The following is a 65,686-nucleotide window of genomic DNA, read 5'->3' on the forward strand; positions in this document are numbered from 1 at the left end:
GGACGAAGTGAGAGAGTAGCATTGACATATATACACTACCAAATGTAAAATAGATAGCTAGTGGGAAGCAGCCGCATAGCACAGGCAGATCAGCTCAGTGCTTTGTGACCACCTAGAGGGGTGGGATAGGGAGAGTGGGAGGGAGATGCAAAAGAGAGGAGATATGGGGATATATGTGTATGTATAGCTGATTCACTTTGTTATAAAGCAGAAACTAACACACCATTGTAAAGCAATTATACTCTAATAAATGTGTTAAAAAAAAAGATACAATCTGTGTCACCCGAGAGAAAGGTCACAATTACTTAATTAATTAATTTAATAGAATTTTATTTATTTATTTTTGGCTGTGTTGGGTCTTTGTTGCTGCATGAGGGCTTTCTCTAGTTGTGGCGAGTGCGGGCTACTCTTTGTTGCGGTGTGTGGGCTTCTCAGTGCAGTGGCTTCTCTTGTTGCAGAGCATGGGCTCTAGGCGCATGGGCTTTAGTAGTCGTGGCACATGGGCTCAGCAGTTGTGGCTCGGAGGCTTCAGAGCACAGGCTCAGTAGTCGTGGCACACGGGCTTGGTTGCTCCGCACGTGGGAACCACACGGGCATATGGGATCTTCCCGGACCAGAGCTCGAACCCGTGTCCCCTGCATTGGCAGGCGGATGCTTAACCACTGCACCACCAGGGAAGTCCAACAATTAAAAAGTGAGACAATTCTCCCACTATTTTGCTCAGGAAGAGCAAAATGCTGTAGTATACACTGCAGATTAGGATTACCAGATAAAATACAGGACACCCAGTTAACTTTGAATTTTAGTTAGTGAATTTTTTTTAGTATAAGTCTTTGTCCTACGCTAAATTCACTTACCTGAAATTTAAATTTAACTGTGCATCCTCTATTTTTATTTGCTCAATCTGGCAACACTACCCCAGAGAGAGTGTGAATCTCATTTATTCAGTCAGCATCTGTGCCCATGGGGTAAACAGCCTGCCTCTCTGGATAAGACTGTTGTTAAAGGCCCCTTGACTCAAGACAACTACATCAGCTAGTGTTCAGCTGAAGAAATCATGATCTGCTTTCATGCTGGAGGGGGTGAAAGGTTATCTGAGATGGACTTACTAAGAGATGTTGGTCTCTGATGCGGTAACTTTCTTAAGCACTTTTTTCATTTGACACATTAACTGAGCATCTGAACTGTTCTAGGCATTTAGGTCAGAATGAGGAACTGAATAGCTTCTTGTTAGAACAAGGAACTAAACATTCCTGTTCTTGTGATGCCTACATGCTCATGGGGGGAGATTTTCCATGCCAATTTTAATATCCTTCGTTTTTATTCTAGAGTTGACCTGAGTTAGATGTGACTCCATGTACTGGCTTTATCACACTTGAGTACCTTGTCACTATTTGAATACATCTGCTTACTGCCCTGATCCTGTTTTCTTATATATTCCTGAGGTAAAATTCTTGCTATGCCAGCATCTCTTGTAGTAGATTTTATGAGAAGAGATAGCAGTAAATACTGGTGTAAAAGAGAGAAAGCTTTCAGGACCATGATTCTCCTGAGAACTTTTTGTTTCTTGGCAAGTGTGCATCTCTGCATGTGTGTTTTTGTGTGTATCTGGGTGCACAGATGATGTGTCTCTTGAAAATGTCAGGTGTAGACAGACTATCTCCTTTCTGAGTGAACCCTAATTTTCAAAAACATTTTCTTGACCAGTTTTTAGTCGCAAAAGCAAACGCTTGAAAGAGTCCAGTAACAACTTCTTGGGCAGAAAAGATGGCCCCTGCTCAGAGCTTGGTTCAGCGGCAGACACTGAAATGTGGCTTGGCTCTGTCCCTTGGCTTAGTACTAGGGTGTTATGTTCCACTAGAGGCCCTGGTACCTTTTCAGCAAGGCGCCGAATCAGGCACAGACTTGCTGGCAGCCACGGCAGAGGGATTTTACTGATCCATGCCCGGATCTCAGGAGGTAACTGGCAAGAGAGAAGAAAGCAAAACAAGCAACCAAATCCCTATACACCTTATAAATTTGACTTGGAAATTTTGCCTCAAGGCTGTCAAAGAGCAGGAATAATGATTTCACTTTCTCCAAGGTCAGTTCCTGGGCATTGAGTCTTTAATGTAGAAAAAAATATATCCAATTATCTGATTATCAACTTTTTTCTTTTTTTAAGTCTTGCCATTCCCAGGTTCAAGTGGCTCTATGCCTTGAAAATAAATTTAGGTTAAGCCACTCCTGGCCAAAACTATGCCTTCAGGTCACATGACTTGCTTCCAAGTTAGGGGCAAAGCCTTGAAATCATGTGCATCTACTTTGCTGTAAGACGTTTCTTTGATAATTTGCATCTCTTCTGCCAGGGATAAGTCGATTTGTCTCCATTCTGGCTGAGGTTGTGTAGCTGGGATTCCACTGGCGAGCTGGAATGTAGATTAGGCTCTGCTTGGCTTCTAACTAAACCAGGAGCCATTAGAGAGTAATCTGGGTACAGCCTCTTGCTGCCCCCTGGTGGAGAGGTGGGTATTGAGCAAGCCATAACTGCGGACTGGATTTCCTCAGCAAATGCTGTTAAGGTGTCTGTGTAAAGGTCCGTGGGGAATAATTACACTTAAAGCTATTAAGTTATACTCTATTGTGAAGCTATATGTTACAATAAAATATATATTGAATGGAGTTTGAAAGGTTGCTCTATAAGAGTCTGATTTCTCAATAATGGGTGCTTTAATTCCACTCTCTTTTTACTTCTGTTTATTGGGAACTCATTTCTTATCTTTTTTTCTCTAAACTCTTCATTTTCTTCAATCATCACTTCATGTATCTTTAGATAATTATAAGATTCTTGTAAGGGGTTATCTTTACATATTTCCATAAAGTGAAAATCAGCATTTGACCCAAGAAAATTATAATTCTTATATACTCCAGATCTTAAACTGGGAGTTATGCCTATACATTCAGATCAAAATCCAAACCGAAATTCACTTCAGGAATTCAAATGAAACATGTTAGTCTTATATCTTATGAAAGTTCCTGAGTACAAGTCAGAGGCTGTTTCCTTAAGGCTTTTGCGTGCAAATTACATTTTGAGAGAAAATGTTTGTTTTTTTAACAGCCCTAAAAATGCCAACATTTTCAAAAAGTAGTCAGGTAGAAGCATGCTTTTTAAATTAAAACCTGTGACAGGATGCCTTTTAGAATCAAGGAAAATTTTTGGAGACTATCATATGGGTTATTAACACATTATGCATATGTATGCCTAGCCTTTCAAATGTGTTCCCGTGACTTCTAGAACTATTGTGTTTCTTGAATTAAGAAATTCTTGATGCCAGGCTAGTATTTGGTTCTTATTGAAAGACTTTTTTTATTCATTACTTAATTCATTCAGTATTTATTCAACAAGTATTTACTGAGCACCCATATGCCAGCAGGAGGGAGGATATACATCCCTGCATGAAAGTGCTTACAGAACTCGGTACAAATGTCTCAAGAACAAGGCAGACTGTGGGCAGTCAGTATCATAAGAGGGGTAGAGAGAAAGTGAGATGGGAGTTCAGAGATGGAAGAGATAAGTTCCAGATTTGGGGGGAGGTGAACAAGGGGCAGCGGAACTAGGAATTAAAGGATGAAGGGGATTTGTACATAAAATTATTCTAGATGACAGAAATTTATTCTAAAGGAATTTATTTGGAAATTTATTCTAAAGGAAGAATTTTTCTCAGGAAAATAAATTATACACAGCTAATACATGCATGGAAATGACTTTCACCCACTCAGGTGACTTCTGAAATGTAAGAATTATTAACAGTTCAAATACTGTCAATTCTTGATCAACCTCTGTCCTTTATGTATGAGAAAAATTCTGCTCTCCTCCTCAAAATACTCTTCTCTCTTCTGACCAAAAACAGTAAAATAGGATAGGAAGAATAACTCTTTTATTCCCTTTCTCTGTCCCTATCTTTTCCTTAACTCACCAAAGCTATTCATTTGATAAATACTGTGCACTTGTTATGTGCCAGATACTCTGCTAGGTCCTGGAGGCAGCAGTTAACAAGCATACATGATCCTTTTTCTGAAAAAGCTTTTACTGGATGGAGACAGCCAGTGAAGGGATTCACCTCAGGTGAGGGGAGGATCGCCTTACGCATTGTAACTGGAGGAATGGAAGATAGGACGGTGGGTGCACAGGTAAATTTGTAGGTTTGGCATTAGTAAGTTGAGAGAGTTCTTGTCTGAAGACTTCAGTTTTTTTCCCCATAATTACAGAAAATTCAGAGAGTGGAATTAATAAAGGGTTGGACTTTGGCTAGGCAGAAGTGATGGAAGTAACGGGGAGAGGGGATTGATAACGTTGGCGTGCAATGGACTGGGAGAATCTAAGCTGTATACAAAGAAGGGTACTGATGTGAAGACAGTAAGAGGTTAAGGACTGGTGATCCAGAAAGGTTTAAGATCAGATTTGTAAGAAATAACTTGAGTAAGATAGTTGAAAAGATAGGATGCTATCATCAGAAAGAAAAATGTCTGGATTTATGATATCAGATATGGAGTAATTCTGGATGATGGCAAGATTTGGGATATGATTTGAGAGCATGTGACTGAAGTGAAGTGAATGTGAAGGTTACTGGAGCTGAGGACAGTGAAGGAACTGGGATGACAGAAGACTTGGGATGGACAGGAACTAAAGTATTCAAGAGCACTACGTCTATGAATGGGAAAGTGAATGGGAAAAACATCTCTTCCCCATCTTAGGAGTCCCTAGCATTTCTCCCATCATCCTCTGACACCCCACCACTATATCTCCCTCAGAATCCTGGGTCTTAATGTGATCATGCCGCATGGGGACCCCTGCCGAGGCCTAGAACCCAGCTCTCCCCTCCACCTTCTTGCTCCCACCATGCCAGGGGCTCACTGCTGAGAGATCTCAGCTCCCACTTCCCACCTGCCAGAGAAACTGGTTCTGGGAACATGGCAGGATGTAAGCTCCCACTCTGAGTGCCAGAGCTTGTTGGGGGTGAGGGTGACCCAAGCTGAGGGAAGATGTGCTCCTGCTGTTTTAATCTTGATGGTGGAAAGCACTTTTCTGTAACAATCCTGGAATCCATAGTTGTCCTCTATAGAACCAATGGCCGGGACATCACTGGCCGGAACCAATCACATGAGTGATTGGAGGAAAGTGGCTTTGGGGGGCTGGCTCTGGTTCCTCATCATCATGTTTTACGTTCACTATATGGGCGAAGACGTTCAGTTTCAAACAATGCACTTAGAAATGGCTTTTCTAAATTAGGAATTGTCTGTATTAAAATTGTATGCTGGTCCCTAAATACTTCAGAAAACAGAGTGGTAAAAATAATGCTATCTATCAATGGGCAATTTTTCTTTACATTTCTATGAGCTTCTAGGAGTTGACAGATTGATCATCAGCAATGACGCTAAAAGAGTGCTTTGAGTTTATAATTTAGATATTTTAACATTAAAAAAATTATTTATCATGTTATGGAGGTCATTTGTGTTCACTGAATACAATTCTGAAAATGAAAAGAATAGAAGATAAAACTTTTGTACTCTCACCAACCAGAAATAAAAATCTTGGTACCATTTTCACTCCAGATATACATTTCTCTTTGCCCCTTCCTGAACTTGGAGTCATACAAAGTTTTGTAATGCCTTCCATTCATTTAATATAATGTGAGCATTTCCCTGTGCCATTGCCTATCTTTAAAAAATGATTGTGGCAGAGTCTTCTAGCTGTTCCTCAAAATCCATTTTCTTCTCCTCGGGCATGCAGCTAGACTACAATTCCAGGATCCTTTGCAGTTACATGTGGCCAAAAGAATAGGAATGCATGTGATGTGTGCTATTCCTGGGCCAATGCTTTTTTTTTTTTTTTTTTGGCGGTACGCGGGCCTCTCACCGTTGTGGCCTCTCCCGTTGCGGAGCACAGGCTCTGGACGCGCAGGCTCAGCGGCCATGGCTCACGGGCCCAGCCGCTCCGCAGCATGTGGGATCTTCCCGGACCGGGGCACAAACCCGTGTCCCCCGCATCGGCAAGCGGACTCTCAACCACTGCGCCACCAGGGAAGCCCTGGGCCAGTGCTTTTAAGAGGCAGATGTGTATCCTTTATGTTATCTTTTCTTACAGCTAGATGTAGATGATGACAAGGCCCTAGGGGAATTCAAAGTCAAAGGATGGAAGGAGCCTAAATTTTTGAATAATCATGTATTGAACACAATGTGGGTGAGAATAAACATCTATTGTGCTTGAACCATTATATATTTGGGGGTTTGTTTGTTACAGCAATTTTGCCTACTCTGTTTTTCATTGTATGGATGTACCTTAATTTTTTAAGAGATATGTTTCTTGTTAGCCTGTAATAAGTTATTGAAAATGGACCCAGTGACTGAATTGGGTCTCTCTGTGTCCACACCTCTCTGCAATACGTCTTTACTGCTTTTTCCAACAAGAGCTCGTGTTTGTTTCCCCATTTTTTGAATCTATTCTGCCCTTCTGACTTGTTTTGACCAATAAAGTGTGATGGAAGTGGCATTTGGGGACTTAATGAGTTCAGACTCTAAGAGGCCGTACAGCATCTGCTTTTGCTCAGGGTGGATCCATCTGCTGCATAAAGAAGTCCAGGTTATCCTATTGGAGAGGGAGTCTACATGGGGAGATGGGTCCTAGAGGATAGAGGCCATGTGGAGAGAGAAACCACATAGAGGAGAACCAAGGCCCCACACATATGTGTGAGCCAGGGTAATGCCACGGAAAAAGAGAGACCCAGCCATCCCAGTTCACCCTCAGTCATTTGAGCCATCCCAATGGGAGTGCCAGGCTTGTGAGTGAGGCCATTGTAGGTCCTCTAGACCCAGTAGAGCTCTCCCAGCCAACACTATGTGCAGGAGAGACAAGCCATCCCTTCTGAGCTCTGCCTAAACTCCTGACCCACAGAACTGTAAGTAATAAAATGATTAAGTCATGAATATGTTGACTAACCAGCAATAAATAACATGGATACTTATATGTTTCTAAAGTTTTGTCCCTGTAAAGGACGCTGATAAGCATCTTTGTACTATAGCTTCCTTGTCCATCAAGAGACTTTGTGCTGCTGAACTTGTCTAAGTCTGGAAATTGAGTAGGGAGCCATGTCTCCTCTCCATTTTGGTGCTCAGATTAGGTTTCTGGTCCCTGCTATATAAATGAAGTAATATTTTAATAGGCTGCTATCTATTCAATTCCTATAGGCACCACGATCAATTAGCTACTACTAAAGATTCCTGCTAGTCAAAATATTTGGTTAACATTTTGTCTCTATTGCCCATTATAGTAAATGCACTAACCTCGTCTCTTGTAGTTAATTGTTGCCACTTGGCCTTTGTCATTCTGGGATCCCATCGTTTTCACGGAAATCATGGAGCCGATTTCAATGGCAGTATCTTCTACCATCACCATAGCCTACAGAAGACAGCCATCACAGAAATTTGTGAGGACACAAAAGTAGCCCATCATTAATGCCTTTCCCAATGCCTCAGTGGGGTGAGTGACCTCTCAAAGGACACAGTTGGGGGTGGGTGGGTGTGCAAGTGAGATTATATATGCACCCCATCATTCCAATCTCTCTGAGTCTTTGACTCCTCCTTCCACATTGTGCCAGGAAAAAATCTGGTATTTTACCTTCAGTGAGCATAGGCTATAGTTGAGTTCAAGTTTCAAGCAACCAAGAAAATCATTAGACACACTTCTAAGTGTAAGATCTTTTTTATTTTTTTGGTTGCACCACGCGGCATGCGGGATCCTAGGTCCACGACCAGGGATCGAACCCGCACCCCCTGCAGTGGAAGTGTGCAGTCTTAACCACTGGACCACAGGGGAAGTCCCTAACTAAGATCTTTAGTAACTGAAATAAGGACCCATTATCAATACATTTGGTCTAATCCAGTGTTTTATATTCCTTCCTCTTTTAGTCTAATAACTTAAAATCCACTATTATTTCCATTTCTGTCAATTAGCAACATTTTGCAATTATTTTGGAGTAAACCATCTCCTTCCATGTCAGACTTTGTACTTGCCCCCTTGGAGCAAACTGAGATCTGAACTGGGTTAGCTCTAGAGGTTATGAGAAGTAGTTGGAGTGGGTCTTGAGGTTATTATGGGGTCTTAACACAAGTTCCCTCAGACACAAGAAGGCAAGCAACTCCAAGATTCTCAGCTTTTCCTAAGTCAAACTATATGGTTCCTATTCCAAGTCTCAGAGTTCTTCTTACCAGTCAGTGCCCTAACTTTCACATACAAGATTTTCAAACCTATGAATTCAATTCTGGTTGAAATTCGGTAACCCACAAAATTAAATTCTGGGTCAAGGTCAGCCCTGCAGCTTTAAGAAACAGGTGATTCTTTTAGAGCCACTATAGGAACTCTCTGATTCTCTGTGACTTGAGCTAAGAGTTAATGATCTGAGCTTGTCATTTCTTGTAGAAGCATCATTGCTATCATAACGGTCATCTGGTCCCTCTTAGGGCCACAGAAGGCATTTCATCACAATCAACCACAGGTGATTAAGTATGATGCCACAGGGTATCATGGATACTCAAATCCCATTTCCCCTTGCTAAAGAGATCACTATGGTGTTCAAAGCTAAGGATAAGCTCAGAGCAACCTCAGAATCCCATTTTGAGGGGCTGTTTCTTAGGACCACTTCTTGTTTAAGAATCATGTTAGTAAAACAGACTCATACTAAGTATTTCACCAGAGAGAATTTAATATAATGAACTGGTTAAATAGATGTTAAAGAACTTAAAAGCACACATGCGACACTGAGGTAACACAGAGATAACTGCTGAAAGCAGTTACAAGCCCTGGAGCTGGGGAGACAAGGAGAAGACTAGAATTTAGATTGTTGGAGGAAGTGATCTGCAGAACTGGGACTCAGATCTTTGACAAAAGAACATCATTCAGGTGCTGTTAGTACCTCAGAGGGGTCAGTTAGTTCTGCCAGTGTGTAAAAATGAGTCAGGGACTAGAAGCAACTGTCATTACCGGGATGAAGAGCTGTTGCCTGACAACACTACCAGGAATAAGAAAACAAACAGGAACTTCTCTCCTCCTCCTGCCTTCCAATCTCCCTCTAGTGGTCCATATGGGTATAACCACCAGCCGGCAAAGACCATGTGGTTTTGCAGAATCCCAGCCCCGCATCACAGAGCAGAGTATAGACGCATGAGATTAGAGCTGAAAGACTGTAGCTGGATGGGGCAAAAAATGTATGTCTCCGAATATGCTGGTGTATGCGCGCGCGCACACACACACACACACACACACACATTCTAAGAGTCTGATACACACTTCACGTTAAAAATAATTTTTTCTCATTACAATAGCAACATGTATTTCTTTCCTTCAGAAAGTACAAATAAGCTCACAGAAGAAAAAAGGATCCATCCTACTGCTGAAAAGATAATCTTTGTTAACACCTTCATTTAGATCCTTCCAGACCTTTTTCTCTAAGTGTGGAGGTATATTTTTGCATGTAATCACATTGTACATAGCGTTTTTTAAACTGCTTTAGAAAACACCTTAATGTATGGTAAACAATTGCACACATCAACACATATTTATTTATTTACAACAGTGGATTCCAAACTGTCCCTAGGAAGTGTCTTATGAGGTACTTCTAGGAGCCTGGGAAGGAGGCCTTTATGGGAGGTCCCTGCGTTCTCCTTTGTACCCTTAACCACTACAATTCTGCTTTTACTGTTTTATATATTTGATTTCTGTGTTAAGATTTTGTGAGGGAAAAAGAATTCCACTGCCAAAATATTAGAAAACCACTGATTCATTGTGTGAATATATCATTTTCCATTTTCATGATTACAACAACAAAGGATCACTTTGTATATGAATTTTTGTCCAAAGTCCTAGTAACACGAGACACCATGCTTTTACTGTCTATATGACAATACCGCGAAATTATTTTAATCTGTATTTTTTGAAGTGCTAATGAAATGGACAAGGTTCTGTCTATTTCATGGTCATTTGTGTCTGTGGCAGTCTTTCTTTGCAAATTTGAAAATTTAAAAACATAGCCGTAAATCCTTACTTTCTCCCTAATATACAGAACACACGCCTCTTCCATATCCCCCAGTTCAAGGAAACTCTGATTTTAAATATCCACTGCTCGCCCAGAACCCATCTCCCTGCCCTCCCCTCTTGGTAATGATCCTCCTTCACTGACAACATAGGAGCTCCCTCATCTTTCTGTTACAGTACCCCAAACACAGCCATGCCTAAAGCTATCTTGATTTTTCTTCCTGGCTCAGAGGATAAAGGCTTGTTGATCTTTAAGACAACCCCTCTACCTGAGCTCTTGATCCCACCTTTGCTTGTCTCCTCTGGGATGATGCTCACAAACTTTGTTGAATGAATAATGGATCTTTCTTCATCAATTCTCTCACCTTTATCTCTTTAGTAGGTCCAGCTTCTCTCACTCTTTTGGCCCCATTTCTCTTAGCCTGTTCAGGTGATGAAACCACTTTCTGTCTGTGATGGTCAGTTTTATGTGTCAACTTGACTAGGCTGGGGCACCCAGTTATTCAATCAAACATGAGTCTAGGTGTTGTTGTGAAGGCATTCTGTAGATGTGATTATCAACTACAACCAGCTGACTGTACATAAAGGAGATTATCCTGGGTTATCTGGATGAGCCTAATCCAATCAGTTTAAAAGACCTTGAGAACAGAACTGTGGTTTCCCTGAGGACATGAAGGAGAAGAAATTCCATCTGTAGACTGCAGCTTCAGCTCCTGCCTGAGATTCCAGACTCCCATTTACAACAGCCTGCCCTATGGACTTCAGACTTGACTATTCAACCCCTACAGGCATGCGAGCCAATTTCTTTTCAAAAGTATATATATATATATATATATATATATATATATATATATATATATATATATATATCGCCTACTGGTTCTGTTTGACTGGTGGAACCCTAACTGATATACTATCCTTAAAATTAGAACAAAACTATACCCTGCTTGATCCCACATCTCTCTGTTATCACATAAACTCGGCCTTCCCTTCTCATCTAAGCCACTAAAAACGTTATCCTATATTCATCATCTCTACTCCCTCCCTTTGCAATTACCCTTTGAGCTACAGTCCCATTTATTCAACTGGCGAATTGTACATACTCTTGTGGGCAGCCCATGGGCAATCTCAAACTCAGTACATCAAAAGTTCTCTCATTATTCCTATTATTTAGATGTATGTAAATTTGTTCTTCTTTTGGATGCCACATGTCACACTCAAGGCAAAAGTCTGGAAGTCATACTAGACATTTAAATACCTAAGTACCAGCCATCTAAATAAGTCATACTGTCCATCTTCAGTGCCAGTGTTGGAATTCAGGCCTTCATTATCTCCTGCCTCAGCTTTTGTAACAGATTCCCTTAGGTCCCTTCCTCCAGTCTCATCTCCTTCAAACCTGTTCTCTAGAGTGCTCGTCCTCTGATGCAAGGTGCCCAAATTGCCCAGCCTAAATCTCAGTGACTCCTTTGTCACCTCCAGAAAGGGATCCCTCAAGCAGACCACCAACATAAGGAGCTTTTAAAAAAACCCAGATTAGAGCCCTACTCAGACCTAATGAATAAGAATGTGCAAAGTGGGGCCTGAAAATTTTATAAATATTTTTAAAAGACTATCCAGGTAATTGTGATCAGCCAGGTTTGGGAATCACCAGCCTTCAGGGTAAGTCCAAATTCTGTCCCTGATCCGACACCACTACTCCCAGCTTCATCCCTCAGAACACATCATGCTCCAGCAATACTGACTCAGCCGGGACTAATGATTCTTCCAACTCATGTTGTTTACCACCTCTCTGTCAGGAGTGTCTTCTTCCCTTATCTGCCTGGGAAATTCCTACTCGTCCTTCAAAAACTCTATTCAAGCATCATCTAGTCTCTTATTTAGCCAGTAAATATTGACAAACTAGTAAAATTGTACACATTAACTATGTGCAGTTCTCTGTATATCAGTTGTACCTCGACAAAGCTGTTAAAGCCTTATTGAGGTCTTACTACGCACCAGGCTCTGAGCTAAGCATTGTGATATAGAGATCAGTAAGCTACATTGGTAGTACTGCCTTCAGTCAGCTCACCTGCCATTGGAGAAAGAGACATACAAATATACAAATTAATACAGTACAGTGAGGTAAATTCTGTGAGAGTCTGTGGTAGCCTGAATAATGCCCCCCCCCACAAGACAGCACATCCTAATCACCCAAATCTATGAATATGTTTACTTACATTGCAAAACAGATTGTGTAGATATGATTAAGTTAAAGACTCTGAAATGAGGAGAGTATCCTGGGTTATTCTGGTGGGCTCAGTGTCATCACTAGGGTCCTTTTAAGATGAAGGCAGGCAGGAGGGTGAGAGAGAAAGAGAGGCTGGAGGGAGATTGGAAGATGCTATGCTACTGACTTTGCAAACGGAGGATGGAGACATGAGCCAAGGAATGCAGGTGGCCTCTAGAAGCTGAAAAAAGCAAGAAAATGAATTCTCCACTAGAGCCTCCAGAAGGATCCAGCCCTGCCAACTTTAGTCCAGTGAGATCCATTTTGGACTTGTAACCTCCAAAAATGTAATATAATAACTGTGTTGTTTTAAGTGACTATGTTTGTAGTAATTTGTTACAGCAGTAATAGGAGGCTAATACAGAGGCCAGCACAGGGCACTACAGATGTACGTAAAGTCGTCTCTACATCAAGCTATGGAGTGGGAATGGGATGCTCAGGAAGAATTACCTAGAGGTGATGACACCAGAGCTGAGGGAGATTGTGTTTCAGGGAAATGGCCCAGATAGAGAAATTAATATGTACAAAGGCACACACAGAGAGCATGCAAAGTGTTTCAGTGTGGCGTGGCTATTTGTATTAAACAGTAAAAATAATACCAACAATACTAATTCTGCTAACAGTAAATACTGTTTGTATGCCAGACACTATTCTAAAGCACTTTTTAACTGTGAGCACTTTACAAGTTTGTATTATTATCTTCATTTTACCTGTAGGAACACTAAGATTTGGAGGAGTTAGGTAACTTTACTGAGATCATAGAGCTAGTAAAGGGCAGATCTAGAATCAAAACCTTGCTGGTCCGTCTTCAAAACCCACTAACTGCCTCTCTAATACATTCGCGGGGGGCCTTAAGTAAGCTGGTATCAGGGTAGCTGAAGATAAATGAACTATTAGAAAGATATAAATGAGGTGAGGATCAGGAAAGCTTGGTATATCGTCTTGTTTTGGACACTGACAGAAGATGGGGTTGATGGACAGTCAGACGGCCTCCAAGTTTCTATGATCGTGGTTTTGCTGCTGCTCCAGGTAGAGCCTTCCTTGACTAACTTAAATTACTTCTGCGTTACAAATGCACACTTTGCATAAGCCTCTTTATTTCATTTCTTCCTTTTCCGCTAATGGTTGAGGTGGAGATGGGGGCGTATGCACCAACTCAACTGAGGACCTCATTTTCCACATCTGTAAAATACCCTGAAGTAGTACCGAAACTGGCTGTGCTTCAGAATCCCGTGGGGAAGCATAAACACAAGGCGGATTCCTCGCCCCATTCCGAGATTCTGATTGAGTAGTACAGGGATGCGGTTCCCCCAAATTCTCCCAAGTAATTCTGATACGCGGCCAGGGATTAGTGACCAGGGGCTGGATGACTCTCTGGGTTCTTCAGGTTCACCGTACTTGGTCCACTATTTCGTGAAGGAACCTCCCCTTTCCCCTCCCGTGCCCCGCCCCCGCCCCACCCCTTGCCCTCTACCTTCCCCTGACGTCGGCTCATCGCCCCTCCTTCGGTCGCTCCACTGGGTCTCGCCCAGGTCCGCCTTTCCCAGTCCCTCTCCTGCCTCCCAAAATGGCTGCGCTGTTGCTGGGCCCGCAGCCATGGAACCGCGTGAGGCTCCCTAAGGCGGGGAGCCGCAGCACAGTGATCGTACAGGACCCTGGCGCGGCGCTGGGTGAGTGAGGCGCCCGGCGAGGGGTGCAGGCTTTTCCGGCGGAGGCGTCAGGCAGGCGCACGTGCGCGGGGTGGGGGCGGGACTTCCGGAACCCGCGGGACGCTGCGCAGGGCCGCGACCGATAGAGGCCTGGGTCCTAGAGCTTGTTGAGGAATTTTGCAGGCATCGTCGTTCCTCGCTGGACCCACCGAGTCTACCGCAGGGCCTGGCTGGGGCGCCGAAGGCCCAAGATCCAGCCCCGCACCGAAATGGGGAAAGAGGGCGGACGCAGCTAGCGTCAGGAAAAATTGCTGCTTGGGGACCTGCGTTCACTCAGGCCACCAAGTGCTGTGGTTACCCCTCAGTCTTTCTCGACCTCTGCCTCTGAGAGGCTGCGGGTCGTCACTCAAGCACTCTACAGTTAAACCGCAATCTTTCTGGATCCCTCGTTTCTTATCTGTAAAATGGGGTTAGTTTTCCCTATCACCGGGTTGTTGGGAGGATCTAATGATGTCATTTAGGAGAGCGTGGTCTAAAGTGTTCTATCAAGGTATGGTGGCATTGCCGTTATTAGGCAGTAGGGCAGTACACGCTGGGCTCAGGAGCCAAATTACCTGGGTTTGAATCCTGGCTCTTCTCTCTGCTGGAGCTGGGGTGAGGAGTGAGAAATGTCATTATTTAACCTTTCTGGGCTTAAGCGCATTTTCAAATGGGGATAAAAATAGTACTTGCCTCATAGAGCTGTTCTGATGAAAGAATTAACATTATAGGTAAAGCATTTGGAACAATGCCTGATACAGTAAATAAACACTCAAATGACAGCTGTTATTATTAAATACTTGTAACTTATATAATCATCACATCCCCCTCCCCATCCATCCATCCTGCTCAGTTTACAGATTAATCTTACCCCTTCCTCTATTCAAAGATTCTTTAACAGGATTCTGTTAGGCGTGGAAATTCACCAAGTCTCCCCCCACCCCAAAGGCAGCCCATTCTGGCCTCCAATAGTTCGTATAGTAAGAAAGTTCTCCACATTGTGTGTAAGTCTTCCTTTGCGTTACTGCCACTTAGGCTGCTACTGCTACCCTTAGAGCCACAGAGAACACATTTACTCCCATCTTCTGTTCACAGCTTTTTCAGACTAGGAGGCTGTTACCTTGTTTTACTAAATAAGCACCCCGTGTTCAGTCAGACATTCATTATGTAATATAATTTCCAGCTGTTAAAGTGATTTCTCTTCTGAATATATTCTTAAAGTGGTAGAGAAGTATACAACACGTCCCACCTTTAAGGTACTCGAAATGTTAAGTGTACACCAAATGACTGCAGAGTATTCGTATGAAAGATTATTAAAATCATGATAAAATGTGGTGTAAAGATGTACATTCTACTTTAACACATGTTCTCTTAATGATTTCCTGGACTTGATATCTGTCACTGTACGATCACTTCCTTCCTATGTCACTTCTCACATACTTGGAAACATTAATTATGTTCTTACAGGTGAGGCTGATTATGTTAATTTGTTCTTGATTTCTTTAAAACATAAGGAAATATTCTTCTTTCAGTGTATTTTTTATATACTTAATGTAGAAATGCATATTAAGTCTTACGAAACATCTCTGCTTTAGACCTTTGCATTGCAGCTGTAATTAAAGAATGCTGTCTCGTTACATTGTCACTGAAGAGCCAAATCTTAGATGCAGAAACAGATGTATTATGTGCAGTCCTTTACAGCAATCACAACAGAATGGGCCGCCACAAGCCCCATTTGGCCCTCAAACAGGTAAGGTGGGAGCCCTGTGTTTAATACTCAACATGTTTGAGTTGATGAAGATGGAGATCACACTGCCATTTAATATTTTGTAACTTAATCGCAGTAACTTACTTGTGATTTATAGGTCATCTTGCAATTGCATGTGGGCTTTTTTTTTTTTCTTCCCCTGAAAGCATTTCAAAAAACAATTTAAAAAGGAACTGTGTTGGATTCTTTCCCAGTCTTGTTTCTAGTAGGTAGGTAATTTTTTGTTTTTATGTTTACTTTTTATTTATTTATTTATCTTATTATAGGTAATTTTTATGAAAAATTTTCTTCATTATATGCAATCTATAATAAAGTACCATGCCTCTGCCTAGTTTAAAGATTGAGTACTTTGATCAAGACAGAGTTTTGGATTAAGAAACAATTTTCCTGACCATAATCAAAATCCCAAAATCATAAAAAGAACAAAGTTGCAGTCTATTTATTGTGGGGTATGTAATCTAATCGGTAATATATTGAATAAGTATATAACAAGTTCTGTAAAGTGGTTTTGTGTAACTTTTGGAGTTTAAGACAAAATTGGGCCCTCCAGCTCAGGGACTACACCACAGAGTAGAGCCTCCTAACCTGAGTTCCTTACGTGTCCATTCATTCATTCATTTTATTAATTCTCCAAGTATTTTTGAGTCTTTCTATGTGCCAGGCACTGTGCTTCGTGCTAGGTGTACAGGATGAAAAAGACAGACATAGTCTCTAACCTTACAGATTCATGCTCTCTGATTAGTTTTCCACTACCGTTACTTAAGGCAAAAAAGATGAAGATTTTTTCATCAAAGAAAGATTTGGGATCATGGTCTTTCTTAAGTTTTCTTCTCTGGGGCAGCTTTTATCTCCTTCTGAGTCTTTAACGCCAAAACCAAACTTACCATCTCAGATTGAACATACGTATTTCTCCTCCTGGCTTCCGAGTTGTGAATAATTATCCGGTCAGAAAAATTTGGTGTTCTGTTTTCTCTGCTTCTTTCTTTTACGTAGCTCTCCTATCCGCCAACTGATCAGTCAAAACTTTCTCTGCATCTAGTCCCTTTTTAGTTCTGGCTGCCATTTCTTTTTTCGGACCTTGTCAATTGTTAGTTGTCTTGCAATTCTGACTGGTCTTTCATCTTCCAGTCTTTCCTCCACTCTGGCATATTCATGTGTACCAAAGCCAGGTTAATCATCCTAAAACACAGCTTTAAGTTTTAATATTTCTCCACTGTCTCCTGAATAAAGAGGAAGCCTCTTAGGTTAACTTACAAGATCCCCCGTGATCTGGCCTCTTCAGTTTTCCTTAACTCAGGCTTCTCTCTGGACTTCGTCTTCATATATTTTGTATTTCAGACGGCCTGAACTCTTCGTGAGTCCTCCTACTCACCGCATTCGTTCCCTCCTCTGAGCCTTTGCTCACCTGGTCCTGTATGTTTACAATGCCCAATCCCTCTATCACTTGATCCCTTATGTCTGTGGCACTTACAGACTGTTGAAATTTAGTACTTAATAATTTACTATCTTGTTTTAATAGTTTCACTATTAGAAATCATGTTGCTTCAGAAAGAATATAATCTTGAGAATAATCTTATACTTACCTTGGTCTCCTTTATAGCATCAAGCACATCCTGGCATGTAGTACAATAAATTCTTAGTCATAACCTGATTTGAAGAATTTATTTGGCTGGATAAATTTCAAATTTTTAACCAGAAGCAATTGCTTTGGGCTATGGGTTTCTTTACCCTTAAAAAAAGGTATTCTTTGGTATTGAGTGTATTTCCATACTTTGAAATTTTGTATTTCTTTGTTTTCCTGGTCACATCAGTGGCTTTGTCTGTGTCACACATGAGCTGCTCTTCCCCTTTCAGGTTGAACAATGTTTAAAACGCTTGAAAAACATGAATTTGGAAGGTTCAATTCAAGATCTCTCTGAGTCATTTTCTTCTAAGTAAGTGGTCCAGTTGCTTTGTAATGGGCTTTTTGGTGGGCTGGGAACCCAGTGTCTTGCTGTGACCTCGCTTTAGACTTTCTTCACTTACTGTTAGAATATAAGCAATTATACCTTAGCTGTACAAATTTTGTTTCAATAAAAGTCCCCTGGTATTCTGTGGTAATCTCCCTCTGTCGGCCAGTGGGAGGAAATGATGTGACATTGAAATCTGGGTCATGGTAGATTATTTTGAAACAGAAGTGTCAGTCAACTTCAGTGAGTCATTATTAAACATAACTACCTCAAACTGAGCTTAAAGCAAGTCTGCACTTGAAAACTGCTATATAAGTGCTTTATATTTAAGAATGAAAATAATGTACTTTTCTATTTTTCCCAAGTGAAAATCAGCCTGTAAATACCAAAGCATGTGTCATCCCTAGCCAACCAGTGGTGGAACTGGTGTTGATGAAGATTTTGGGAGCCTGCAAGTTGCTACTTCGCTTGTTGGACTGTTGCTGCAAGACATTTATGTATCCTTGAATCAACTAAAGTACCTTCTTCTGAGTTGGAATTGTTGGGATATATTTAATAGTATTTCTACTTGAAAGCTAGGGAGGCTGTAGGAGTTATAACTTATGGGAATTCTTAAAATTTTGCTCTTTGGCTTCCTTTTCCTGGGATTTGCCTGATATAGCCATTGCCAGAGACTTCTGTCTCTACCTAGTATGTATTATCCTAAGGGCATTGACTGTTAGAAATTCTTAATCTTAGAAACTAAATTTATATGAGACCTCTAGCAGAGTGTGTATTACTTTATTTTTCCTCTAGCAGAGTGTATATTACTTTATTTTTAAGCTTCCATGACTTAAATAGAACATGTTTTAATTCCTTCAAGAAAATCCTTTCTACCTTCAGTCTGTTTTTTTCATAAATGTAACTTAAAAAACCCTAAATTCCTTTGATTTTGTTTTCCAATTTTAACTTGATTCTCCAGCTTGACTGTGAAACATCTAGGTTTGCAAGAATTCATTATTTTAAACCTTGTGATGGTTGGGCTGGTGAGCAGGTTATGGTATGTATGTATGTACCTTTGAAATCCTTCATTTCTCTAACTCAGACTAGGTTTCTTATTAGTAGTTTTCATATTTGCTTTCCCATGGGATGCTGAAGGTGCAGGAATTCTGTTTCTTCATTTGATCAGAGTTTATCTGGGGTAGATTGGGAAGCTAAGTGTTGATGGTTATGTCAAAGGATTAGGCTTTGAATCTGAATCCATGAGATCACCTCAACACTAAACAACTAAGCAGATGAATTCCTAGGATTAGCAGCTGGAATTAAAAAAAAAAAAAGGTTCCTCTAATCATTCAGCAGCTGGGCCATTTAAAATGAAGGTGTTCCTGAGCAGTCTGTATCATTTGTTTCTGCCATTAGGTTTCTAACTTTTAAAGGCAGTGACCTTCCTTATGTTTTCTAGATTCCTTTCTTCCACCTGAACCACCACTGCTTTTTGAGCCATAGTTAATTGATGTAAAGAACACTGATAATACTAGTTGCAAGCCAAAGAGCCCTTCCCTTGCATCTCACAATATATATTATGAAACTTATTTGATGGATAATTGGATTCAAAATCTGCCCATATTTATAAGGAGACCTATTTTGGGCCATTTTAAACAATTGGTTTGATGAGCTCTAATTTGAATGAAAACCAAAAAAAAGAGACAGAAAATTCTCTCTAAACCTTGCTTTGATATCTTAACCTGGATATCTCAAGTACTATTTCCAATCATCTTATTTTTTATTCTGCTCATTTTTAGTGCTAACAGTGTTAGAATTACTAATCATATTATTTTAAAATGTCAAACCTTCATTATTCCTATAATGAAAATAGCTTTGATTTTTGCTGATTATAATAATACATGGTTATATTAAGAAACTTTTAAAAATAGAAAAATGCAAAGAACCTGAAATTTGCCTAAAATATCATCATCTAGATAAAACCACACTTAAGATTTTGAGGCACATCTTTTGAGATATCTCTCCATGTAGTACTTTATTTGGTTTTATATAGCATTTTATACTTGCATTTTTTTGGTTAGGCTGGACTAATCTAGCTCTTTGCAAGTATCCACTTTAGCATTTTTCTTTATCTATAGTGGCAGATTCACAGGCATTATTTTCAGCTTTGACTCTCTTATTATTATTTTTCTTACTTTTTTTTTTTTTTTTCCTCTCACTATTGTGGCCTCTCCCGTTGCGGAGCACAGGCTCCGGATGCGCAGGCTAAGCGGCCATGGCTCACGGGCCCAGCCGCTCCACGGCATGTGGGATCTTCCCGGACGGGGGGCACGAACCCGTGTCCCCTGCATCGGCAGGTGGACTCTCAACCACTGCGCCACCAGGGAAGCCCTGACTCTCTTATTATGATGTAGTCTGCAAATGATAATTACTAGCTAATTCATGAGATCCTTCTTCTTTCTCTAGGGTTCTCTATAAAGATGTTTTAAAAAGGCTGGTTTCTTTATATGAGCCATTGTTTGGATTACTTCAAGAGGTCTCCAGGATTCAACCATTGCCTTACTTCAAAGGTTTTACCTTTCCTTCTGATATTGCTGAATTTTTAGGAGAGCCCTACTTTGAAATCTTTAAGAAAAAAATGCCTACAGCTTTTGCAGCTAAAGGAGTAACTAAACTGTTAAATAAACTATTTTTAACAAAAGAGCAATCACAGAGGTCCAGTGAAGAAACATTACTTAGAATTTCCAAAAAAGCTAAACAAATGAAGATCAATATTCAGAATAATGTGGATCTTGGACAGCCAGTAAAGAATAAGAAAATCTTAAAAGGTAATTTGCTTTGATATGGCACATACTCTAAAAAAAACAAACAAAAAAACTTTTGAAATTACAATGTAGTCATGCATTGTGTAGGAAGAAATTCAGCATCTTTCTTAATTTTAACTCTGATGATTCTTAGAGAGGTATGGTAATACCTGTGTTTTCTCAGCTTGAGCAAAAAAGTTGTTTCTGTTGTTGCTTCATAGTTCTTTGCTTGCTTAATTCCCTTTGTTTCTCTTGTAGTAATTTGGCAAGAAATGTAGTCATGCACATAAGAATTTGTTGATTTGAAAATAGTATGCCTAAGTTTTTGTATCTGTGATCTTTCCATCTTCACAGAAAAGTCATCAGAATTTGACGTGAGGGCTTTCTGCAAACAGCTGAAACACAAAGCTATTCAGGTTTGTCTGGCTTATTTTAATATAGCTTATGATTTCTGCTGATTTGTAGAGTAGATGCCACTTACCAATGGCAGAGACTGAATCTTCTGTTTTTATCCCCAGCTCTAAGAGTAGTGCCATCTTAGTTCTCAGTGTGTTTCTGAATGAACAGAGGCATTCCCAAGTGATTTGAGTGCATGTAGTTAGTTCAGTTAATACAGTGCCTTCAGAAACATTTTACTAAGAGTTTTGCTAGAATTTTAAAGTGATCCTAGGATCCATCATAGGAGTGGATTGTACTGCAGCTTAAGAGTATGGGCTTTACGATCAGACAGAAGTGGTTTGAGTCCTGGCTTTGGTTTGTACTACCCTGTGACTTATGTAAGTTTCTTGGCCTGTCCATACTTCTGTTTCTAATAACAGTATGTACCTCATAGGGTTGTGCCAGTTTTAGTTCATGTAAAGTGTTCAGCACAGAGTCTAAAGTGTGGTAAGCATTTAATTGGTGTTAGATATTGTTAGCGACTTTCATCATCATTATTGTCATCCTCATCCTTTGTCATGAGGCTTCTATTTCTTTCTTCCTGTCAGCATTCAAGCTTTAACCTGATTCCTCTCCTTGGCCAGGGTCTGCAAATTCTGTTTGTTCTGGACCTGACATAGAAAAGTACATCAATGTCATCCTCTTTCATCAGAACTTTCAGAAGTTACTGATTAGCTTCTTGAATTCTTTTACCCTTTCTCTTTTCAAAACTGTTTTCTTCTGGTTTCCTTCATGGGTTATTTTTTCCATTCGATTCAAGAATTCTTAGTCATTTCTAACGAGTCAGTACTTTCTTGAAGGCTTACAAGGATTCCAGTTTGCATTTATATTTTGTCCGATTCACAAGTTCCAGAGGAAGATATGATCATCATCACACTTACGTTGCATTTACTCTTTGCCAGGCATTGTTCAGAACACTTTATATGTGTTAACTCATATAATCCTTGCAAAAGCCCTGTGAGGTCGGTGCTATTATTACTGTTGCCATATTTCAGATGAGAAAATTAAGGCACAGAAAGGACAAGAAATTTGCACAGGCCACACAGCAGATATGGGGCAGAACTGGGATTTGAATGCAGGCACTTTGGTTTCATAGTCTTTGTCCTTTATCTTTACACCAGTCCTCCAAATAGTTTCGTCAGCTCTCTCTCTTAATAACTACGGCTCTCTGTGACTCTTGAAACTTTCTGCGGTCCGTCCACCTGTTCCTAGGTGAGCTGTTTCCAGCATCCCTCTTATTCATGACCAATGACTACCATATTTTTAGCATTTAGCACCAATATGCTTAGCTTGCTTTTAGGTCAAACTTTTATGGATCACCAACACAAAGTGTTGATAGGTCTCTGCTTTCATATTTTCTACTACTTTATGTTCTTGAGAGTGAGAAATTTGGAAGAAGGTAAGTTTTGAACAGAGGATGGAAGCAGACCTACTAGGTGGCATATTTCAATAAACAGTAAAAGTTGATAAAATTCAAACTTGACTTGATATAGAAAGATGAGGTTGAAGAGACCAAAGGTGCCACATCAAAAGATGGTTGGATTGGAGTTGGAAATGTTGCTCAGTTAAGCATTTTTAACATACATTCAGCAATCATCCCCATTTTCACATATTTTCAATAACATTTATGACCCATCACTGAGGAGGGTGACTCAGGATATAGAAATAAATGAAAAACAAGTTGTGGTAGTCCAGTATTAGAGGAAGAGGGCTCTTCAGTGATTTTTTTCCCACTAGATAGGCTTTGACCAATACTTAATCATGTGGAGTTTTATTCGTATGTATAGGTTAAATAAATAGATATGTATGCAAATATTTATATTGTTACCTGTATACAGCTGAATTTAGCTATAGATGGGATCTGTTGTAGCACAGAGGGGAAAAAATCTTGTGTTAGAAGCAGTGAATAAAAACATTTTTAAGAAAAAGGAAGGGAATTCCCTGGCCATCCAGTGGTTAGGACTCTGTGCTTCCACTGCAGGGGGCACGAGTTCAGTCCCTGGTTGGGGAACTAAGATCCCACAAGCCGAGCAGCATGGCAAAAAAAAAAAGAAAGAAAGGAAAGCATAGTGGGCTGAAAAAACTATTTTTCCTTCTTTTAAAAAGACATATTTTCAAATTTTTATAGTCTGTGAGTCAACTTCTGTTATATAAGTCAGTAACAAATCCAATATATTTTTTTCATCGTTCCATATTTCAGGCGAACAGTTTTGAGTTTAAATGTTCTCAATCCAAACTAAAGGCAACCAAACGTTCTTCTTGGAAAGCAATAGGAACTCCCTGTGTAAAAAGTCTTGTGCAAAGAGTCCGAGAAACTGACACTTTCGTACAACTTTCTGAAGAGATCCAAATGGCAATTCTGTGGTGTAGGAGCAAAAAACTCAAGGCTCAGACCACCTTTCTGGGTAATAAACTTCTTAAAAGCAACCGGCTTAAACATGTGGAAGCTCAAGGCTATAGGTAGGTACATCACAAAAATTGTATTTCTTTACTTTTTCTATTATCATTTAGGGCAAAAGTATATATATTCAAGTTAGCCTTTTTAATGTCCAGTAGTCTAAAATTGAGATCTACTTAAAGTACAGTTTTGTTAAACCTATTACAGTACAGTACTATATAGTCGATTGTGTTAGTTGGGTACCTAGGCTAACTTTGTTGGACTGACGAACAAATTGGACTTACGAACATGCTCTCGGAATGGAACTCGTTTGTATGTAGGGGACTTACTGTATCTATTCAGGGCTTTATAATGGTTCCCGTGGGTGAATCACAGTCTAAAATTTGTTAAATTTTCTTTAACAATTTATGGAAAAGATATTCCTATTTTAGTAAAAAATATATATATTGATGGTTTTATAGCAAGTTTTCATTAAAAGCTGTTGGGGAAGTTAAGGGTTTTTACATTACATTCTAGAGTAGAAACTCAGCCTAAGATGGAGGTGTTCTGTTCAAGACTGCATGTAAAGTCAGAGATAGATGAGGCAGAGATGATAATTAAAAGTTAATGCAGAGGGTAAGAAACTAGTAGTTATTTGATTAGACCATTATTTTGCACCCCACAAAAATATAGTGTCCTTTCATTCTGCCCTGGTTTGCTGTTTCAGTAATATATTTGTAGTACATTTGAATTTTATTTAATGTCCACAATAACTCTGTGAGGTAGGTAGTAGTATTCATATTATATAGATGAGGAAATAGAGGATTTTACTCAGGGTATTTATTAGCGCTGGAGATCTAGAACTCAGTGCAGATCCTCTGATCCTTCTGTTTTCATTCTTCCTATTTCCATTTCAATTGGGAAGTACACCTACCCTCTCCTCAATTAAAGATTACTGCTAAAAAAAAAAAAAAAAAGATTACTGCTTATGGTAAGACAAAATGGTTTGGAAACAGAGATCATGAATTACTACATTAAAATGGGCTTCCTCAAAGTTTATATTTGTTTAAACAGGAAGAGGGTAGGGTAGGAGATACAGACTCATGCTAATCTTTTGTAGTCTATCACAAACAGGCAGTTAGCAGGGTACCGATGTACCTTGTGGCAGTGTGCCCTATTCAGAAGCAAAACACCTAAAATAACGGGCCATTTGAGTTCCAAATTCCCAAATTTGAAGATGATATATGAATCACAATTAGGGTAGCTCAAGGCTGTCATTATGTCTATGCCAGGAGCCCTGTTTTCTCATTTTACATAAACTCCCTCTTCACTTTTATTCCTTTTTCTTTGTTCATTTCCTGCTGTAATATGAAGCTGTTAATCCAGAAATGGGTTGATGCATCCTAGCAATTTTTCTATTTGTGATTCATCTTTTCCCCAGTTCCATTCCTATTATATTATGAACAGATTAGCAATTATCGGGGAAGAGCTCTGGCACTAAAATATGGAGATATCTCACCATTCAGTTACCTTGCTACTTGTAGGAGATACTTTACTTTGGAAACATAATGGGGACACATTTGCTCACAATCTAAATCAGAGGGAAGTTGTGCTCTGAAAACACAGACCTGGGTTGAAGCTCCTATTTCCTTATTTTTCCTTATGATTCTGGAGTTGTACACAGGCATAGGACTTATAAATTATGTATTTTTCAATTGGAAGTTGGTAAAAAGGAGACAAAAGTTTCTGAGAATGTTTTTCTGCATCTTAACAATCTCCAATTTTTCCTCTCTCTGTCTTAAAGTTTGCCAAAGAAACTAGAGTGCATAAAAACATCAATTTGCAACTGCCTTCGTCATGGCTCAGGTAGCAAAACTTTGAAGAATCATCTGAGACGAAGATCACAGAATAAATTTTCATTGAAACGAAGGAAACCACAGAGAAAGTTGCAGTCGACTCTTTTAAAGGAAACCCGGCAGCCCCCTCAAGGGACTCAGAGTGCTACCGATATCATTAAAGGGAGACTCTCACACCCTACAGTTCGTACAACTGATCTCTACCCTAACAATAAGCAAGTGTTGAGTAGAAGAGTTTCAAGTCCTGTCATACAAACTAAGGAGAAACAAATTCATGAAAATCTTATAGAAAGCAATGAAAATGAAACTGCTGCTTGGACAACGATGCAAATAAATAAACATAATACATCAGGAATCACTAAGGAGACAGACGACATCGATGATATTTTTGCTTTAATGGGAGTTTAGATGCTCATATGTGAGACTTTTAACTGGTTAACCAACTGCTCCAGTGTTCTGTTATAAGTAGAACAGCTGAGATCTGGAAAGATCTGAAAGTACCATTTGGACTCAGAGGAGCTGCTTAAGTGCAACATTGTAGAGCAGTTCATTTTAGTTCAGTAAACACTTGTCATAGCTTTGTGTCATTTAACTGACAAGTATTTGACTAACAGTCAATTTTTGACTTAATTAGGACCTGAATAATTAGGTTTGCAAAACCTACACTGTGCCTTAGGTAAATGGGGAGTGGGGGTGGGGAGTAGCAAGGAATCACCAAAAAGGTCACTTTAGCCTTAATGGCTCCATTGTAGCTAAGTGCTCTTCTGAACACCAAGGTTTGTAGCTTTTAACAGTTGTGCCCTCTTCTGTCTGTTAGAATTATCATAGAAGTTTTGCCACTATTACCAGGGAGTGGTCACAACCATTATTTCACTTCATTTGTTAACCTTACCACACAGGAGGGCATATTAAAATGCTTTTGGAGTTCCAGGAAGTTTATGGGGGCTTTTGTTTATTTATTTGGGTGCTAGTAACTGAGTCCAAATAAAATTTTTTTCAAAAAGGATGTAAAGTGACTTGTGGTTATACACAAAGTAGAAGTAGGTGAAAAAGTTAGATGAAAAGATAAGGCTAAGGAGACACAAAATCAACCAACCCAATGAGGCTAAAAATAAATTCATAATTTGGTGCTGATGTTGTCACCTGATTATTTGTATGTTGCTCATACAATTGCTCTGAGAAGGTAAATTTTACATATTTTCAAATAATGATGTGAACTTTGAGGTATCTTTCAAATGTTCTAGTTTTCTAGAATTAGGTTAATAAGCTATTCAGCAGGTTATAGGCTTAAGTTTTCTGTTTATATACAGTAATTTATAGAAAAATGAAACAGTGCCCTAGTATATACTGCATCCTTCCTTTCCTCAGCCATCCTATCATTTTTTAGCATCCTTTTTGTTCTTTATCTGGCCTTGTTCTTTCCTCATCTGCTTTCTGTATATTTTCCCACTTACCTACAATACTGTATCAGAGGTTCTCAAACTGTAGGATGTTTTGAGAATCACTTGGTGGGTTATTTAAAAATGCAGGTTTTGAGTCCCTTCCAAAGAGATCGATAAATATGGTTAGGGGATAGGACCAGAAGCTTGCATCTTTATTAAGGGGCTCAGGTGATTTTGATGCAAGTAGCCCAAAATGCAAAGTTAGATAAATGCTGGTTTAGCTTCCTTTTCTGAAGCCTTGCTAAATATCCTATTTAATTCAGAGTTCTTAATCAATCTCTAGTCACTTTTTATTGTTTATATTTCTCCTGGTTTCCTACCAGGTGGTAGAGCTACTTAGTGCTTTAAAACATGGACAATACCAAGGAAGTCTCATTCATGACAAGTCTAGAAATAGCCACCAGCTTCTAAGATTTAAGGTCAGGTCTTGCGTCTACTTTTCTTGCACATGCCTCCACTAGTCTTGTGGAGCTAGTAGGTTTCCCTGGTCTTAGGTCCCTCCATCTTTAGTGGCATTATTGTCTAAGAATCATAAACTTTTACAGCTGGAAGAGACTTTGGAGGTCATCCTTCACTGGAAAAAAGAGTGGTTCAGTGAATTGTCTAAGGTAAAACTGGATTAGACTATAAGCCTAGCATTTTTTTTCTACTTCATTAATGTTCCTTTGGAGTATGTTTCTTTATCTCCTCCTTCTCCCATCTGCCCCTTAAAATTCTGGGGAAAATGTAAAGAGCTTCATGTGTCCATAAAATGATAATTTATATATAAGGAACATAGTATTCTATATGTTATTTTTTCCAAACAACTTAAATTCAAATGTTTTAAATTTTTAAAAGTGAAATCTTAAATATACAAACCCATAACTTATCCAGTAAATTAGATTAGAAAATACTGTTAGCGTCATCATAGTGAATACCAATTTAATCACTTTGGGTGGCATTAAAACACTCTGGTCATTTTAAGAGCAGTGTGGTAGACCTCCCATATGTCACTTCAAATCCTCTTGGCCTCTTACTTGACCACTAGTATGGCAACTAGTTTCAAGCAGGAATGGGCAACTGCACCTTGCCTCCTGGCTTCTGACAAGCTACAGGAACTGCTTGGCATTTGGGCATATCCAACTAGGGAGAGGTGTGGCGTCGTCCTCTAACCCCCCTTCAAAGACAATTCAGAGGCACATTTAATAAGGCTCCTCAAGATCAAGCCCTAGTACTATGTTGTTTCCAACTCAATGCGTCCTTGATTGGCTTTCCTGCCATCTGTTTCATTTCCCCTTCACTCCTGTTCGCTGGGATCACATCCCCAGTAAACTACTGGATGCAAGCTTTTGTCTTCGGCCGTGCTTTTAGGAGAACCAGAATCAAGGCTAAGACAAGCAGTAAAAAAAACACTGGCAGGTAGAAAGATGACTTTTAACAAATTCTGTTGTTACATATTTTACTCGGTGAATGCCTACATTAAAAGTTATTTTAAAATTTATTTTATTTATTTTTGGCTGAATTCGGTCTTCGTTGTGGCATGCAGGCTTTCTCTAGTTGTGGAGCACGGGCTCTAGGCACGCAGGCTTCAGCAGTAGCGGTGCACGGGTTTAGCTGCTCCGTGGCAGGTGGGATCTTCCCGGACCAGGGCTCAAACCTGTGTGCCCTGCACTGGCAGGCAGATTCTTAACCACTGCACCACCAAGGAAGCCCTTAAAAGTTTCTTTTTTTTTTTTTTTAAGCTTAAATCACTGCTGATTAGAATAAACCACCACAACTAACTATAAAACTGAAAACATATCCAGAATTGAATTTTCTAAAAAAGTCACAAAGCTGTTTTACAGAGTTAATTTTTTATCCAGTGCTATTGCTGTAACATTATAATATTCAGCTTCACTTTGAAAAGCTAAGCCACTTATATGAATAGGTCAGTAGCATCTTCATAAAAATATTTTCCATTAACATTAGTTCAAAGTAAGGCTTTGTCTTTCCATTCTGAATCTTTTTTTTTTTAACATCTTTATTGGAGTATAATTGCTTAACAATGCTGTTTCTTTTTTATAACAAAGTGAATCAGTTATACATACACATATGTTCCCCTATCTCTTCCCTCTTGCATCTCCCTCCATCCCACCCTCCCTACCCCACCCCTCTAGGTGGTCACAAAGCACCCAGCTGATCTCCCTTTGCTATGTGGCTGCTTCCCACTAGCTGTCTATTTTACGTTTGGTAGTGTATATATGTCCATGCCACTCTCTCACTTTGTGCCAGATTACCCTTCCCCCTACCCGTATCCTCAAGTCCATTCTCTAGTAGGTCTGTGTCTCTATTCCCATCTTGCGCCTAGGTTCTTCATGACTTTTTTTTTCTTTTTTTTTTAGATTCCATATATATGTGTTAGCGTACGGTATTTGTCTTTCTCTTTCTGACTTACTTCACTCTGTATGACAGACTCTAGGTCCATCCACCTCACTACAAATAACTCAATTTTGTTTCTTTTTATGGCTGAGTAATATTCCATTGTATATATGTGCCGCATCATCTTTATCCATTCATCCGATGATGGGCACATAGGTTGTTTCCATCTCTGGGCTATTGTAAATAGAGCTGCAATGAACATTTTGGTACATGACTCTTTTTGAATTATGGTTTTCTCAGGGCATATGCTCAGTAGTTGGATTGCTTGGTCATATGGTAGTTCTATTTGTAGTTTTTTAAGGAACCTCCATACTGTTCTCCATAGTGGCTGTATCAATTTACATTCCCACCAACAGTGCAAGAGTGTTCCCTTTTCTCCACATCCTCTCCAGCATTTATTGTTTCTAGATTTTTTGATGACGGCCATTCTGATGGGTGTGAGATGATATCTCATTGTAGTTTTGATTTGCATTTCTCTAATGATTAATGATGTTGAGCATTCTTTCATGTGTTTCTTGGCAATCTGTATATTTTCTTTGGAGAAATGTCTATTTAGGTCTTCTGCCCATTTTTGGACTGGGTTGTTTGTTTTTTTTGTTATTGAGCTACATGAGCTTGTAAGTTTTGGAGATTAATCCTTTGTCAGTTGCTGCATTTGCAAATATTTTCTCCCATTCTGAGGGTTGTCTTTTCGTCTTGTTTATGGTTTCCCTTGCTGTGCAAAAGCTTTGAAGTTTCATTAGGTCCCATTTGTTTATTTTTATTTCCATTTCTCTAGGAGGTGGGTCAAAAAGGATCTTGCTGTGAATTATGTCATAGAGTGTTCTGCTTATGTTTTCCTCTAAGAGTTTGATACGGTCTGCCCTTACATTTAGGTGTATAATCCATTTTGAGTTTATTTCTGTGTGTGGTGTCAGGGAGTGTTCTAATTTTATACTTTTACATGTGCCTGTCCAGTTTTCCCAGCACCACTTACTGAAGAGGCTGTCCTTTCTCCACTGTATATTCTTGCCTCGTTTATCAAAGATAAGGTGACCATACGTGTGTGGGTTTATCTCTCGGCTTTCTATCCTGTTCCATTGATCTATATTTCTGTTTTTCTGCCAGTACTAAACTGTTTTGATTACTGTAGCTTTGTAGTATAGTCTGAAGTCAGGGAGCCTGATTCCTCCAGCTCCATTTTTCATTCTCAAGACTGCTTTGGTTATTTGGGGTCTTTTGTGTTTCCATACAAATTGTGAAATTTTTGTTCTAGTTCTGAGAAAAATACCAGTGGTAGTTTGATAGGGATTGCATTGAATCTGTAGATTGCTTTGGGTAGTAGAGTCATTTTCACAATGTTGATTCTTCCAATCCAAGAACATGGTATATCTCTCCATCTGTTTGTATCATCTTTAATTTCTTTCATCAGTGTCTTATAATTTTCTGCATACAGGTCTTTTGTCCCTTAGGTAAGTTTATTCCTAGATATTTTATTCTTTTTGTTGCAATGGTAAATGGGAGTGTTTTCTTAATTTCACTTTCAGATTTCTCATCATTAGAGTATGGGAATGCAAGAGATTTCTGTGCATTAATTTTGTATCCTGCAACTTTACCAAATTCATTTATTAGCTCTAGTAGCTTTCTGGTAGCATCTTTATGATTCTCTAGGTATAGTATCATGTCATCTACAAACAGTGACAGCTTTACTTCTTCTTTTCTGATTTGGATTCCTTTTCTTTTTTTTCTCTGATTGCTGTGGCTAAAACTTCCAAAACTATGTTGAATAATACTGGTGAGAGTGGACAACCTTGTCTTGTTCCTGATCTTAGTGGAAATGGTTTGTTTTTCACCATTGAAGACGATGTTGGCTGTAGGCTTGTCATATATGGCCTTTATTATGTTGAGGAAAGTTCCCTCTATGCCTACTTTCTGCAGGGTTTTTATCATAAATGGGTGTTGAATTTTGTTGAAATCTTTCTCAGCATCCATTGAGATGATCATATGGTTTTTCTCCTTCAATTTGTTAATATGGTGTATCACGTTGACTGATTTGCGTATATTGAAGAATCCTTGCATTACTGGAACAAACCCCACTTGATCATGGTGTATGATCCTTTTAATGTGCTGTTGGATTCTGTTTGCTAGTATTTTGTTGAGGATTTTTGCATCTATGTTCATCAGGGATATTGGCCTGTAGTGTTCTTTCTTTGTGACATCTTTGTCTCGTTTCGGTATCAGGGTGATGGTGGCCTCATAGAATGATTTGGGGAGTGTTCCTCCCTCTGCTATATTTTGGAAGAGTTTGAGAAGGATAGGTGTTAGCTCTTCTCTAAATGTTTGATAGAATTCACCTGTGAAGCCATCTGGTCCTGGGCTTTTGTTTGTTGGAAGATTTTTAATCACAGTTTCAATTTCAGTGCCTGTGATTGGTCTGTTCATATTTTCTATTTCTTCCTGGTTCAGTCTTGGCAGGTTGTGCATTTCTAAGAATTTGTCCATTTCTTCCAGGTTGTCCATTTTATTGGCACAGAGTTGCTTGTAGTAATCTCTCATGAAACTTTGTATTTCTGCAGTGTCAGTTGTTACTTCTCCTTTTTCATTTCTAATTCTATTGATTTGAGTCTTCTCCCTTTTTTTCTTGATGAGTCTGGCTAATGCTTTATCAATTTTGTTTATCTTCTCAAAAAATAAGCTTTTAGTTTTATTGATCTTTGCTATCGTTCCCTTCATGTCTTTTTCATTTATTTCTGATCTGATCTTTATGATTTCTTTCCTTCTGTTAACTTTGGGTTTTTTTTGTTCTTTCTCTAATTGCTTTAGGTGCAAGGTTAGGTTGTTTGAGATGTTTCCTGATTCTTAAGGTAGGATTCTATTGCAATAAACTTCCCTGTTAGCACTGCTTTTGCTGCATCTCATAGGTTTGGGGTCGTCGTGTCTCCATTGTCATTCGTTTCTAGGTATTTTTTGATTTCCCCTTTGATTTCTTCAGTGATCACTTGGTAATTAAGTAGTGTATTGTTTAGCCTCCATGTGTTTGTATTTTTTACAGATCTTTTACTGTAATTGATATCTAGTGTCATAGCGCTGTGGTCAGAAAAGATACTTGATATGATTTCAATTTTCTTAAATTTACCAAGGCTTGATTTGTGCCCTAAGATATGATCTATCCTGGAGAATGTTCCATGAGCACTTGAGTAAAATGTGTATTCTGTTGTTTTTGGGTGGAATGTCCTATAAATATCAATTAAGTCCATCTTGTGTTTTCTTTTTTTTTTTGCTGTACGCAGGCCTCTCACTGTGGTGGCCTCTCCTGTTGTGGAGCACAGGCTCCAGACGCGCAGGCTCAGCGGCCATGGATCACAGACCCAGCCGCTCCGCGGCATGTGGGATCTTCCTGGACCGGGGCACGAACCCATGTCCCCTGCATCAGCAGGTGGCCTCCCAAGCACTGTGCCACCAGGGAAGCCCCCATCTTGATTAATGTATCATTTAAAGCTTGTGTTTCCTTACTTATTTGCATTTTGGATGATCTGTCCATTGGTGAAAGTGGGGTGTTAAAGTCCCCTACTATGAATGTGTTACTGTCGATTTCCCCTTTTATGGCTGTTAGTATTTGCCTTATGTATTGAGGTGCTCCTATGTTGGGTGCATAAATATTTCCAATTGTAATATCTTCTTGTTGGATCGATCCCTTGATCATTATGTAGTGTCCTTCTTTGTCTCTTGTAACAGTCTTTATTTTAAAGTCTATTTTGTCTGATATGAGAATTACTACTCCAGCTTTCTGTTGATTTCCATTTGCATGGAATATCTTTTTCCATCCCCTCACTTTCAGTCTGTATGTGTCCCTAGGTCTGAAGTGGGTCTCTTGTAGACAGCATATATATATGGGTCTTATTTTTGTATCCATTCAGCCAGTCTGTCTTTTGGTGGGAGCACTTAATCCATTTACATTTAAAGTAATTAACCATATGTATGTTCCTATTCCCATTTTCTTAAATGTTTTGTCATTGTAGGTGTTTTCCTTCTCTTGTGTTTCTTGCCTAGAGAAGTTCCTTTAGCATTTGTTGTAAAGCTGGTTTGGTGGTGCTGAACTCTCTCAGCTTTTGCTTGTCTGTAAAGGTTTTAATTTCTCCATCAAATCTGAATGAGATCCTTGCTGGGTAATCTTGGTTGTAGGTTTTTCTCCTTCATCACTTTAAATATGTCCTGCCAGTCCCTTCTGGCTTGCAGAGTTTCTGCTGAAAGATCAGCTGTTAACCTTATGGGGATTCCCTTGTGTGTTATTTGTTGTTTTTCCCTTGCTGATTTTAATATGTTTTCTTTGTTTTTAATTTTTGACAGTTTGATTAATATGTCTTGGCGTCTTTATCCTTGGATTTATCCTGTATGGGACTCTCTGTGCTTCCAGGACTTGATTAACTATTTCCTTTCCCATATTAGGGAAGTTTTCAACTATAATCTGTTCAAATGTTTTCTCAGTCCCTTTCTTTTTCTCTTCTTCTTCTGGGACCTGTATAATTCAAATGTTGGTGCATTTAATGTTGGCCCAGAGGTCTCTGAGACTGTCCACAGTTGTTTTCATTCTTTTTTCTTTATTCTGCTCTGCAGTAGTTATTTCCACTATTTTATCTTCCAGGTCACTTACCCGTTCTTCTGCCTCAGTTATTCTGCTATTGATCCCTTCTAGAGTATTTTTAATTTCATTTATTGTGTTGTTCCACGTTGCTTGTTTCCTCTTTAGTTATTCTAGGTTCTTGTTAAATGTTTCTTGCGTTTTCTCTATTCTATTTCCAAGATTTTGGATCATCTTTACTATCATTATTGTGAATTCTTTTTCAGGTAGACTGCCTATTTCCTCTTCATTTGTTAGGTCTGGTGTGTTTTTACCTTGCTCCTTCATCTGCTGTGTGTTTTTCTGTCTTCTCATTTTGCTTATCTTACTGTGTATGGGGTCTCCTTTTCACTGGCTGTAGGTTCATACTTCCTGTTGTTTTTGGTGTCTGTCCCCAGTGGCTATGGTTGGTTCAGTAGGTTGTGTAGCCTTCCTGGTGGAGGGGACTAGTGCCTGTGTTCTGGTGGATGAGGCTGGATCTTGTCTTTCTGGTGGGCAGGTCCACGTCTGGTGGTGTGTTTTTGGGTGTCTATGGCCTTATTGTGATTTCAGGCAGCCTCTCTGCTAATGGATGGGCCTGTGTTCCTGTTTTGCTAGTTGTTTGGCATAGGGTGTCCAGCACTGTAGCTTGCTGGTCGTTGAGTGAAGCTGGGTGTTGGTGTTGAGATGGAGATCTCTGGGAGATTTTCCCCGTTTGATATTATGTGGAGCTGGAAGGTCTCTTGTGGACCAGTGTCCTGAAGTTGGCTGTCCCACCCTGATGCCTGGCTGGAGCACCAAGAGCCTTTCATCCACACAGCTCTGAATAAAAGGGAGAAAAAAGGGAGGGAGGGAGGGAAGGAAGGAAGGAAGGAAGGAAGGAAGGAAGGGAGGGAGGGGATAAAATAAAAGAAAGAAAAAATAAAATAAAGTTTTTAAAATAAAAGAAAAAATAATTATTAATAAAAAAAATTTTTAAGTAAAAAACAAAAAAATACAGACAGACAGGACCCTAGGACAAATGGTGAAAGCAAAGCTATACAGACAAAGTCTACACAGAAGCATACACATACACACTCACAACAAGGGGAAAAAATAATATATCTTGCTCCCAAAGTCCACCTCCTCAATTTGGGATGATGCGTTGTCTATTCAGGTATTCCACAGATGCAGGGTACATCAAGTTGACTGTGGAGCTTTAATCCGCTGCTTCTGAGGCTGCTGGGAGAAATTTCCCTTTCTCTTCTTTGTTCGCACAGCTCCCGGGACTCAGCTTTGGATTTGGACCTGCCTCTGCATGTAGGTCACCTGAGGGTGTCTGTTCTTCGCTCAGACAGGATGGGGTTAAAGGAGCAGCTGAATTGGCGGCTCTGGCTCACTCAGGACAGTGGGGAGGGAGGGGTACAGATGCAGGGTGAGCCTGTGGCGGCAGAGGCCGGCGTGACGTTGCACCAGCCTGATGCACCCCATGCGTTCTCCAGGGGAAGTTGTCCCTGGATCACGGGACTCTGGCAGTGGCGGGCTGCACAGGCTCCCCGGAGGGGAAGTGTGGATAGTGACCTGTGCTTGCACACAGGCTTTTTGGTGGCTGCAGCAGCAGCCTTAGCGTCTCATGCCTGTCTCTGGGGTCCACACTGATAGCCGCGGCTTGCGCCCGTCTCTGGAGCTCCTTTAAGCAGCACTCTTAATCCCCTCTCCTCGCACACCAGGAAACAAAGAGGGAACAAAAAGTCTCTTGCCTCTTCGGCAGGTCCAGACTCTTTCCCGGACTCCCTCCTGGCTAGCCGTGGCGCACTAGCCCCCTTCAGCCTGTGTTCAGGCCGGCAACCCCAGTCCTCTCCCTGCGATCTGACTGAAGCCCAAGCCACAGCTCCCAGCCCCTGCCCACCCCGGCGGGTGAGCAGACAAGCCTCTTGGGCTGGTGAGTGCCGGTCAGCACCGATCCTCTGTGTGGGAATCTCTCCGCTTTGCCCTCCATACCCCTGTTGCTGCACTCTCCTCCGCGGCTCCAAAGCTTCCCCCCTCCGCCACCCGCAATCTCCCCCATGAAGGGGCTTCCTAGTGTGTGGGTACCTTTCCTCCTTCACAGCTCCGTCCCACTGGTGCAGGTCCCATCCCTATTCTTTTGTTTCTGTTTTTTCTTTTTTCTTTTGCCCTACCCAGGTATGTGGCGAGTCTCTTGCCTTTTGGGAGGTCTGAGGTCTTCTGCCAGCATTCAGTGGATGTTCTATAGGAGCAGTTCCACGTGTAGATGTATTTCTGATGAATTTGTGGGGAGGAAGGTGATCTCCACGTCTTACTCTTCCACCATCTTCCTCCCTTCCTCCATTGTGAATCTTAATGAACCAATTATAAACTGTCCGATCAACTTTTTTCTCTTGTCTTTTACAAATCACCTTCTTACCTAAAACTTCTTTTTGGTCTTTCATTAGATAAAATGTTACTTCCTCTATGACATGATGTTTTCTGTGATAGATCTACCTGTGAATTTTGCTATATACTTGAGTTGGTCTTGCTTTACAAATACGTAGAATATGCAGATGTCCTTTTCACATTTTAATCTTCATAGCTTTTGAGGTAAGAGTTACAAAAGAAGTTCAGAGAACTCAAGTAATTTGCCCAACGTCCAACATGTAATAAATATTAGAATTGGAACTTGAATTCTGGTCTTCTGATTCTGAACCCCGTGAAGGTTACCGACCCTAGCCTGAAATAACTGGTACTTCCAGTATGGACTGACTCAAATTTTATGAAGAATAATTTTTTTAATATTCAAATAAGGTCTCTAAAAAAAGATAAGTTATAGCCATACATGTAAGAATTTATCTTCAACCTATCTATTAGTGCTTAGCAGAAAAGTAGCCCTTTTGCCTAGTCCATTGTAATATTTTAATAACATATACATAATAGACATTCCTTTAAAAGACAAAAACCCAATAAATAATATGGCAAACCTTGTCTACACAGTAGGAAATAGACTTGCATCTTATGGACCTCTATATGCTCTTGTTTGTCAAGTTTGTTAAAACAGGAAAAATGGCTGGTATCTCTTCTAATGAACAGCATAATTCAACCATGTATAAACCTTTCCCCCGCTGCAGGCACAAATTCATTCTTGCTTTGGGAATATGTAGGTTTTAAATCTGACGTGATCCTGCAAGTTACAGATACACAACATTTAAAACAATGTTGAAATTCTAAGTCTTTAACTTCAGTTGGCATAGACAATTTTGAATCTTCAGCTAAACTGGAAGCCATTAGTCTTCAGATTTCCTGTTATATTTGCTATAAAGCATCTCAAGAGATGGATTCCAGAATAGGTCACAGCACTGTGAAAAAAAAAAGAAAAAAAGCAAAATCATTTTCTTCCTTACTTCAGAGGTAGTAACAGATCTGAATTCATCTAACTCAAAATCTGTTTACAGCCGGGTGCGGTGGCATGTGCCTGTAGTCTCAGCTACTCGGGAAGCTGAGGCAGGAGGATTGCCTGAGCCCAGGAGTTCTGGGCTGTAGTGCGCTATGCCGATCTGGTGTCCGCACTAAGTTTGGCATCAATATGGTGACCTCCTGGGAGCGGGGGACCACCAGGTTGCCTAAGGAGGAATGAACCGGCCCAGGTTGGAAACGGGGCAGGTCAAAACTCCCGTGCTGATCAGTAGTGGGATCGTGCCTGTGAATAGCCACTGCACTCCAGCCTGGGCAACATAGTGAGACCCCGTCTCTTAAAAAAAAAAAAAAAAAATCTGTTTACAAACTCTTGTGAGTTCCATGTATGAAACAGAATGTCTTAATCTGTCCTACTTTCGCTCTCTTCCCCCAGCCTCTTGAAGTATTCTAAATCTGGAGATCCACATTATCAGATCTATGTCTTTCATGATTCTAAAAATTTCACATCTACTGTTTTGCCTTTTATTTTCCAGACTAAAAGTGTTTTTCTGTTTGTTTTGTTTTGTTCTTTATTGCAGTATAATTGACACATAACACTATATTAGTTTCAGGGGTACAACCATTCGATATTTGTATATATTGCAAAATGATCACCACAGTAAGTCTAGTTACATCCATCACCATTTATAGTTAAAAAATATTTTCTTTTCTTGTGATGAGGATTTTTAAGATCTTTTCTCTTAGCAACTTTCAAATATGCAATATAGTATTACTGTAGTCACCATACTGTACATTACATCATCCCCATGGCTTATTTTAGAACTAGAAGTTTGTACTTTCTGACCTTCACCCATTTCTCTTACCCCCAACCTCCACCTCTGGCAACCACCAATCTCTCTTCTGCATCTATGAGCTTGTTTTGTTGTTGTTTTAAATTCCACATGTAAGTGAGATCACACAGTATTTGTCTTTCTCTGACTCATTTCACTTAGCATAATGCTCTCCCACCCATGTTGTCGCAAACGGCAAGGTTTCCTTCTTTTTTGTGAATGAATAGTATTCCAGTTGTGTATACACAATGACCCTTGAATAACATGGGTTTGAATTCCATTTATCCATTTATATGTGGATTTTTTCTATGGTAAATACTATAGCATTACACCTGGTTGGCTGAATACAGGGATTCGGAGAAAATGTGGATATAGTGGGTCGACTATAAGTTATACTTGGATTTTCGACTGGGCCAAGGGTCAGAGCCCCTAACCCCTAACACTATTCAAGGGTCAACTGTATAATACCACATTTTCTTTATCCATTCATTCACCGAGGGGCACTTAGGTTGTTTCCATATCTTGGCTATTGAAAATAATGCTGTAACAAACATGGGAGTGCATATATCTTTTCGAATTAATGTTTTCATTTTCTTCAGATATATATCCAGGAGTGTAGTTCCTGGATCACATGGTAGTTCTATTTTCAGTTTTTTGAGGAATCTTAATACTGTTTTCCTTAGTGGTTGCACCAATTTACATTCCCACCAATAGTGCACAAGGATTCCCTTTTCTCCACATCCTTGCCAATACTTGTTATTTCTTGTCTTTTTGATAATAGCCATTCTAACAGGTGTGAGGTGATATCTCACTGTGCTTTTGTTTTGCATTTCCATAATGATTAGTGATATTGAGGATCTTTTCATATACCTGTTAGCCATCTGTATGTCCTCTTTGGAAATATGTCTATTCAGATCCTCTGCCCATTTTTTAATCCGATTTATTTTTTGCTATTGAGTTGTATGAGTTCTTTATATATTTTGGATATTAACCCCTTATCAGATATATAACTTGCAAATATTTTCTCCCATTCAGTAGGCTGACTTTTCATTTTGTTGATAATTTCCTTTGCTGTGCAGAAGCTTTTAGTTTAATGTAGTCCTATTTACTTATCTTTGCTTTTGTTGCCTTTGCTTTTGGAGTCAGATCCAAAAACTGATCACCTACACTGATGTCAAGGAACTTAGGGCCTGTTTTCTTCTAGGAGTTTTATGGTTTCAGGTCTTAACATATTCTTCTGCATGTGGCTGTCCAATTTTCCCAGCACCATTTATTGAAGAGACTGTCCTTTCCCCATTGTATATTCTTGGCTCCTTTGTAAATTAATTGCTCATATATGCATGGGTTTATTTCTGGGCTCTCTATTCTGTTCCACTGACCTATGTGTCTGTTTTTATGCCAATACCGTACTGTTTCATTACTATAGCTTTGTAACACAGTTTGAAATCAGGAAGTGTGATGCCTCCAGCTTTGCTCTTTCTTAAGATTGCTTTGGCTATTTGGGGTCTTCTATGGTTCCACACAGCTTTTAGGACTGTTAGTTCTATTTCTGTGAAAAATGCCATTGGAATATCTTCTGTTTTGCTTTTTATTTCCCAGACTAAAATTCTGATTTCTTTAATTTGTTCTTTTTGTCTCAAAGATTCAATTACCATGATAATGTAGATCTTTTTTCATGATTTAAAAAAAAAAATCATCACCATTATTGTGTCTATTATTCGATCTGTCTTACTGTATCCATCCATATCCTTTCATCCATTTATCAGCATGGAAATGAACACATGGTTTCTTGGGATACGTGGACTTTTATGGAGACACTATGACGTTTATGGATACATGTATGGTGTATACCTGTATATAACACAGGTAAAATATTTTCTGCTATATTACTAATTCTCTTTTTGATAAAGTACAGCATTTTAGACTTTTTGACCAAAGCTGCCTACTTGAGAACAGTCCATAATGATTCTCAGTTATAACTGAAGTTACACATGTACAGTTTACAGGAGCGATAAAAGTTGGATAGTCCACACACTAACTATGGCACCGTGAACTGATTTGCAACATTTCTGTCAACTCATATGATTTTCTTTTCTTTGTCCTTAAGACTCAGTTCTCATTTGCTTGAAAACCACAGAAACAATTATATTGTGCCTACTTATATATTTCTTCCATAACATTTATAAAAACAGACTGATCCCAGAATCAATCTTTAGGGGTCTTTCACCAATTTTATTTCTCTACTCAGCTGGGGCAGAGTTCAGACATGAAGGTTAGCACTTAACTTTTGCCAGCAGGCTTAAAGGCCAAACCCTGTTGGACTACATGTCTACCCACACTTCCACCTTTCTCCTACCAAGATCATACAGGAAGATAAGGAAATAAAACCTGACTTACTTTATAATAATTATTCTGTGAGTAGGCCAAATCCTCTTTTGGAGGGATGTACTGGGACTTGGTCAAGCAAATAAAAGCAAGCAGTATAAATAACTCTATTTTCTGAATTGGGTTTTGAGAACTACAGAGTACAACCTGACAACTTCCTGTATGTTGTCACTGTGGTATGGTGAACGTTGAAGTTCTTGAAAGCCAGCAGCCTCCTGCATGTGTCTCAATTCTTAAGACCTTGAGTGCTGTGTGGCTTCTGCAGTGCCTTAGTCACTTAGTGATACAGTGGCAGTTATTCCAAGGTCATGCAGCAGAAAATGCTGGCACATCTAAAGAAGGGTACGCCTCTAAAAAGTACTGAGAATCTGATGGTTTGGGTTGTTGGCCTAACCCTGCCATTCACTGACTGACCTTTGGGAAGGAAAGAAACTAACATTTATTATGTGGCTAATGTGTGTATATCAGTCACAATGCATTTTATTTAATCCTTCTGTCATATTTTTTTACTCAGAAAATGAAATAAGTTGCTTTTTTAAAAGCCACTGCCAAGAAGTAGAGGAACCATGCAAAACCATGGCTGTCTGACCCTGAGGTCCATGCTTTTTTTTTTATGCTCTTTCTATTTCAGCAAATACCTCTATGTAACTCACTTCACTTCTCCGACTTGTAATCGTATCTGTGAAACAGGGATGCTTACTTTGTGGATCAATTAAGTGTTTTGAATGATCTAGTGACATAGCCTCCCCCAAGACCATCAGATAGCTCTAGTTGTTCTTAATGTCAAGCCACAATCTAGCTCAATTGATCTGGTAGCATACAGCTTATAGCAGTGTGAGACTACTGTTTGATGATTCCCTTGTTTTGAACACTATAATTCTACTAATGTAGCTCAAGAAAACATTGTCAGTTTTTCCCCAGTCCCATTATACTATTTAACTCAGCTTACAGTCAACTAAAACATTTTTTTTCAATAAATGCTGCTGTTAGGCCATAATTTGCCCATCTTATGTTTGTTTTGCCTTTTTAGAGGAAGTCTCACTTCCTTCTTATTAAATATTTAAAAGAAACAGATATATTTCTATGCCAATGCTCAGGGCTCTAAGAAGAATTAGGATTTCATTCCTGCCCCTAGGAGTTTCCACTGTATATATGGGACACAGACAAATGAACAGGATAAATACTTGAATGTAAGACAAGGGGGAAAAACATTTTGTAGGAAAGAATGAAGATGGATTTAGACTGGCATGTTCATAATTACAAACAATTTAATTGTGATCTGGATTTGTAGGAAGTAGAATGACTGTTTAGAGGACAGTTTCATATACAACTAAGTGTTACTTGGTTTCATTATTTTCTCATAGAAACTATCATAGTGTCAAAGAAGTTAGAGTCAGAAAATCACAGGGAAGTGGCACTGCATTTCTGCTAGTATATAGGTTACTTACTGTACCCAAACTGTACACTGAAAACACAAACTCATGTTTCGTTGCTAAACCATACCTAATATCTCAAAAATTGCTGCTCAGGAAATAACCATCCTGTCTGCTACTGATGCTTAATTCTAACTTATACGAAGCATTTCTTCTTTGCACATCGTCCTTTAAAAGGAAAATTCTTATCCTTCACAGCCTGAATGAGCTTTCTACCATAAAGATGAGTTGTTTTTCTTTAGAATTGAGAAAGAGATGATAGTATCTTTACTATGGTTGTTGTTTAGGTGATTTAAAAAGTTTTCACTTCTACTGTGGTCTAGGGTTGAAATAGGCTGAGGTAGAAAGATCATGAAGATACTACAGCGAAGATTCAGCAAGAATCTGCAGAAAAAAGGAAGAATAGAGGGAAGAAAAAAATAAAAGTGTTGATGGGTTGTACCAATAAATTATGGCTAAGTGCATAGTCTTCCAAACTCCTCTAATTTTAAGTGATACCTCAGATACACTGATTTAATACTAAAGGTTGTTAGTACATAAAGTTATATGTTAGTACATAAAGACAATTCAACTCTTACCTTACAGGAAACAACTGAGGAAAACATCCTTGTGTTTTAGTGTCAACAAATTTCTGGATCTGAAGGACTTGTTTTAAAAGATGTCCTTTGGAAGATTTGTCAATTTTTGTCAATACCATCTGTAGGAAAACAAATATTTAAGCATTAGAAATAAAGTACAGGTGACCCTTGAACAACATGGGCTTGAATTGCAAAGGTCCACTTATATGCAGATTTTTTCAATAGTAAATACTACAATATTACATGATCTGTGGTTGATTAAATCCACAGGTGTGGAACTGCAAATATGGAGGAACCCCCAATAGGGAGGGGTGACTGTAAGTTACACTTGGATTTGTGACTGAAAGGAGGGTTGGCGCCCCTAACTCCCACACTGTTCAAGGGTCAACTGTTATTTCTTACTCTACAGTTTTATACATTTTAGTTACAAATTTCAGTAACGACTAGGTGACCTATGCAAGTTTCTTAATCTCTCTGTACTTGTTTCCTCATCTATAAAATAAAAGCAATACCTCCTAAAGGAGTTGCTGAGAAGATTAAATGAGTTAATGTATGCAATATATAAAGCATACACTATATATGTTTGCTGTTTCCGATGCTTTAACTACATAGGGCCATAATATCTTTGATTCAAGACCAGTGAAAAGCACCCTGGAGCCATGTTTTCAATTGCCATATGCCAAATGTTTCATACGATCACTATATATCTTATGGTCTAAGATACAGAAGTGAATATTATTAGGTTGATCCATATAAAACTGCCAACTTATAATCATTTTTGAACTACATAATTGTTCTGCCTTATATGTAAAATTTAAAGGAAAAATTAGAAATCAGTCTAGTTGTAGGTTGTAGCCACTAGAGTTATATTCCAAGCTATATCGATATATAGTTATATTCCAAGTAAGCCTAGATTCTACTAGGTTCAACAGTAAATACTTTGAATAATTTACTTACTCAATGACAATGATCAATACATACTAGAGGAAGGTCAATGCATGGATGATTACAAAATCAATTAAAAAGTAAAAGCTTGAGGGCTTCCCTGGTAGCGCAGTGGTTGAGAGTCCGCCTGCCGATGCAGGGGACATGGGTTCGTGCCCCGGTCTGGGAAGATCCCACATGCCGCGGAGCGGCTAGGCCCGTGAGCCATGGCCACTGAGCCTGTGTGTCCAGAGCCTGTGCTCCGCAACGGGAGAGGCCACAACAGTGAGAGGCCCACGTACCGCAAAAAAAAAAAAAAAAAGTAAAAGCTTGATGTATCTGTCAGAGGTTTTCCTAGGGAATTTCTATAAAATTAAATTTCCTGACTAATCATTTATGCTTTTCAGTTATAAAAAAATTAATGATTGTAAATCAACTATACTTCAATTAAAAAAATATTAATGGCAGAAGGAGTGAGAAGCAGAAAGTGAAAGTCTTTTTACATAAAGGCAAATATTTAAAAGGAGACATAATTTCTCTATCACAACTTCTTTTCCAAAGAAGAAAGGTTAATATTTCCTTAAAGTTAAAACGGAGAAAAATATATGATTCCACAAAATGGTATCTATGATATCAAATTAGGAGTACTATCACTGTCATTTAATATAACCGGTTGCATAATATTTGGGCTTCTTTTTTTTTTTTTTTTTTTACTACGTAGACTATGTTTATCAATCCTTTGGCTCCTCATAACCATAAATTATCTCTAATGTTTCACAGGGCTTTTGCAAACCCCAAGAATTCCATAACCTCAAGAATACTGAAAAGTTTCTGACTGGTAACATGGTTTGATTTGCATTAAACTCCAAAACCACTACATTTTAGTGGTTTTCTGACATTTTTTTGAAACCAAATTATAGTCAGTGGGCTCTTTTCCTTAGAGAGGAACTTTAAGACTGCCATTTTATCTGGAAAACCTACAAAGCAAAATAAATGTGGATACCAACCTACCAATCTGTATTCTATTCTAGGGTAAACAACAGTAAGAGCTGGTAAGATATTCTCATAAGAAATTTTGTTTTCCTTAAGAATATAAACATCCTACTTATGTGTGCCGAAGCTTACTATATTCTTGTGATGTTCTTAAATTCCAGATTAGTTTAGCAAATTTTTCAGTTGCAGTTTTGTTTACATTCTGATAAGTACTATCTGCCAACCTGCTGATAAGGAGCTACAAATGAGTCTTAGCAAATATTTATATTGTCATTTAAAAAAAACCCAAAAAACAAAGAAATGCACTTAGGAACACTAAATGAACAGTTTAGAAAACTTTTACTTTGACTATAATTTTGAAAACTTAAAAGCTAGGACAAGGAAAAGGGAATAAAAGTACCACAGAACTTAATTTTAATATTAATGGCTGATAATTGAAAAGACTGTTTAAAAGGTACTCCTTTATCTTTTGAGGAGGCAAGACCTACTCTTTCATTAAAAAGATGTACACATGTGCACATGCGCACACACACATAGACACACAGGGAACTTGTATTTCTAATTGCAACTATGATTCAAAAGAAATACTTACCACATAAGGTAATGCAAATTCTTCACACATTTCTATGGCAATGTTGTCTGTTTTTTGAATTCCAACAACACTATCCACTAACAAAAATGTTCTCATCAAACTATAAGAATGCAGAAAAGAAGATTAACGGCAATATAAAATATACTCATTCATTTCTTTCCCCCAACCTTCACTATACTAAGAAATTTTACTTTGAATAATTATCAATTCAAAATTTTAAAACTTCTTTAAGCAAAAGGAATTCTCAATTCACTATGAAGTCCATCCTACAGTCCAACAGGTCTCAATGTTTACATTCAGTAACTAAATTAATATTAATTTATTTCAATAGCATATATTGAACATAAGATAATCTGCCTAGAACTGGATACAAAGATGAATGAGCCCCTTCCTCTAAGAGCTTGAACTCTAGTGGGAGAAAGAAACAGGAACCCAATTAACTATAAGTTACCATAAGAATGTCTAAATTTTCAAATATTACTTTAAGACTAACAGATAACAGAAACCAAACGTTATATTTTTCATTTTCTTTTGCAAGTATTTTATCTTAGTTTCTATGTAAAGCTACAAGCAAGATACTTGTAAACACTTTTTTATTCTTCAAAAGGTTAACATTAATTTTTCTATATCTTGTGCAATGCTTGAAACATAGACCTGCTACTTGACTACCTATGGAGATAAAAAAAGGTAGTATTTACAGAGGCTATGATGTCAGAAGTATTTTAAGGATAATCAGAATTTACTGAAGTTTATTTAAATCTGGTAAATACTACATTAACCAACATTTTTCATTTTTAAAAACAGCCAGCTTAGAGTTTGGTATAAAAATAAAGTCTGCTGAATTACTATTGATAGTCTCAATTTAGGAAAACAATTGAAATTAAGTTTAAGCTAACTTACAGGAAAAAACTAAGCAGGCAGTATATACCTTGCTCCTAAATACTGTATGGTAGAATATTAAGGGAATAAAGTGGACTTTCTAAAAAAGTCATTTGATAAAACTCAAGTGTTCATCATGTGTAGAATGTCCTAGTCATGAGAACTTTGGGGGGTTCAACATAACAATTATAAGAAAAATGTTTTTCTTACTTCTTTCGTTCTTTTAGATAGGTTTCTACCATGTCAACAAAATCTTCAGGTGCTCTATAGCCATAACCTGGCATGTCCACCAATGTAAAATATTTTCCAACTTTGAAAAAATTCATTTTCTTTGTGTGGCCCTGATAAAGTAAATGGAAAAATAAAAGCTTTCTTAAAATATGTCCTTTATATATTTCATGACTCAAAATATTTTCTGTTCAATTAACAATTACTTATTAAAAGCATAAAAGTATTCTGTATATAACCCTATGCTGATGATGATACAGGAAAAGAAGACAGAAGACAAGTGGCTGGAGATAAGCTTAGATGATACTACTACTTCCCTCCAATTCATTTTTTAAAGAGAATCTATATGATTTAAGAACTTTAGATTCCATATTAGAAATAACGTAGGCAAAATATTTTCAAGTCTTTCCTACTTCATTAGCTCCCTCTCTGTGAAAAAGTTATACTGTTCTAAATAGTACGACTGCATTAGTCAATATTCTCTGATGAACAATATAACTCCACTTTAAAGAAGAATGAATTATGGCACGGATAGGTTAAATTAAATGCCTACTATCAGTCATACAAGTTTGCATAACACCTAGATGCAAAGCCTGATAGTTTATTATGCCTAGACTATAACTTTCCTAAAATCAAGATGTTTTGCATGTTTTATTAGGTGGGTTTAGTGGTTTCATTAAGCATTTTTTAAAAAGCATGTACAACTGTAAAATGTGCAACTAAAACTGATGTAAAGATGATAAAAAGTGGTTTATTCATGTGGTTTCGTGTCCACGGACATTATTAATCAGAAAAGGAAAGATTAACACAAATAACTTTAAAAGTCAATTGTTTAGAACTTAGAAGAATTATTTTCAGAGGAAAGATTTTATAAATGATGCTTAGGTTCCCAGGCAGCTTAAGTGTCTACCTATAGGAAAATAATTTTAGAATTACAGATTAAGAATGTCAAGAATACATTTCTTCCATTGTCCTCTCCCAGCAGAAAGGGAACAACCCTACCTAGAAGTGAGAGTTTAGCTGGGGTATTTGGTGAGGCAGGGCAGGAGGGAGTAAAGCTAGGAGGGTTAACAAATGACTACAATTGTCAGGGATCGTATCAGGGAATCAACCATAGGAAAAACTGCGGAGCAAGAGAGGACCAGTGAAGCCTCAGGGAAGGGTTCCAGTGCAAGGCAACAGGGGCAGTGAGCACTGGGTTGGTGTGAACATTTTGCCAAGGATAGATAATAAGGTGAGGAAAACTGAGGTGAGTTTTGAGGAGAGGATATCTTAAATATTGGTAGAGTCTGCATTATTGAGAAGGAAGCAGAGGAAATGAGAAAATGACAGAAAGCTACTACAGCAGGCTGGCTGGGATATTAGGCACAAAATTTGGCCCTGGGTAACTGGGAATTGCCTGATGGGTGTATATATTTAAGTTAGCAAGGTATAAAAGATTACAGGAGGAAAAAATAATACACTTTAAAGCTGTTTTCTTTAAAATCAAAGTAGAAGCAGATGATCATTCTCAAAGAAGCAAATATAGAATGACACTAGAACAACTCTTTGGAAAAGACTGGACCAAGGAAGATTTCCCCAAGATACTGGCAAGACTACTAAAACAACTCCAGATACACTTCCTTTTCTTCAGAGAAATACACAGGCATTAATGAAATGTCTTACATTAGTACTTGTGTGAAAGAAATCACTTTTCTAGGAACTTAGCAATGATGGTTTCTTCTACCCCCTCAACATTTATTATTCATCTTAGTCAATTCAGAGATAGTTAGATATATTTTAAATTTTAACATACCGGTTTTTTGGAGACTCTAACTTCAACCTCTGGGGCAAGTGAAAATAAAGCCTTTATTAGAGAGGATTTTCCAACATTGCTTCTGCCTATAAAACACACCTTATACAAGCAAAAAGAAGATAATTGAGTACTAGTTTATATATATATATTACTATATAATGTATTAGCTGCAAAAATCTGTGAATACTACTCAGTCTTGCCTAACCATAAAAAGTGGCTTATAGTTAGTCAAACCTCAAATTCTAATAGACAGCTACTATCTACTAAATGATTTCAATGTGGCAGGTACTGTTTTAAAAGCACTTAACATATTTTCTTATTTACTTTTTACAATATCTCCATGAGACTGATAATATTCGTATCCTCATTTTACAGGTGATAAAACTAGAGGTAGAGAGAGGTTAAATAACTGGCCCAAAATTATACAGCCAGAAAGTGAAGAAACTGGAATCTGAACTCAGGGCATCTACATCCAGAACCTGTGATTTTAATTACACTATGCCACTCAAGAATATCTGCAACATTTATTAAGAGGCTTTTTTTTTTTTTTTTTTCGGTACGCGGGCCTCTCACTGTTGTGGCCTCTCCCGTCGCAGAGCAGAGGCTCCGGACGCGCAGGCTTAGCGGCCATGGCTCACGGGCCCAGCCGCTCCGCGGCATATGGGATCTTCCCGGACTGGGGCACGAACCCGCGTCCCCTGCATCGGCAGGCGGACTCTCAACCACTGCGCCACCAGGGAAGACCCTACAAAGCTTTTTTGAAGTTACAAACTAGACGCGTTTCAACAGAACTGGCTCTGTGTTTGGAACCCCATTTCCCCACAAAGTCTCAAAGTACACCATAGCACCATTATAATTACTCCTTTCTCTTGACCTTTCTTGTTCCAATTAAGCTTTTCTCCTTTAGTCTGAATGTAGAAAGCAACAAAATATTTCTAATATTAACGATTAATACACATGGCTCGTCTTTTTAATACAGTATTGAAGAGGGTACATTTCCAGTCAGTGCTTCTAAATGAGGGCGGTACCGCCCCCTGGGGTGTTTTAGAAATTTGTAAGGGCATTTTTGGTTATCAATAGGATTGGGTGGCATTTAGTGGGCAGGGGCCAGCAATGCTACACATTTTGCAAAACTGGGGTCAGTCCTTCAGAATGAATTGACTTGGGTCCTGCAAAAATTTCAAATGCTCTCCCAGATTAAATCCAATGATAATATACAGATAATAAAACTGAATTAAAAAGCCAATTACACAAAAAGTCCAGTAATTTAGAAAATTGAAAATCGATGCTATCTCAAAATCATTAAGTGATTTATGTACTCTTAAATTACTACAGCAGTTCTAAATATATTAGCAGAAAAGTTTCAGTGCAGTGGTACCGTTATCACAAGTATGTAAGGAGGTCAGAGCCTTCATTTACCAGACAGAACAAAATAGTAAACTGCAGGACATGAATAAAATGCACACTCACTGAATTTCACTTAAGTTGTTTTTTAAAATGTTATACATTATTGCCATCTATATATAAATTTTTTTTTGCCACGATAGGAAATTTAGATTGGGTGAAAATTACGTACTGATAAGAATCACTTCATTTGTGAAACTCCTATACTTTTCATATTCTTCACTTTGTCTAATTTGTCTCGGCATGTATTCTCTACTGCAATTAATTAGAAAAAAAGATAAATGGTTAAGTTTTTAAACGCCTTTTAAAGTCTTTTATATTCACTATCAAAATAATTAAAACTATATCTGCTTACTTTGTTATAATAATGATATGCGTCCACAGAAAGCTAGTAAATCTCTCCGGTCTGCTGACAAGAAAGAGATGACAGCAAAATCCCAGCCCAAGTCCTCAGCACCCGCAACCGGCTGCCGTTCTCACCTCCGGGCGGCGGAGGTCCGGGGCGTGGTCGAGACGCACGGCGGAGCTGAGGTACTCGATGCGGTTCCGCGAGGAAGCCGTGAAGACGCTCTCCGCCCTCGCGATGTCATTCAGGCTTGGGTTGAAGATCTTCAGGTGAAGGTCGGGCCTCGAGCCCGGGACGAAATGCCGCTCGAGTTCTTGCAGTGGGAACACGAGCTTCGTCAGTTGCTTGCTTGGCAGCCGTAGAACCTCCGCGAAGGCCTGGGACGTGCAGTAAGCTCGTCTTCCGCTCCCCAGCTCTGCCCCTATCGCAAACAGCCAGCCCACGTCAAACCACAGCCGGCGTGCTGCCATTTTCCTCTCCTAGAACCCCCGCCTCGGGCCTTCGTTCCGAAGGTCTGAACTGCGCGTGCGTGACCCCGCTCCCGTTACGCCTGCTGGGAATTGTAGTCTCCGCTGGCCTCGCTGGTTCCCGCTTAAGCTCTTCGCGTACAGAGAGCCGGAGGCAGGTGTTACTTCGCAGGGAGAAAAAAGTTCGCTGGGTGCCTTTCACACTCTAGCCCTGACACCTGTGCCTTTGACTTGTATGTCGTTGTGGGGAGGCTGTTTAACGATTTTCAGAGGTGAAGAGACATATCTGGCTGTGTGAGCCTTGAGGCTCAAATGAAGAAGAAAACCTGTGCAGCTCTGGTGGGTTTCAGGCCAGTTTGCTCTTCACAGTTTCTGGTTGTCTCACGGACGTTAACGTTGTACAAATCACTAGGAAAAACACTTTGTCAACAATGAAAGGGGCTGGTGAGAAATGTAGTTGAAAAAGCGCCTGTTCATATTTCATTCAGCCTTCTCTATAGTTGCAGGAAATGTCATTAAATTTTAGAGATTTCTTACAGAATAAAATAAAAAAAACCAGTTTGCACAAGTGTTCGAGTTGTTTCATTGAAGTTATGTAATGACATCTTATTTCAAAAGTTTCTTTTCAAAGCAATTCAAACCGATCACTGCTGGAATGGGAGATACAGGGATCATGACAAAATGAATATCTGTAAGATATTCCTGCTTAAAAGACGATGGGTCTTCTAAAACGTTAGCAGCAAACAGCATACCAATGTTAACGCACGGTCTTTTGAGCGATTCCCCAGGTTGTTCAGTGACTGATAAGGGCAATTCTTGAATTAATGTTACAGAAAAGTTAATGAACAGGACCAACGACTTGGAGAGTAGCCTGACCTACTGCCGGCCGGCTAATTTTTTGTTGATCTTTGCATTGGGCTTTGAGGCTTTCCTCCTTCCCCTAGTCTCTCTCCTCCAAAGAAAACACTTCATTGTAAACATCCAGACATTCTGGATATATATATTACCATGTATGTATTTTAACTCAAAATAGTGTTCTAAAGCCTTTAAAATTTTTTAAACAATATATTTGGAAGTCTTTTTATATCAATACGTACTGACCTACATGATTTAAAAAAACAAACAAACAAACAAACCCTAAACTACCATAAAAACACAAAGTCCTCATTCACTCCAAGCACTAGTTAGATATGAGAGGGTGGCCTCTTCTCTTGTTATCATTGTTCACATGTGGTTTTCACATTGTCATAGTAACATTTTCCTACATGATTGTTTTTAATGGAGGCATATTATTCCGTTTGTATCTCCAGTGTCTTATTGATCACTAATTAGGTTTTATTACAACAATGCTACAGTGAGCACTCATGAATAGATATCTTTGCACACTTGTGGAAGTAGGATAAATTCCTAGAAGAGGACTTGATAGGTGCATAAGGTGTGTGCACTTTTTTTTGTTTTTAAAGAAGATGTTGGGGGTAGGAGTTTATTAATTAATTTATTTTTGCTGTGTTGTGTCTTCGTTTCTGTGCGAGGGCTTTCTCTAGTTGTGGCAAGCGGGGGCCACTCTTCATTGCGGTGCACGGGCCTCTCACTATCGCGGCCTCTCGTTGCGGAGCACAGGCTCCAGACGTGCAGGCTCAGTAGTTGTGGCTCACAGGCCTAGTTGCTCCACGGCATGTGGGATCCTCCCAGACCAGGGCTCGAACCCGTGTCCCCTGCATTAGCAGGCAGATTCTCAACCACTGCGCCACCAGGGAAGCCCAGGTGTGTGCACTTTTTCATATTTCTGTAGAAAAATCATCTTCTAAAGAAATTGCAACAAATGACTCCCTAATAAAAGAGTATTATAGCATCAAAACAGGCATTATAAAAGTAGGGTATTATAATGTTATATAATATTGCCATACATAGATGAAAAAATTAAAAAAAACTATTTTTTGTTTTAGTTAATATTTTCCTGATTATTAAAGAAGATAAACATATTTTGAGATTTTGTTTGGTCATTTATATTTATTTGTTGTAATCATGTTTTCTATTAGGTTATTCACTTTAAAAAATTGATTTGTAATAACTGTTTCGTTATTGAGAATGTTGATCTCTTGTCTGTCATGTTTTAAAATTATTTTTCCCAACTTGTTTACTTTTGACTTTCTAATAGTACTTTTTTTTTTTTTTTTTTTTTTTTTTTTTTTGCGGTACGCGGGCTCCGGACCCGCAGGCTCAGCGGCCATGGCTCACAGGCGTAGCCGCTCCGCGGCATGTGGGATCTTTCCGGACCGGGGCACGAACCCGTGTCTCCTGCATCGGCAGGCGGACTCTCAACCACTGCGCCACGAGGGAAGCCCTCAGCTTTACTTTTTTCCAAATGGTTAGCCATTTGTCTCAACAATATTTATTAAACAGTCTATCTTTTCTTCACTGAATGTGTATGTGGGTACATTTGCAGACAACTCTGAACTTTGAAAGTGCTTTCATATGTGCTATTTCATTTCTAACTTTGGGGTCCCAGGTGTGGAGATAAACCCGAGCATGAAGGACTTTTGCCAATTCTTACAAGGGTTTGAGAGGTGTTCAGGGATTAATAGACATCACAGTACTCATTTTGTAATCCTGCATGAGGCATTCATAGCTGTGAGTCCTGCTAGTCAGAGGGAAAAAGCTAGAAACTGGAGGAATTAGTGTAGGGGAAATAACTCTGTTGTGGAACTGCAATGGGAATTGTCAAAGTCCAGGAAAATCAGGCCAAATCAGTATTGAAGGGAATCCAGTCTGGTGGATGAATGTTGTAATAGTATTATCTGTTTTCTGGCAATATTCTGCCTCTGACTGTAGGCAGCATCTTTGTTCCAGGTGGTCTGTCTGCATAAAGTAGTACCCTAGCTAACGGTTTTGGATTGGGAGTCAGGATCCTCCTGGATAGGCAGGGTGTCAGGGATACCATTCAGAATAGGATTTAAGTCCTAGTGGGAAAAAGGAGTGTGAATTAGGAAACCAAGCAGCTACTTAGTCATGCAGATTCCATAGACATAACAAGGATGTGAGATAGGGCTTGAATTGATCTAAGGGCATCTTAGCACTCCTCCCAGAGAACTGTGGAAAACCCACACTTGGTTTAGTTCCACAGCACTGAGGTCAAGACATACTCATTAAGCTGTGGTACCCCAGGGAGGCTGATAAATGAGGACTGTATTCATGGACTGTACTGTTCTGTACTCCTTCCTGTATAACACTGTAGTGTACATTCTCTAATACTGAGAGTGGTTAGGCACCCCTGGTCAATTCCACCATTTGTTCATTCATCAAATACCCGTGCTAGGCACTGTACTGAGAGCTGGAGGTGTAAGACAGTAAATGAAACAAAAAAGTTTCTCTTCTCATATGTTACGGTCTTGAGACAGTAAGAAAAATAAGGGTATATTAGATAATGAAAAATGCTTAGGAAAAAGCTAAAGCTGGGTAGGGAGGTTAGATGTGTATGTGTGTAGAGACGCAGGAATGTTGCCATTTTAGTGTGATTTTCACTGATAAGGTGACTTTTGAGCGCAGATGTTAAGGAAGTGAGGGAATAACCATGTGATTACCTGGGAGAAGTATTCCAGGTGGAAGTGTGAAGGCTCAGAGACAGGAGTGTGTATGGCTTGTTTGAAGAATAGCAAGGAGGCCAATGTGGCCAGGATGGAGTAAAAAAAGGATGGATTCTGGCAGTGACTCTAGCCAGCTTTGGCTTCGATATAGACATTTGAAGTGAATGTATGCATAAGTTATTTTTAGCTGGTTGGCATCCCTTGTGTAGGGAGGAACCTCCTACATCCACTCTATGTGGTTCTAATAGGCCTATCAATTAAAGAACTCCACTCTTCTGGTCACAGGAGGTGGGATTTGGTTATACATTGTGTGTATTATGACAATAACGATTACTTGGGTAATGTGCAGGTGATCGCAACCAAGCCAGTCATGATGTTAAAGTTGGACAGGCAGCTGGCTCTACCATTAAACCTGGTGTCATGATGTTGGAATGTGAGGCCTACACTCATGATGGCTGATGGCTATTCTTCACTGCTACACGAAGGATACCTATGGGGATTTAAGAGGGAATGAAGCTAACACAGAAAGAAAAACAGTATTGAGAGGTGGGGATGGGAGGTGGCGTGACTCCTGATGACCTATGTTGAAAAGCATGTTCTCTGTCCCTCTGCTGTCCAATCACACAAGTCAGTATGCTCCTCCCCTTGTTTACTGAAACTGATTTGACTTGGATTTGATGGCAGCCAAGAGTCCTGTTTAATACAGCATTTTAAGATGATGTGCGGTTCCTTGTATAAATTCAGAGCCCTCAGACTACCATGCAGGATAGCTGGAATGTCCTATGTAAATTTCAACCCTATTATAGAGGAGTCATGGTAAAGCTTTAGGGCTTAGATTGCCTGTGGCTGCAGGTTAAGCAGGGCCAAACTATTACCCTCCCTTAATGTAACAGCTGGACTTTAGGAGGCTTAAGAATCTTCCTTCCACTCAGGATATTTCCTCATCCAGTGGATATTCATGATCTTTGGTAAAGGTCAGTAATCTGGTTATGTTGTGAAAATCAGCAGAGTTCAGGATGTGTTTATTGTCATCCTTCTGAGAAAAAGTACCTTCTGTTTGACAGCTTAGGAGGTAGTTCACCACAAAGTTAACAAGATTTTACTACTTAATATGATTTGGGAGGGCATTACATACTTTATATACACTCCTTAGAATCAGCTTTCATTGCTAAAACCTATCTGACCTAAATGCTATAGTTATACTGTCATGTTTATCTAATAAGAATGGAAGGAACATAGGTAGAACAGGGGTGGGATCTTACCATTAGGACAGGATCATCTCAATTATTCCTTCAGTGATGTCTGTCTCTATAACGAATTGCCATAGAATTCAGAGTGATCTCAATTTATGTCCAAGTCCTGTAAGTGTTAAGTTTAAGGAATCCATCAAGACATGAAGAAGGAAAACATTGTAGGCAGAATCGGTAACATCAGAGAGTTAGCAAGCATAGAATATGCATAGATTAACTCTCATCCTAGGCTAGAAATGGTTTGAAAGCTCTAACAGAAGCAAGGGCAGAGATTCTAGGAAAACGTAGAGAGAGGTAATGGATTAGGTCTCAGTGTCCAATTTACACAAGACCTTTTCCTACCGTACTTTCCCGCTTGTTTTAAACAACAGTAATTAACGCTTATTGATTGCGTGCCATGCCAGGAATTGATCTGGGTGCCAGGAATCAGAAAAGCATGGTTACAATCTAATTTGTATCTCAAAGTCTTGTATTAGGAAGACACATTGTATGAATGAGAGTAACATGGAAGAGCTTTCCACGTGTAACTTAAATTGCTTGAATTGTAATAATTACTGTCTGAGTGAATGCTATAAACTAAAAATGCATTTAATTATACTTTTTAAATTTTTCTGTGCAACAGCTGATTAAAAAATTAAATTACATATCACCTAACATGTTGACACAAATTTACGGCACACATATGTAACATGATGTATGATTTGTCCACCTAATTTCCTAATTAGGTTATAAATTGTTATTCTTGAAATTTATTACTTGACCATCATTCAAGAAACAACAGAGACATAATTCTTATAATCCTCTTCTTTGGGAGCTCATCAATCACTTAGTTTCAGTTTATATTTCATGAATGTATCTTTAGAGAATATCTCTAACAGAGATATTTTTTTTTCCTTCAGATAAGCTTTTTGAGCTTTCTTTTAAGGCTATGCCTCCTGTACTAACAGATTTCTAGAAAGATCTGGAGATTAAATATCAGACCTTGATCACGTGTAGGAGGTGAGCTCTTAGAATGATTTGGGTTTGGAGGAGGAGGAGTGTAGAGCTTCACTTCCTTCAAGGTTGTTTTTCTCAATAAAGAGAAAAACACTTGTTTTACGTAGTCAGTTGTTCTCACTTGTAACTGCGTATTTGCTCTCTCTGCCATACTAGTGCTATTGAAATATTTTAGAACTCTCTTCAACGTGTGTTTTTATATTATTCAGTTTTTATTTTTGCTGTTGTTGGAAAAAAGCATTTTGCTGTTCTTACAGATAATTCATTAACATTTAAATTCTTATTACCTATTAGGCAAGATCATTTTGATGGGCAAGTTTACATTGTATCAATAGTATGCCTCTAATTTATATCTTCATTGCCTTACTGGAAGTGAATGGTGTGTTCTCTGGCACGCTGAACAGATGAGATGACATTCCAGAGGCAGAGATGTTGAGATATATTCAGGTTCTTTAACTCACTCACAGGTAGATTGTGTCAATGGTCCCCAAGACGACTCCTCAAATTTGGTGATTCACTAGGTGGGCTCATGGAACTCAATATATGGGTGTACTCATGGCTATGATTTATCCAAGTGAAGGGATATGAAGCAAAATTGGTAAAGGGAAGGGCACTCAAGGTGAAGTCTGGAGGAAACCAGTCACAAGCTTCTACGAGTCCTCTCCCAGGGAAGTTGCACAAGATACACTCAATTCTGCCAGCAGTGAACTATAATGACACGTGTGAAATGTCCACCAGGAACATTCACCTGAGCCTAGGACTCCAGTGTTTTATCATGGGCTGGTCATATAGCACATAGTGCTTGTGTGGCTGACTGTGGTCACTGAAATTCCAGACTCACAGAAGGAAAGCAGATGTTCAGCCTAAACCACATTGTTTGTACAAACAGTTTAGGTCCACTGAGCCACTGTTATCATTTAGGGGACGTTTCCTAATCAAGTTCTCAGAGGCCAATCTTGCAAGCAAGCCTTTTTAAGGATAGCAGTCACAGGCCTACTATGTTAACTCTTTTCTGCACATAGATTAAAAGGTTAAAAATTTTTTTTTAATGAGGAGTTTCTTATCTGCACTTATTGTGAGAGCATATGCTTGTAGAAAAGCTATATTTCAGGTTTTGCTCTAAATACAAATGATTTTTCTAGAGATTTTTGAGAAAGGTGGGACAAACCTGCTCTAGTCATTTGAGTGAAACATGGCAAAACTAGAACTCTTTATGCTGAGGGAGGTTATAATCAACATTGCTTGTGCCATCTACCTGTCATGAAGTACGGAGACCCTAAGAGCAGTGCAGTTAACATTAATGGTTGAATTGGTAGGAACATCAGAGCCTAGGGTGACTAAGTGAATCCTGGGGTATTTAGCTGCAGTTGGGTGCAGTTAGGTTCTGGGATATTCCCTCCAACCTCCTTACTCACCTTCCGTCATGAGCTGGACAATACATTTCAAAGAATGTTTTGTGATTACTTTTAGAAAGGATGCTTGGATAGAAGTACAAGGCAGTTACCTGATAGGCAGATCTCATGAGTGGAGGGCATAGAAGGAGTGGCTGAGCCCAGAATGTAATGCAAGATGGTCTTCATGCTGTGGGGTACCCCTCTACTGCCCAACTACTACAAGCTAGGGCTTAATTCACTCTTCTCACCCTGTACCTGTAACTGTTATTTGCCAATGTAGCTAACTGATTTCACCATGATAATATGAGCTCACAAACTTACATTACAAACCCACAAGCCAAAAAAAAAAAAATAAGTAAAAGTAAAAAAAATCACTCTAGAGGTAATCAGAGTGAACAGATCTGGTAGACAAAGAATTTAAAATAAAACCAGTAAATATTCACAGAGAGATAATGAGGAACATGAAAAACATGAAACAGGAAGCTTCAAAGAAGAACCAATTGGAGATACTGGATATGAATGTATTATTGTTGAAGTAAAGGTCTCAATGGATGGACTTGATAATTGAATAGCAGAATGAATACAGCCAAAAAAAATGGTGAGCTGGATGATCAAGTTAAAGAACAGTCTAGGAAAGCGCTGGGAAGGGGTAATAAAATGAAACATAAAAAAATTAAGAGCTGTGGGGAGTAGAAGAAGAAATGCTAGTATCAGTATTATTGGAGTCACTGTAAAATAAATGGAGGAAAGTTAGTATTTTAAAAAATAATTATTGAAAAAATTTCCAGAATGGGAGATGAGAAACCTCAGTTTGAAAGGGCTTATACAACAGAATAGATGAAAGAAACTTTATGCCTAGTCATGGTAAATTAACATTTTAGAGCACCAAGTACAAAAAGCAAATGTTAAAAATTTCCAGAGGATAAATGCAAGTCAACTACCAACCAATAGGAGTCAGATTAAATCTTCTGGGTAGCAGCACTGAATGTGAGAAAATAATAAAGTAGCATTACTAAAGCACTGGAGAAAATGAACATCAAGCTCAGTATATGTTATTGTTGACTAAATAAGCAATGACACACAAAAGCATATTCTAACAACCCAGAACTAAAACTCTAGTCTAAACCACTGCTACTCTAAGTGCAAGTCCAAGAAGTGTCTGTTATCCATCTGGATGAAACAAGAAGCATATGCAGGAAGATAAATGAATACACCGCTTCCTTTTTTTTTTTTTTTTGATAATATCTTGTTAGGGAAAAAACAAAGTAAGCTGGACTAAACTGTGTGCTTAGAAATACAGATGATTTAGACTCCGGCACAAAGTTCTTTTTTCTAAAAATATCAAAACTGATATCAAACAGTTTGTAGACTAGTGCTGGTTCAGGGACCATATTTTGAGTAACCTGTTTGCAGAGGATATCATTATGAGGTGGGTGTGGACTGGAGGTGCACAAGACCATAGGAAAATGAACATGAGCTTGGGTATTTGTCTTGGCTTCATGGTGGAAAGAAGTTTTAGATATTGATAAACTTTAAAACTTTATAGAAAAAATAAGCATAAATATGAATCTTATTAAGTTGGGCTATCCACCGTAAGAATAAAAATAGGATGTAGATCTTTTAAAATAGAATAAGAAAATGGAATTCTTCTAACGGGAGTATTAGAAAAAGATAAGTAAATTTTAAAAGTATGGTAAACAGATAACTAGAAATAAGATGGCTGAAATATGATCTAATATCACAGCAATATAATAAATATAAATAGTTTAAACTAACCCATAAAATGATACGATTCTCACATTGGTAAACAACATAAACAAACACAATGAAAATGCAACATTCAAATTCATTAGGTAATTCTATATGCTGTCTTTGAGACAAAGTTTAAAATAAAATATGTAGCCTTTTAACTTCTTTTAAACTATTGGAAGCAGACAGATGGGGTGGGCCCGACCCAGGAGGTAGCTGAGGTGATTAATATCTTGAATATAAGGAACTTCAGTATATCAACAAATATAGTTTAACTCACGTAGAAGGAGAAAAGGCTAGGCAAAGCATATTAATGGTCAGTTTACTGAGGAGGAAAACTGAATTGTATAGAAACAAGAAAAGGATTTGTGACATAATTATACTGTGGCTTATGAATTATATACGTTTTATGTCTCTTTCGAACATAGATAGACCATCAAGAGAAGACTCAGAGTTACATAATAGTAATTGAATTTGACCATCTCTGATATTTTGCCAACATTTGGCCTTATACAAATCATAGGTTTACATTTTAAAACTTTTTTGTTTTGAAGTTCTATTTGTTAAGGTAGGAGGATAAAACACACTTTATTTAACAATTTGTTAGCTTGACTTATAACTTTAAAATATTTAGACATGTGCTTTGTGGGCCTCCATCTGTACTCTCACGTGGGCCCAACAAATATCGGGAGTGGACTGATAAAGGAGAAAGAATAATAAAAGAAAATCATAGCAGGCCTTTGTACCTATTGTGGAAGACTATACAAGCATAACAGTGGTTAAACAGTGTATTAATTTTCTGTTGCTGCTCTAACAAAATACAGCAGTTTAATGGCTTAAAACAACTCTTGTCTTACAAATTTATTGTCTTACAGTTCTGGAGGTCAGAAATCTGAAATGGCTTTAACTGGGCTAAAATCAAGGTGTCAGCAAGGCTATGTTCCTTCTAGACGTTCTAGAGGAGAATCTGCCTCTTTGCCTTTTCCAGTTTCTAGAGGCAGCCTGCATTCCTTGGCTCTTGTCTCCTTTCCAAAGCCAGCAATGTAGCGCCTTTCATCCCTCTGACTTTGAGTTGCTTCCCTCCCTCTTTCCCCTTTAAGGGTCCTTGTGATTATATTGGACCCAACTAGATCATCCAAAATAATTTCCCCATTTTAAACTCCTTAAATTAATCACGTTAGCAATGTCCTTTTTGCCATAAGAAACCTATTCACAGGTTCTGAGGATTAGGATGGACATGTCTGGGGGAAACATTGTTCTGTCTACCACAAATGGAGAGTGGGAATGAGAAGGCAGGTAGAAATTGGAGCATTTGGAGGAACAGTTTCATTTTTTACTTTATATAACTTTGTGCTACTGTTTCAATTGCTTTCGCAAAGAAGATACTACTTTTATAATAATAACATTAAAAATATATTTTGATCCCTCTCCATTTTTTGTTTCTTTTTATAGAAAGTATATTTTATATCATGCATCTCTTTGCCTTGCAGGAGAATTATTTCAAATGGCCTCTTAAAGTCATTGTGTTTAATCCCATTTACTAGAGATACAAATTGGTGTATATAGAGCATAACTGAGTTACCTAATATATATATATATTTTCTGCGGTACGCGGGCCTCTCACTGTTGTGGCCTCTACCGCTGCGGAGCACAGGCTCCGGATACGCAGGCTCAGTGGCCATGGCTCACGGGCCCAGCCGCTCCGCGGCATGTGGGATCTTCCCGGACCGGGGCACGAACCCGTGTCTCCTGCATCGGCAGGCGGACTCTCAATCACTGCGCCACCAGGAAGCCCTGAGTTACCTAATATTTACACTTGAATAAAGGGACAATCTTTTGGAAGAAGAATAACAGTGGAATAAGACTATAAGTAAGATTTTTAAAAAGATTCCTTTCATCATGTCACTTCTCCAAAACTAGTTCCAATCTGTGTATTGAGTCTGATTCTGAATAATACTGATACCCCAGGGCTCAAGGAGTTGTTATTTGCTTCCAAATGGGCCCAAGTTAAAATTTAAGTTAAATACCTGATGACATATTCCTGGGAAAGCTTAACTCTTTTAGCGGTAGTAATAGTTTATTTCTCTTTTTTCTTGATCCTCTCACGTCAGCAAACCAGATTTAAGCAGTCATAAAATGCATTACCTTAGAAGAGAGATTATTTAATACATGCACAATGGACAAAGATAAAAGCAGCCTACCCTTCACATCACTGCCCACATCCCTTCTCCCAAGTGTTTCTCCCAAGACATTCTAATGGTCCGGGTTTCCTCCCTCTGGATGGAGATGCCTCATGATAGATACTGTGGTGATGATTTGCTTTGGAAGATGGAAGCGTGGCTGCTGTGTTCCCACTGCCGTTGGTTCTGGGGTTTTCGTTTTGAAAAATTAGGGTTTATATATCAACAGGTGATGAAGCTCATCTCTGATTCATTCTCCCCAAGGTTGGTGCATCTCCAGCAGGAGCTCAGTCATAATTGGCCTAGGACAAATTTGTTAGAACCAGGGCACCACTTCTTATAGGTATGATTGCTTTATCATGTTCACCTAAGGAAAATGTAGAAACACTAAACCAGATAGATCTTATCTACTTCCTTTTTTTGATACAGAGCGTTCAACATCTAAACAGTCTCATAACCTTCCCCCCCACCGACAAGTGTGAGATGATCATAAAAATATTCATTAGAAAATTCCCCTAGACACACTTTCAAGTCATAGTAAACCACTCCGAAATTATTGGCAGTATATTAAATAAGATGAATTAAAGCATACAGGAAAGAAACGTCACTAGTAGGAAAATAGTCACAGAAACATAATTTAGACAGATGTTAATACAGCATAAATGATTTCAAGGAAAAATAATGTAGGACTTCTGACTTTTAAAATTCTTAAATTTGATGTATGGAATATCTGAGCTTTTCTGTTTCATTAACATAGTCAAGTCTACAAGTGATCAAAATAAACAAAGATTTTAGTAGAGCAGATTGCAGAAAGGTGTGATAAAACAGAGCAGCTACCAAATGCAAGGGTTCTTCAGCTTCTGGTATCTGTTTATCTTTTTGCTACTGCCCACAAGTTAAATTTTTTAAAAAAGTGCTTTTGAAATAAGAACTTTAGTCTCTCTCTCTTTTTTTTTTTTCTGATCCAATACAGTGGAGATTGGTAGAATGGCCAAGTTAGGAAATATTTTTAAAGTTAATTTAATTAATTAATCTTGTTATACAGCAGGTTCTTATTAGTTATCTATTTTATACATATTAGTGTATATATGTCAATCCCAATCTCCCAATTCATCACACACCCCCTCCCCCGCCACTTTTTATTTTAAAGGAGGAAACAAAAAGACTTGCTGATGGATTGTGGGAGATAAGGAAGAGTAAAGAATCAAAGGATGGGACTTCTGTATCAGGTAACGCCAGATAGAAATTTAGACCAACCTTCCCACTGAAGACAAGTAAAAAAGCTAGAAATAGTAATAATAATAATAATAAATCTGTTGGAAGTTATCAGAGAACTCACAAGGTGATGAAGAATTACCTGGTCAAGATCCAGAAAAAGAAAGAAATACAGATTGGTGAGGCTAGCACCTGTAACTACTTTTACCTTGGGGATATTTGTTGATCTAGATGAGCTGGCTGAAAAGTTAAGTAGTGCTTTACAGTTTCTTGGGGCAGGAGAGGTGGGGAGGCAAGGAGAAAGTAAAACCATTCCTCACGTAGACTACAACCCAGCTTTCAGGCCCCTGGTGGCCTAGAGAATCTGTCCTTAACGTTGGATTAAGATGATGCCAGATTGCTAATGTTCAGATTCCGGGCAGAAGTAAATGAAAATCTTCTCTGGAGACAGATAAAATCATACAGGGCCTCAAATTTTTTCTACACTTTGGAAAACAACACACAATGCTTGGCACATGAGGAAACCTGACATCACAGAAAGAAACAATAGAAACAATACATAATAGAGATTTACTCACAGCCACTCTAACACTGGAATTCTCAGATACTTTAAAATATTCTTTTTATGTTCAAGGAGACAAAAGACAAAGTCAAAATTTTGGCGGAAAACGAGAAATTAAAAAATGACAGCAGATTCGAAAAAAAGAATCAAATAGACGTTCTAGAACAGAAAAAAAAAATGCAGTAATCAAAAACTAAGCAGCAAAACTGAAGTTTGAACCCAGGAAGTTCAACTTTAGGGACCATGGTCTTAACAGCTACTCTGAAAACTAGGAAAAAAATTGTTAACATTCTTAAACTTCCAAATTTAATGAGAGTTTAACCAACTTAAACTACATTCTGGTTAATCATTGAAAACATTATGGGATGTCATAAAAAATAGACAAATATGTAGTATGGTTAAATATGTAGTTTGGGAATACAAATTTTAAGCCACTGATATAATAAAACCATGGTCAACAGAACATTTGTCATTTCCCTGAAAAAGTTCCATTGAAAATTGAATGAAATTGTAGAGAGATACCAGCTTCTATGAATGATATAATTTTCATGTTTCATATTCTTTTACCAGAAAGTTGCACAGAAATAATTTATTAATTTAATACTGTCTAAAACTTTTAAGGTGATCCCATTGAGCTCAGTCTGGAAAATTTATTTTTAAAAGTTCCTGTTCCTTCTTGACTCTAGTAATTAAGGCGTTTTGGAGATTAGATAATATGTGTCTCTTTTCAGAATACTTTGCCTGGATATTGGTTTTTAGCCAAGGTATATGACTTGGCTTTTCAGTCTTTTCAATTCATTTCTGTATTCTTCTGGACTTCCCCGTCCCAGTTGTCACTCATAGATGAAAATAACATAACTTCCTCTGAAGTTTTTTTTTTTCTTCTTCTTCTCTGAGAATTGCCAGTTTTACCCGAAGTTGCCAAAATCATCACCAAGATTCACCAAAAGGTGTGTAAGGGGAATTAGGAGGCTCAAACACTGATTGAGGGGCTAGTCAGGAGTTTGGAAGGAGGGGGAAATGGGTTGGGGAGGTCCCCAGCTGTCCCTCCCCTTTCTAATGCCACAGAAAAGGGATGTTTCTCTGGTCAGCACTCCTCCCCCTCCCCCATATCCAAGTTCTCTTTGGGAAGTGGAGTAACATGTTAGAATGTTAACATACTTTGTAATCAAAATCTCAGTGTAGCTGTTACTGAATTTGCTAATAAATTGATTTGTAAAACTATTAGCTTTGGTTTCACCAAATTATCCCCAGGGGGCAGCAGAGAGTGATCTTACTGCAAATAGTGATTAGAGGCAGAGCACAGAGTTTCTCCCTCTGTCTCTGTCTCTCTGTCTCTGTCTCTCCGTCTCTGTCTCTCCCTCTCTCCCTCCATCCATACGTCCATGTATCTCTCTCTCTGTCTCTTCAAAACAAGCTATTAAGTTGTAAGAGTGCCCAAATGAAAGAAAGAATGAGTGAGTAGAACAGATTAAGGAAGGGTGATAAGTGTGGGAGATGCATTAGAGTCAAGACAGAGTTAAAAAATAGGTAGTAAAGTAATTTGCCACATAATTAAGAGACAGATTTGGAGTGAGATTTCTTGGGCTTGAATCCTATCTCCATCGCTTATTAGCTGTGTGACTGGACAATTTACTGACTTTAGTAAACTGTAAAATGGGGATAATAATGTTTTTACTTCATAGGGTTGAGAGGGTTAAATGAGGCCATATTTATAAAATGCTTAGAACAGGATCTTAACTATTTACTATGGACAGAACCAGTGAGGTCTAGAATTGATATTTTAACAAAATATAAATATATAAAATGTGTTTACTAATTTCTCTGTTCTGGTTTTACTTGTTTATTTGATATTGCATACATTTTATTTTCAAATATTTATTTCTAAATATTCTTTTTGTACAATTTATGAACTTATATTGGAAAACAACGATTAGCTCTTATCTATCTTGTGACTTTTAAAGGAGAATTATGGAGGTATAGCATCAACTGTATATTGAAAGTGAAAAATTTCAAGGTAAATATCAATGACATAGTAGAATGTTAAAAATAGAAATATACATTTTGTGAGGCTTTCTTAAGTTACTCATCAGTACATTTAATGACTGCATGGAAGAAGATCCAGGACTTCAGATGGGTCTTCAGAGCTTGGGTCAGGGAAGACTGCAGAAAAGTGGATTAGAGAATAGGGAAATAGGAAATGGCTAGGAGAGCAGCCATTTTAAGCAATCATAGATCGAATTATAGTGGCTCTGTGGTAATTCATTAGCCTCAGATCTCTAACCATTGTACCATGAGGGCAGGGAGGAAATAAAGAGTGGAGCATTGTAGAGTTTGAATTCTTTGAAATTCTTCACATTGTTGGGCATTGTTCTTTCACCTCCATGAAATAGTTACATTAGCAACTGGGTGGCAGTAGGACAGGGTAAACGGAGGGACTTGGGATTAAGCGTTTAGTAGTGTGCATGTGAGTTTGTGTGTGCGCGTGTGTACGCACACGCAAATGGAAGGGTAAGTCAGGCCACATATCTAAGCCAGAATGTTCACAGAGAGCAAAAATGACAAGTAGGCATTGGCCCATTACCGCAAGGATACACATCCAGAAGATTCAGCTAAGGAAGGAGGAGCAGGCAGGTACTTCAGTTACAGGCAGTCAAGACTCAAATCCAAGAGGTGAAAGAGCAGGCAATGGAGAACAAGGGGTCAGAAATAAAAGGCCATTAGAGTCTGTGCAGTAAATATTCAGGGTCCATGCAAAGCCTTTATATAATGGGGAGGGGTCCCAAGGGCAAGATGACAACATCTTCTTGACTGGTTTCAGTTGTGGCTAAGCATGACTGTGACACGAGACAAAGAGATACACCTGACTGGAAGAAGTTTACTTCAAGAGCATTTATAGGTAGATG

General features: G+C 38.8%; 2 protein-coding genes across 4 annotated transcripts; one reads left to right on the plus strand and one right to left on the minus strand.

Annotated features, from left to right (window-relative positions):
• The first annotated feature begins 13,899 nt into the window (after positions 1-13,899).
• NEPRO (nucleolus and neural progenitor protein) lies at positions 13,900-25,770 on the plus strand. 3 transcript variants are annotated; one of them, XM_065876444.1, is made up of 9 exons: positions 13,900-14,002; positions 15,616-15,770; positions 17,643-17,722; positions 18,103-18,234; positions 18,699-18,776; positions 20,186-20,547; positions 20,878-20,939; positions 23,162-23,421; positions 25,143-25,770. In XM_065876444.1, the coding sequence occupies exons 1-9, from the start codon at positions 13,900-13,902 to the stop codon at positions 25,600-25,602; spliced, it is 1,692 nt and encodes a 563-aa protein (XP_065732516.1). In that variant the 3' UTR covers positions 25,603-25,770. The 3 variants fall into 3 exon arrangements, with proteins under 3 accessions (XP_065732516.1, XP_065732517.1, XP_065732518.1); XM_065876445.1 differs by lacking the exons at positions 18,103-18,234; positions 18,699-18,776 and having other exon boundaries at positions 25,143-25,602; XM_065876446.1 differs by lacking the exons at positions 13,900-14,002; positions 15,616-15,770 and having other exon boundaries at positions 17,673-17,722; positions 18,145-18,234; positions 25,143-25,602.
• A 10,821-nt stretch (positions 25,771-36,591) lies between these two features.
• On the minus strand, positions 36,592-49,899 carry GTPBP8 (GTP binding protein 8 (putative)). Its single transcript, XM_065876818.1, has 6 exons — positions 49,518-49,899; positions 47,634-47,732; positions 45,821-45,951; positions 44,732-44,831; positions 42,223-42,341; positions 36,592-36,938 (listed from the first exon to the last, which is right to left on the minus strand). Exons 1-6 carry the CDS (start codon positions 49,851-49,853, stop codon positions 36,848-36,850), a joined length of 876 nt encoding a protein of 291 aa, XP_065732890.1. The 5' UTR covers positions 49,854-49,899; the 3' UTR covers positions 36,592-36,847.
• Between the last annotated feature and the right edge of the window lie 15,787 nt (positions 49,900-65,686).

Source organism: Phocoena phocoena, chromosome 4 (genome assembly GCF_963924675.1).
Source record: "Phocoena phocoena chromosome 4, mPhoPho1.1, whole genome shotgun sequence".
Lineage (NCBI taxonomy): Eukaryota > Metazoa > Chordata > Mammalia > Artiodactyla > Phocoenidae > Phocoena > Phocoena phocoena.

Coding starts and splice junctions, on each gene's coding strand:
- NEPRO (XM_065876444.1), top strand. CDS start 13,900: ATGGCTGCGCTGTTGCTGGGCCCGCAGCCATGGAACCGCGTGAGGCTC. Junction 20,548..20,877: donor GAATAAGAAAATCTTAAAAG/GTAATTTGCTTT, acceptor CCATCTTCACAG/AAAAGTCATCAGAATTTGAC. Junction 23,422..25,142: donor GTGGAAGCTCAAGGCTATAG/GTAGGTACATCA, acceptor TCTGTCTTAAAG/TTTGCCAAAGAAACTAGAGT.
- GTPBP8 (XM_065876818.1), bottom strand. CDS start 49,853: ATGGCAGCACGCCGGCTGTGGTTTGACGTGGGCTGGCTGTTTGCGATA. Junction 47,733..49,517: donor CGGACCTCCGCCGCCCGGAG/GTGAGAACGGCA, acceptor TGCTTGTATAAG/GTGTGTTTTATAGGCAGAAG. Junction 42,342..44,731: donor AATTTGCATTACCTTATGTG/GTAAGTATTTCT, acceptor GTTTTCCTACAG/ATGGTATTGACAAAAATTGA.